The sequence below is a fragment of the Protomyctophum bolini genome (assembly GCF_963924005.1).
Source record: "Protomyctophum bolini genome assembly, chromosome: 3".
In the NCBI taxonomy this organism is placed as follows: domain Eukaryota; kingdom Metazoa; phylum Chordata; class Actinopteri; order Myctophiformes; family Myctophidae; genus Protomyctophum; species Protomyctophum bolini.
The window spans coordinates 4954413-5026501 of NC_137864.1; the positions used below are offsets into that span (position 1 = coordinate 4954413).

The 72089-nt window shown below is 42.4% G+C and overlaps 3 protein-coding genes across 3 annotated transcripts; 1 reads left to right on the forward strand and 2 right to left on the reverse strand.

Moving 5' to 3' along the window:
• Positions 1–10712: 10712 nt before the first annotated feature.
• Positions 10713–15379, reverse strand: LOC308313447 (zinc finger and BTB domain-containing protein 8A-like; the record flags this gene model as incomplete). The annotated part of the gene is made up of 3 exons (XM_080760545.1): positions 15173–15379; positions 14201–14386; positions 10713–10759 (listed from the first exon to the last, which is right to left on the reverse strand). Exons 1-3 carry the CDS (start codon positions 15333–15335, stop codon positions 10713–10715), a joined length of 396 nt encoding a protein of 131 aa, XP_080616671.1. The 5' UTR covers positions 15336–15379.
• A 2258-nt stretch (positions 15380–17637) lies between these two features.
• LOC308313448 (uncharacterized protein) lies at positions 17638–22368 on the reverse strand (the record flags this gene model as incomplete). Its single annotated transcript, XM_080760546.1, has 4 exons — positions 22140–22368; positions 19755–20702; positions 18998–19008; positions 17638–17772 (listed from the first exon to the last, which is right to left on the reverse strand). Exons 1-4 carry the CDS (start codon positions 22357–22359, stop codon positions 17638–17640), a joined length of 1314 nt encoding a protein of 437 aa, XP_080616672.1. The 5' UTR covers positions 22360–22368.
• A 15353-nt stretch (positions 22369–37721) lies between these two features.
• LOC308313449 (C-type lectin domain family 7 member A-like) lies at positions 37722–40438 on the forward strand (the record flags this gene model as incomplete). The annotated part of the gene is made up of 6 exons (XM_080760547.1): positions 37722–37860; positions 38698–38820; positions 39224–39406; positions 39497–39571; positions 39874–40016; positions 40412–40438. 6 exons carry the CDS (start codon positions 37722–37724, stop codon positions 40436–40438), a joined length of 690 nt encoding a protein of 229 aa, XP_080616673.1.
• Positions 40439–72089: the final 31651 nt, after the last annotated feature.

Sequence of the window (72089 nt, forward strand, 5' to 3'; positions counted from 1 at the left end):
ACACACACACACACACACACACACACACACACACACACACACACACACACACACACACACACACACACACACACACACACACACACACACAGTTTTATTGCTATGCCATAAGCATAATAGATTATTATCTGATAATATAAGCTATGATGTCTTAACATCAATTTGGGGTGTGTGGAAGAATTTTGTCTGCAGGCACAATTCAAATTCAACTTTAGTATCACATCACATGATTACAGATGTAAACATGTGAGATTATTTTTGTACAAGATTCTGGTGTTACAGAAAGAGTTGAAATAGAGAGAGAATATAGAAGAAAGGAACATATACAAGTGGGTGTATTAGTGAGTTGTAGTAGCCACAGGATAGATTAAGCGGTGGATATTGCTCTTGTCTTCATGTATGTAAATTGTCTTGTTCTTTGTGTTTATGTCAAATGTGTGTATATGTGTTCTGCATACTTGGCTGCTGGGCCGCAAGACAAATTTCAGTGTGAACTGACAATAAAGTACTATCATACAGTGGTGGAAAAAGTACAAAAATATTTTACTTAAGTAGAAGTACTGATTCTCTACTTGAAAATTACTTAAGTAAAAGTACAAAGTGCCCATTAAGAAAGTTACTTAAGTAAAAGTATAAAAGTACCTCAAATAAAATGTACAAAAATTTACCCGGCGTAAAATGTACTTAAGTATAAAAGTAAAAATTACAAAGTACAAGTACAAAGTACAAAATACAAAATTATTTTCAAAATTAATACAAAGAAATGAATTTCCAAAATTGTCATCCTGTCAAAAGTGGCTTTATTCCAAAAAATTAAATAGCATACAAATACTGAAAATACAGAACCCCCAACAGCATACATCGTGTTGGGAAAGTTCTTTTTTTTTAGGAACTATAGTTCAGTTCACAGTTCAACATTTTTAAAATGAACTAGTTCCGTTCATAGTTCATCATTCCAATTTTGAACTAAAGTTCATCGTTTGAAAAATGAACTATTATAGTTATTTTTCTTTCTTTTTTTGCTTTAATTTTTATATATTTTTTACATTTTACAAAAATTGCTCTTTTGCAATGTGAAATGCCACCGAATTATTTTCCCTTCTCTATATGGGCTTTTGCATGCTTTTATTGTGAAGGCAAAAGTTTCTGAACGTTCTCAGAGCCTGCATCTCCGCATGCTGGGGTTGGCTGATCTACAAGCTCACAACGTGGCCGGACGCGACGAGTTGTGAGCTTGTATATCAGCTATTTTCAGCACGGAACACTTTGTACGGCGAAGAATAAATTAGGCACACTGTGGAAGAGAGATGTCTTTTGTTGGCCGTTCGTGGCGATATTATGGACACGTACCTCCTCGAAGCGATAATAACCAACTAAGCTATTGGAAGCTATTTTTCGTGGCACATTATGTGTGTACAACAACAAGTTCCCTCAGTGTTTGTGTTAGGAGTTGGGACAGTGTCTGCTGTCTGTCAGCGTGCATGATCATCATGCAGTAGCTAGATGCGCGCTCCAGTGACGGCTGAGAAATATTAGTTAATTTGTGTCGGATAGGGACTTATTGGTTGGTTTTCCGCTAAATATTAAGGCATGTTTAGGGTGTGTTTTAGTGCCGGGGATTTCGCCTGTTCAATTCTCAACTGCGCATTCCTCCAGTAAGACAAATATAAGATTTTATTATTTAATTTGTAGCGAGTAACGAGGTGTCCGATTTTAAATATAGCGCATTAAAAGTACGATTTTTTCCTTGTAAATGTAACGAAGTAAAAGTAAAAATACAGCAAAAGAAAAGTAGTCAATAAAAGTACAAATTCTCCAAACTTGTACTTAAGTACAGTAACGAAGTAATTGTACTTCGTTATTTTCCACCACTGCTATCATATCATATATCAATCTATGAGAACATTCTGGTACAATAACCATAGCTATTTGGAACATACATTGCTTTGAAATACGTTTAGTTGTGATAATGATAGTGTCCATACTATTGATGATATGGTTAACATGTTTAATACAACGTATATGTTGCATCCTGTAACATGGTATATGTTGGTATTGTTATGTACCTGGCCTAGGGGGTGCCAAGATACACAACAAAAAACAGGGGAGACGCTGTTGACCAAAGAAATAGAATGTATTAACTAAACAAAAATAGTAAATGTAAGGAATAAATCATGATTGAACAGCAGATGAAGTGTGGAGATCAGTAGTCAGTGGTGTAGTGCGTGTATGCATGAGTGAAATGTATGTGTGTGCGTGTTGTATGGATTAACAGAACTGTTGAGAAGTGTGCATGGTGGAGTGCAGGAGGCAAATGAAAGGAACAGATCTGGGGAAGGACTGGGGAAGCAGGCCTTTATAGGGCGTCGACACCCGGGCCCAGGTGCGAGCCACTTAGGCTGATCATCATGATTAGCTCTGCTCCCCAATCCTATTGGATACAAAGAACAGAGGTTACTATAGGGCAAACAGTAAACACAACATCATCATCATCATCATCATCATCATCATACTATAATTCAGCGAATGTCTGAATGTCTGAATGTCAGAAACAGCGCGTTATCTCATCATTGACTGCATGAATCACTCCTACTTTTCACACAGGCATGGACCATAATTATATGGAGGGCGTAACGGAGCCCTTTTGAGGGTTGGAGGCACTCGACTACGTCCATTTGACACATTAATGATTAATAATGAATTTATTAGTGAATTAAAACAGCCGTTTACAGCCGTGGTCTCCGTTTGTCTTCTATCTCCGACCGAGCCACACTATTAGCACACATCTCTCCATGCCAAAAAAATTCTGCACGCTCCCACAATCCGGCTAGGCTACTTTTTACAGACGCAACTGTCATATTTACTGTACAACAAATATTGTTTTTACATCACCACGATGGGCAATGCGCCCGGGCGCAGTACCCCCCACGGCCACAAGATGGGGGCAAATATCTCACAACGGGTAAGGGCTAGTATACCTAAACCAGACAACCTAAGAGTAATATATATATAACACACAATATAGGGAACCGTCACAGTATACTGTAGCCTATGTTGCATCCAGTATTTCTATGAGATGTCAATCAATCAATCAATCAATCAATCAATCAATCAATCAATCAATCAATCATTTATTTAACTCACAACCATGATCACATGGTAGGGAGCACATTCATAGAAAACAATTTGCAGTAGGCCTATACATACAATACAGACACAGCAAAAGGCATTCATTATTTGAAAAGCGGAAGAATTTTTTTCAGAAAAGCACCCACTTTGTAGATTAGGCTACTTTAGTTTTTTCTGATTTTATGAAATTAATTTGATGGGTGGGTTATGAAATAAGTTGGCAGGTATTTTTGTCCAAATTTCATAATGATAATTTATTCTTACATTCCAACATAACATGATACTCATCTCCGATCGGTTTTCATTAGGTTGCATAGCCATGAGTCGTGGGCAGCATTCAAAATCTGCCCTCAGAGCAGCAAATTAACATTGGTGTATGTATTATGAGAGCAGCATTCAAAAGCTGTCCTCAGAGCAGAAATCTCACATACAAATTATGAATTCTGGCACGCACATCCACATTGGAATGTCTGACATTCATAATCTGTGCTTGACTGCCAACGGCTTCCATCAACGCCATTTGGTGTTTTCAGTGATTACGATAGATCCCCGAAGAAGAATACACCCGGAAATCACATGATAAACATTTAAAAAAAGAATAACTCATCTCTGATTCTTTTTACCAGTGTGGATATACGCTGGTGTGACCGCAGATGACATGACCATGCTGAAACTCTTGTCACACTGTTTACAGTATGGTTCTTCTCCAGTGTGGAGGATATACGCTGGTGTGACCGCAGATGACCCAGCTGACGACATGACTTCAGCTTGTGACTGCAACTTGTTCCTGTTCGCAGACGACTCAGCACTGCTGGTCTCGGACAGGAACAAACTGCAGGTTGAAAAGACCCTCAGCTCTGAACTCGGTAGAATCTGCACCTGGCTCGCTGATAACAAACTATCCTTACACCTGGGAAAAACTGAATCCATTCTCTTCGGATCAAATAGTAATCTCAAAAAGGCAGATGGCTTCTTGGTTAGAGTTGGTGATGATATTATCACACGGAAGGATCAAATTACCTACCTAGGTTCCATCCTGGAGGCCAATCTTTCCGGTGATAAGATGGCCACCAACGTAATCAAAAAAGTCAATCAAAGAACAAGATTCCTCTACAGGATCTCCTCACTGGTCGACAAAAACACCTTGAAGACCTTAACAGGAGCCCTTGTACAAGGTTTCTTTGACTATGCATCCACCTCCTGGTACCACAGCACCTCAAAGGCCCTTAAAACAAGGCTCCAGACCTCCCAAAACAAACTGGTCAGGCTCCTACTTGGCCTCACCCCCCGAACCCACCTCACCCCTGCCCACTTTGACAGGCTGGGATGGCTTAGGGTCGACGACAGAGTACAGCATCTTGCAATGGGTCTGGTCCACAAGATTAGATACACCACCAAGATACCCATGTACCTGTCTAAATACTTCCTTAATGTAAACGAAGTCCACACCCACAACACCAGAGGGAGTGCAACAAACCATGTACAACCCAGATTCGGCACAAACAAGGGACTAAATTCTTTTCGCTCCTATGCGACCAAAATGTGGAACGCCCTACCAACAGTCATTAAGACATGTGAATCCCTTGGCTCCTTCAAAACTGCTCTCAAAGGGCACCTACGGATGGCTGCAATTCGAAACTGGCCTCTGTAAAAGCTGAATTTGTATCTGGATTGTACTATGTTTTTGTATGGACGTGGTGTTGGGTGCCTGCACATATGCACACATGGCATCAACGCATGGTGTTGTGTGCAGGCGCCCTACACTCTGTCTTTGTACTATGGATTGTACTATGTTTTTGTATGGACGTGGTGTTGGGTGCCTGCACATATGCACACATGGCATCAACGCATGGTGTTGTGTGCAGGCGCCCTACACTCTGTCTTTCGTTTTCTTTTCTTTTATCCCCCTGTTCCCCTCACTGTATATATACTTTTTTTCCCTTTTCGCTTCCTATATGATGAATTCCTGTTCTGTTCTTTAACTACATAGAAGTGTCTATTTGTTTGTCTCTAAATGTTTTGATGAATTGAACAATGTGGACCCTGTTGTAAACAAGTGTAAGGCTTAATTGGGTCGTCCACTCACAGTTAACAGTCTTTGTATTGAGTTTGTGCTTGAAATGTACTGTAATTCTGCAAACTGTTAATAAAGATTTCAATCAATCAATCAATGACTGAAACGCTTATCTCACTGTTTACAGATGTGGGTTTTATTTTCTGTGTAACTCCACTTATTTGTCTGTAGCCTACTTATCCCGCCAGAGCCAAATTATTGGTAACCCGTTGATGACTGTTAGATGTTTGGTTCATCTGTGTCTCTTTGTTTCTGGCTGGTTACAGAGCTATTTATTTGCTGACAGGCTGAAGGGATCTGTTCATTCCTTGGTGTTTGGCAGTAGAGGATGTTGTGGCTACTCTATCATGGGTTCATGGAGATAGGTGGAGTGGAGGCATGCATCTCTCAAAACTGGAGACCTGAGTCTGGAAATATTTTTGCCTCACTCCTTCCTTCCATCATCAAATGCAGCTATAAATGCACTGTGATGAGTTTGAGTTCTAGACTCATAGGTTCCTCTGTTGGGGTTTGTATAATATTATTTTATATAGGCCTAGGTACCATATCACTTTCTCAGGCCGTTTTAATATTAATATCATATTTGTAATGTATAGATGTGAATCATTCTAGACTGCATACATTACACCTATGGTGTGGCCATGAGATGGCACTGTAGTACAAGTTACAACACACACACCAGTGCAGCTATGCAATACGCATGCTCAGGACTGAGCATGCGCGGCACACACATCCCCACACACACACCAACAACAACACACAGGTTCATCCACACTCCTGTGAACGGCTTCAATAAACCTTACAACTGAGAACTGTAATCGCTTGTCCTGCCTGGTGTTTTACTGAACTTTACAATATTGTCCCTCAAACATATTTCTAATGGTTTGAGCCTAAATTACCAATCTGATATAACCAGTCCAAGTCATTTTTCGGGCCTCTGAAGCCTTTTTTTTTTTAGCTTTTAGCTGCAGTACCACTATGTCCTGAGGTGGTGCGGGCGCTGATATGCAAATTATTTAATCTTTGAGTCATTATAATTATCGTGCCCTTTCTTACTAAACAAATAAGGCCACTGTTGGTCGGGGTGGTGTTGCAGTCTATTGTTGCTGTATAACTCGCGTCGCCTCTCCTCTTGTAGATTCAAATACTCACGGAGATCGGATTGTTTTGTCAGAACAAATCATATTTATTTCTCCGTCACATAACATAAACTTATGTCCTGCACCTACATATCCTTTCTCAAAAGGGGAGGGGAAACCTCCATTCAGCATGTCAAATCCATAGCATAATTAGATAATTAAATAACCACAAAAAACATATACAGTTCATAAAGCAGGCAATAATAATCAGAATAAATACAAATAATCGTGAATAGAAAATGGCTCTAACAATAATACTGATGCTAGATAAACCCATTTATTCCACAAAGTGGAAATGCTAACTTGGAACTGAAGACTGAAGAGGGCAAGGAATTATAAAAAGTATGGCAATACAGATGACATCACATGACCAAATCAGTTGAGCTGTTCCTGAGAGCAATTTGGGAGAAATGCAGTGGCTATAGTGTATGGAAGCATATATGCATCTATTTTTTTTATAGGCTACACTACGTAAACAATAATTTGTTGTCATTATTTAGTAACAACAAGCTCTTGTTAATACTTTCATTATGTAAAATAGAAAAGAAAATCACAGGCACACCTAAGCACTTTCATTTCATGAATTAAAAAGATTATATACTGGGGGCACGGTGGCGCCTGCTGTAACTTCTTTGTCGAGCTTGGGCGGCCAATCGGGGTCCTGGATTTTCGTTGGCAGCAAAAATGCCTTCACTGAGAGTCAGCCAATCACATTCTTTGTCGATTTTGGGCGGCCAATCGCGGTCCTGGTTAAGACTGCAGGTCCCGGCTGCAAGAATCTCAGAACGGCATGTCTGAATAAAAACAAATCACACGTGACCACAACACGACAGCACCCTGCAGCTTCACGACAACGAAATAACAACAATAACATTTGTTGCTTCGATCATCAAGTCAGAATGACCGTGAGTTAAATCTATATTCTTATTGTTTTGTATAATGTGACACGTTGTGTCTTTTTTTTGCATAGCGGCCGTATTGCATTGCATAGCCCATAGCATATAAATGACTATCCCCTCTCGGAACCCCCGGCCCCTGGGTCAGCTCGATCTATCGTGCCGACGCATGGAGTCTTAAAAAAATGTCTCCCTTCTTACATTCTACCTCAATATGCTGCATGAATGGAGCCTGTGTAAAAGTCAAGAATCTCTGCCTGCCATTGCATTGAAAGGTGATCAGATCTAGCTATAAAACAAAGAACTGCATTGCATCAAATGGTGGTCTGTGGCTCAAATGCTGACTACATAATGGGCCTTGATACAAAAGGGTTGAAACCCACTGCATTAAACTTTGACTATTATGACTTTGTCTTCTGCTATACTGAGCTACAAATCTAACAAAAATAACTGAAATTGAAATCTGTGTTGTGTCACTCCCCATGCAAATTCAGTCATTAATAGCCTACAATTCATTAGCCTATAGTAGCCTACAAAGCATTACACATTACACATGTACTAGGGTGCACCATCATAACGAGACGCATTGTACAGGCAGATGAAGGCTGGCTATGTGAGGCTCCTAGAACGTCACATTGTTAACTCCGTTTATTGCACGGAACTTTTGTGCTGAATTAAAACTCCCGAGTTTAGCTGTGATCTGACATGACAGATAAAATAAAGGCTAAAAAGTTTAAAAGTGATCGGGTTTAGCGGGAGCTGCTGTCAGACGCTGCTGTCAGACGCCAGCGCATGCGTTAAGCAGCTCAACCCTGAAACACAGCAACCGAGTTATACCATTATAGTCATTTATTAGCCCCACAAGTCAGAACCCAATGGTAGTGAAGTTTGTGTCCGCAATCTCCACTTAGAAGCTTGTTCACCTCTGATCAAAGTTAGTGGCCCTAGCATGGAACTATAGGTGTGACGGTGCATTTCTTTAAATCCTGGCATGCTCTTTTCATCGTTATCTATAATCACCCATCATGCACATGATGGTTTTGACTCTTATCTTGTAACTCTTACCCTTGTCTCTAGGATGTCTCATCAAGATGTCACAAACTATCGAAGCTACCGTACCAAACCAAATAGTTTTGGTTTGATAAGGTATAGAACTGGTAGAACTTGATCTCCTCCTGACCTCAAGTAACCCTGTCCTCTGAAAAGCAAGCAACCTCTAATAACCGTATGACACGCACCCACTCACCTCTGCACCTATAATGGCCCTTTTCTCATGTTATGTAACGTGTGATGGAAGCACTAACTGTACTGATAAGACCCAATTATTGAAACCACAAATATCTCTAGGTCGTCCTCAGACCTCCATCGTCACACACAGGCTCCATTCATGCAGCATATTGAGGTAGAATGTAAGAAGGGAGAATATGCTAAAGAGTTCATACCAAGCATATTCTAATTGTTGGTTTGTTTGTTGTTGTTGACTTCGCTGTTTTCTTCAAACATGCAGAATGGATCCTTCATTCAGAAAGGAGAGGGATGGTACTCCGTGTCTGGTAGACTCTTGGCCAGCCACAAAAGCCAAACAGGAGAGAAGGCCATGGGTTCTACTACCTCAAAAGTTGTATTTTATATTATGTTTACAAGCTAAAAGGCACTATTTCTAACTATTTTAAGTAAACCTACCTGGTTTAAAAATGTAAGTATTATTATGTTAAATGTTATAGGCATGTTATATCGTTGCTGTCAGGCAGAAATAGCTCATCAGTGGTTTTCAACCCTTTTCATATCAAGGCCCACTGTTCAATTGACATTATGAGCCATGGACCACCATTCAATTAGATCTAGCCCCTCAGACCCCAAACTAAAGAATATTTTGTCATTGGATAACATTTCGTCCACAATTCCATGCTGAAAAGTAAGTTTTGGTTTGGACATATGGTTTATTTCTGCCTGGCGGACAGAGACGATATATTCAATAGGCCTACATGCAAAATTGTTGCACTATAAAAAATATTACTGCACTGTTTTTTTTGTTGCTTTGTTTTTTTGCATTTGTAATAAAATATCACTGATATCACATGGTGTTCTTTTATGGTATACCATCACACTTGTATTTTAAGGTAGTATGTATGTTATTCATTCAAGTCAAGCATCGTTTGTAAGTAATGTTTGTATCATCTCACTCACATCAATGTTGTCTTATCTGACATGCAATGGAAACGAGTAAGCTATGTTATGTTATGCATTGTGCACCTCTTTCCATGTGGCATATGCCGCATGGCTAATTTGCATACGATGGTCCTAATTTAAATATATGTTAATTAGCCATGTGGTATCAATGCTTGTGGGTCTCTGTGATTGGCCAAGCGTTGATTTTCTGCCTTGCTCAAGGGCACGTCGGGACCGAGACAATTGGGCGATACCCTGGCGCCTGCTGTAACTTCTTTGTCGAGCTTGGGCGGCCAATCGGGGTCCTGGATTTTCGTTGGCAGCAAAAATGCCTTCACTGAGAGTCAGCCAATCACATTCTTTGTCGATTTTGGGCGGCCAATCGCGGTCCTGGTTAAGACTGCAGGTCCCGGCTGCAAGAATCTCAGAACGGCATGTCTGAATAAAAACAAATCACACGTGACCACAACACGACAGCACCCTGCAGCTTCACGACAACGAAATAACAACAATAACATTTGTTGCTTCGATCATCAAGTCAGAATGACCGTGAGTTAAATCTATATTCTTATTGTTTTGTATAATGTGACACGTTGTGTCTTTTTTTTGCATAGCGGCCGTATTGCATTGCATAGCCCATAGCATATAAATGACTATCCCCTCTCGGAACCCCCGGCCCCTGGGTCAGCTCGATCTATCGTGCCGACGCATGGAGTCTTAAAAAAATGTCTCCCTTCTTACATTCTACCTCAATATGCTGCATGAATGGAGCCTGTGTAAAAGTCAAGAATCTCTGCCTGCCATTGCATTGAAAGGTGATCAGATCTAGCTATAAAACAAAGAACTGCATTGCATCAAATGGTGGTCTGTGGCTCAAATGCTGACTACATAATGGGCCTTGATACAAAAGGGTTGAAACCCACTGCATTAAACTTTGACTATTATGACTTTGTCTTCTGCTATACTGAGCTACAAATCTAACAAAAATAACTGAAATTGAAATCTGTGTTGTGTCACTCCCCATGCAAATTCAGTCATTAATAGCCTACAATTCATTAGCCTATAGTAGCCTACAAAGCATTACACATTACACATGTACTAGGGTGCACCATCATAACAAGACGCATTGTACAGGCAGATGAAGGCTGGCTATGTGAGGCTCCTAGAACGTCACATTGTTAACTCCGTTTATTGCACGGAACTTTTGTGCTGAATTAAAACTCCCGAGTTTAGCTGTGATCTGACATGACAGATAAAATAAAGGCTAAAAAGTTTAAAAGTGATCGGGTTTAGCGGGAGCTGCTGTCAGACGCTGCTGTCAGACGCCAGCGCATGCGTTAAGCAGCTCAACCCTGAAACACAGCAACCGAGTTATACCATTATAGTCATTTATTAGCCCCACAAGTCAGAACCCAATGGTAGTGAAGTTTGTGTCCGCAATCTCCACTTAGAAGCTTGTTCACCTCTGATCAAAGTTAGTGGCCCTAGCATGGAACTATAGGTGTGACGGTGCATTTCTTTAAATCCTGGCATGCTCTTTTCATCGTTATCTATAATCACCCATCATGCACATGATGGTTTTGACTCTTATCTTGTAACTCTTACCCTTGTCTCTAGGATGTCTCATCAAGATGTCACAAACTATCGAAGCTACCGTACCAAACCAAATAGTTTTGGTTTGATAAGGTATAGAACTGGTAGAACTTGATCTCCTCCTGACCTCAAGTAACCCTGTCCTCTGAAAAGCAAGCAACCTCTAATAACCGTATGACACGCACCCACTCACCTCTGCACCTATAATGGCCCTTTTCTCATGTTATGTAACGTGTGATGGAAGCACTAACTGTACTGATAAGACCCAATTATTGAAACCACAAATATCTCTAGGTCGTCCTCAGACCTCCATCGTCACACACAGGCTCCATTCATGCAGCATATTGAGGTAGAATGTAAGAAGGGAGAATATGCTAAAGAGTTCATACCAAGCATATTCTAATTGTTGGTTTGTTTGTTGTTGTTGACTTCGCTGTTTTCTTCAAACATGCAGAATGGATCCTTCATTCAGAAAGGAGAGGGATGGTACTCCGTGTCTGGTAGACTCTTGGCCAGCCACAAAAGCCAAACAGGAGAGAAGGCCATGGGTTCTACTACCTCAAAAGTTGTATTTTATATTATGTTTACAAGCTAAAAGGCACTATTTCTAACTATTTTAAGTAAACCTACCTGGTTTAAAAATGTAAGTATTATTATGTTAAATGTTATAGGCATGTTATATCGTTGCTGTCAGGCAGAAATAGCTCATCAGTGGTTTTCAACCCTTTTCATATCAAGGCCCACTGTTCAATTGACATTATGAGCCATGGACCACCATTCAATTAGATCTAGCCCCTCAGACCCCAAACTAAAGAATATTTTGTCATTGGATAACATTTCGTCCACAATTCCATGCTGAAAAGTAAGTTTTGGTTTGGACATATGGTTTATTTCTGCCTGGCGGACAGAGACGATATATTCAATAGGCCTACATGCAAAATTGTTGCACTATAAAAAATATTACTGCACTGTTTTTTTTGTTGCTTTGTTTTTTTGCATTTGTAATAAAATATCACTGATATCACATGGTGTTCTTTTATGGTATACCATCACACTTGTATTTTAAGGTAGTATGTATGTTATTCATTCAAGTCAAGCATCGTTTGTAAGTAATGTTTGTATCATCTCACTCACATCAATGTTGTCTTATCTGACATGCAATGGAAACGAGTAAGCTATGTTATGTTATGCATTGTGCACCTCTTTCCATGTGGCATATGCCGCATGGCTAATTTGCATACGATGGTCCTAATTTAAATATATGTTAATTAGCCATGTGGTATCAATGCTTGTGGGTCTCTGTGATTGGCCAAGCGTTGATTTTCTGCCTTGCTCAAGGGCACGTCGGGACCGAGACAATTGGGCGATACCCTTGGCGCAGTTGGTAGTGCTGTCGCCTCACAGCTAGAAGGTCCTGGGTTCGATTCCCGCTCGGGGAGCTGTGGGTGCTGGCGGCGTGTTTCCTCCTCCGCGTCATCAGTGCCCATACCCGAGGCGGTGTTGGCGAAAGGGCCTTTCTGTGTGGAGTTTGCATGTTCTCCCCGTGTCCCCTAGGGTAGATACCCTCACAAAAACATGCAGTAATCCTGGTCTCTAAACTGCCTCCCCCTGGCCAGCCGGGGCGCCTGATGGAGGGGAAAGGAACTGGTTGGAATAACGTGTTCCTTCCACGCGCTACGTCCAACCAGGGAAACTCCCCCCTGTCAGGTGTAAAGGAGCAACTTGGACACTCAGGCATGAAGGAAGCATGAGTTCAAGTCCGTTGCTCTCCCCAGGTTGGCGGAGGGTGTGTAGAGACCAGGATCACATTAGATAATTGACACAGGGGTGAAAAATGGGTTACAAAATCGTGGGATAAAAATTATTAAAAAAAAAAAAAAAAAGATTATATACTGTAATGTCCATTAAATACATAGGTCATACTCAGAATTGTGTTTTTTTAACCAGCACAAATAGCTGATCTGCAAGCTCACAACGTGTTGCGAGGGAGCTTGCAGATCAGCTACACCAGTGTTACCAGCTCTCTGACTACATGACATCATTAGAGAGTCCTGTATGAGTTATCTGGTGACGTTTGAGATGACTGTTACAGCTGAACCATTTTCCACACTGGCCACAGCCATACGGCTTCTCTCCTGTATGAGTTATCTGGTGACTGGTGAGATCACTGCTCTGGCTGAACCTAGTCCCACACTGGTCACAGGCGTAGGGCTTCTCTCCTGTATGAATTCTCTGGTGATTTTTGAGAGCACTGCTCTGGCTGAACCTAGTCCCACACTGGTCACAGGCGTAGGGCTCCTCTCCTGTATGAATTCTCTGGTGAACTTTTAGATGACTGCTCTGGCTGAACCTACTCCCACACTGGTCACAGGCGTAGGGCTTCAAGCCTGTATGAATTCTCTGGTGAACTTTTAGATCACCTCTCTGGCTGAACCTAGTCCCACACTGGTCACAGGCGTAGGGCTTCTCTCCTGTATGAATTCCCTGGTGAACTTTTAGATGACTGCTCCGGCTGAACCTAGCCCCACACTGGTCACAGGCGTGGGGCTTCTCTCCTGTATGAATTCCCTGGTGAACTTTTAGATGACTGCTCCGGCTGAACCTAGCCCCACACTGGTCACAGGCGTGGGGCTTCTCTCCTGTATGAATTCTCTGGTGAACTTTTAGATCACCTCTCTGGCTGAACCTAGTCCCACACTGGTCACAGGCGTAGGGCTTCTCTCCTGTATGAATTCCCTGGTGAACTTTTAGATGACTGCTCCGGCTGAACCTAGCCCCACACTGGTCACAGGCGTGGGGCTTCTCTCCTGTATGAATTCTCTGGTGAACTTTTAGATCACCGCTCTGGCTGAACCTACTCCCACACTGGTCACAGGCGTAGGGCTTCTCTCCTGTATGAATTCTATGGTGAACTTTTAGTTCACTGCTCCGGCTGAACCTACTCCCACACTGGTCACAGGCGTGGGGCTTCTCTCCTGTATGAATTCTCTGGTGAACTTTTAGATCACCTCTCTGGCTGAACCTAGTCCCACACTGGTCACAGGCGTAGGGCTTCTCTCCTGTATGAATTCCCTGGTGAACTTTTAGATGACTGCTCCGGCTGAACCTAGCCCCACACTGGTCACAGGCGTGGGGCTTCTCTCCTGTATGAATTCTCTGGTGAACTTTTAGATCACCGCTCTGGCTGAACCTACTCCCACACTGGTCACAGGCGTAGGGCTTCTCTCCTGTATGAATCCTCTGGTGAACTTTTAGATTACTGATCTGGCTGAACCTAGTCCCACACTGGTCACAGGCGTGGGGCTTCAAGCCTGTGTGAATTCTCTGGTGTTGGTTGAGAGGTCTATTTCTGCTGTAGGTATGTTTGAGTTGGGCAGGAAAGACATCTGGAATGGAGAATGAGGAGAGAGGAAAAAAACATGAATAAAATGTTTTAAAATAACATGCAAGCCATTGACACTGGGTGAAAAAAAATGGGTTGCAAAATTGTGAGATAAAAAATTAATAAAAAAATTAGTAAAATGCAAGCTGTGTTGTATTATTACCATTTGTTAATGTTCTACATCTACATTTATGATGGCAGCAGCAACAACAGCCAGGCAGAGATTGGCCGTTGGAAAATTCCTGACTGCAGCTCTCTCTCTCTCTCTCTCTCTCTCTCACCATCACCATGACTGATGATGTGCGCTACACAAACAAACACACACACACACACACACACACACACACACACACACACACACACACACACACACACACACACACACACACACATTCCGTTTCTCCACTGAGTACTGTTTGCCGAGTTTTAAGCACAAGATGAGAATAAAGTCAAAGCTGACAAGTCTGGTCTATGGTGTTCAATTTATTACAAGTTTGATTAAAATGTATACAAGTGATGCTCTCTCAAGTCGTGCTTGGGACAACAGGAAAAAATGCACATTCATTGGATATATGAAGACATGAACCCCCCCCCCCCCCCCCCCAAGTAAGCATTATGGAGTTTAGGAACATTGTGAGAGCAACATGTTAAAATGAAAAATAAGGGATTTGTATATATGAACAGAGACTATAATATTCTCCAATCAGTACCGACAACATTTCTGTACTTCCATGTGCTTCCCGTTGAAGATTAAATCAAAGTGCACCGTGACATGAAAACATGCACGTACCTTTTCTGTGTAACTTCATCACAGGCTGCTTCAGCATGGCTGCCTGGTAGTAGATCTGTTCCTCCTCTATCCTGTGTAACTTTATCACAGGCTGCTTCAGCATGGCTGCCTGGTAGATCTGTTCCTTCTCTGGTGCAGCAGCTGAAAAGCTGTCGGACGACATCTCTATTTCAAAAACTCCAAATAGTTAATCTCCTTCGGTTCACTCTGATGGTCCACATTCGAAGCCCGCTTTTACCGTCTGAGACTTTCCTCGCTGGCATTCGATTCGATGGTCGTGAGGTCAATGACTTGACTCGGTCCTCTGCTCTGCTTTCTGACTAAACTCCACACACTCTCCAGTCTCCACCCACAGCTACAGCACTCACAGAGTCTCATATCAAAGAATATGGCCTATATATACTTGGAATGATGCCAGGTGGAAATGGATGCCTCACCCAGATATTATGTCTGTGTCTCTTTTATGCCCGATGTGGGCAGGTGGGGCTGACGGTTCTCGAGTTACGTGGATTACAGACGCACACACAGAGACTTGGTGCATTTGTGAAGCAGTTAGACAGGTACATAGGCGGCGGGTGCGTTTTACCTTTGGGTAGGCTATAGAATTGCGTTGGGGGGGGACTCTCGCGGCCGAGCGGAGCGAGGCCGCCGCCGCGGATTTATTTATTTATTTATTTCCCAGATGGTCTAAAAATGAGTTATTTAGCATACTTTTACCAATGAATTAGCCTATACACAGACAACGACTTTTGGACGTCTTTTTCTCAAGTCTCGAGTCAGTCAGTGTAGATTACCCGGCGGTGTTGCTGCCCCTCCGGGAGTCGCGGCTCATGGCTCTTAGACGGCACAGAGACAGCAGTCACTCCGCTGAACGTGTCAGTGTTGCTGCAGTGGTGTGAACTGTGAACCGTGCGGGCACTGAGTTCTGACAGCCGACTCACAGCTTCTTCTTCTGAATTAGGCTACTTTATCTTTGCCTTGAAAAAGACATTTTGCGTTTTGCTGTTTCCCAAAACAAACCAGCGCGCGCTACTCTTTGCTGCCTACAAAGCGACTGGAAGGACGAGGTTTACAGACATACCAATAGTAGGCTAGTCAATCATATGCTGATTAGGCCAGTTGCTGTATAGTGTATAGCCTATATCCGATCAGCGATCACCAGGGGGCAGCGACAACACACACACACAAACACAATAGCCTTCTATAATGCTGCGCACATATATTATATATATTTAAAAAAATACCCAGCATAATTTTTGGGAAGGCTAAGCCTTCCCTAGCCTTATGCACCCGCCGCCTATGGACAGGTACATGGGTGTCTGTGTGAAGCAGTTAGACAGGTACATGGGTGTCTGTGTGAAGCAGTTAGACAGGTACATGGGTGTCTATGTGAAGCAGTTAGACAGGTACATGGGTGTCTGTGTGAAGCAGTTAGACAGGTACATGGGTGTCTGTGTGAAGCAGTTAGACAGGTACATGGGTGTCTGTGTGAAGCAGTTAGACAGGTACATGGGTGTCTCTGTGAAGCAGTTAGACAGGTACATGGGTGTCTCTGTGAAGTAGTTAGACAGGTACATGGGTGTCTGTGTGAAGCAGTTAGACAGGTACATGGGTGTCTGTGTGAAGCAGTTAAGGCTCATACATAGTCTGGATTTACGGTGGTGGGGTGACCACCGAACTACAACATGACGTCACGAGCCGCGGTGAAGAGCAAACCACCGCCACCGCTCCAGCCCTTCTCTCTGTTTTTACTCACCACCGCTCAACGTTATTTCAGCTCCGGTGGTCAGCTCACCACCGGAGCGGTGGTCACCTCACCACCGAAAATCCAGACTATGAATAGGCCTTTAGACAGGTACATGGGTGTCTCTGTGAAGCAGTTAGACAGGTACATGGGTGTCTCTGTGAAGCAGTTAGACAGGTACATGGGTGTCTATGTGAAGCAGTTAGACAGGTACATGGGTGTCTCTGTGAAGCAGTTAGACAGGTACATGGGTGTCTCTGTGAAGCAGTTAGACAGGTACATGGGTGTCTGTGTGAAGCAGTTAGACAAATGTCCATGCAATCTGTGTATGGGAACTCAGCCAGTAAAGACAACGAGACAATCAATTGAGGCAAAAGAAGCGTTTAGAGGATTGAGTGATTATTATTATTGAGGTACCACAATGGAGAGCACACAAACTTACATTCAATGTATCCACATTTGACATGTAATTGGAAAACCCACAGTAGTGTGTCACAGCGCACATTGTGAGAACACAGCCTTCATATACTCAAGCGGAAGTCCACCCCGGCCTAGACCCTCATGGGAAAGTCTAAGGCAATAAAGATTTACAACAGTAATCAAGGCTATAACAGAAGAGAAGAAACAGTAAACCACAGCTGTGTTTTACAGCTACATAGACACTGCCTAAGGTGCTTTGAATGTTTCACCTCGAAATTCCTTGACAGAGGTACATGGGTGTCTATGTGAAGCAGTTAGACAGGTACATGGGTGTCTCTGTGAAGCAGTTAGACAGGTACATGGGTGTCTCTGTGAAGCAGTTAGACAGGTACATCATGGGTGTCTTTGTGAAGCAGTTAGACAGGTACATGGGTGTCTGTGTGAAGCAGTTAGACAGGTACATCATGGGTGTCTTTGTGGTGTAGCGTATCTTGTAGACCAGGCCCATGGGTATTATGGGTAATGTAGTGTATCTTGTAGACCAGGCCCATGGGTAATGTAGTGTATCCTGTAGGCCAGGCCCATAGGTATTCTGGGTAATGTAGTGTATCTTGTACCAGGCCCATTGCAAGTCGCTGTACTCTGTCTGTCCTCTAACGTAAGCAGGCGGTTCCCAAAGTGGGTTCCGGGGACCCCTAGGGCTCCATGAGGGAGTTCCAGGGGGTCCCCGCCTGAATGATAGTTGGGAACCAAATATGGGTCTGTAACTCAGAGAGTGTACACTCTCAGAGTTAAAATAACATTGATTTTAAGATTGGGGTCCCACCGTCCCAGTAGAACCGTAAAAACTTCTCTCATGGGGGTCCCAGCATATATTTTCAAGATGTATGTTATTAGCCTAATTAGGCTAATAAATGTTGATTTATGAGTCCTTGACATGAAAAAGCAATTGTATAGTAGTACTTTTTTGTCCTGATCAATATCAAGCTCTCAATATCTATCTCCCAGCAGGGAGTCACCTGTCTGTCGTCAGGTGTCCTGCACCTACATTATCCTTTCTCAAAAGGGGAGGGGAAACCTCCATTCAGCATGTCAAATCCATAGCATAATTAGATAATTAAATAACCACAAAAAACATATACAGTTCATAAAGCAGGCAATAATAATCAGAATAAATACAAATAATCGTGAATAGAAAATGGCTCTAACAATAATACTGATGCTAGATAAACCCATTTATTCCACAAAGTGGAAATGCTAACTTGGAACTGAAGACTGAAGAGGGCAAGGAATTATAAAAAAGTATGGCAATACAGATGACATCACATGACCAAATCAGTTGAGCTGTTCCTGAGAGCAATTTGGGAGAAATGCAGTGGCTATAGTGTATGGAAGCATATATGCATCTATTTCTTTTATAGGCTACACTACGTAAACAATAATTTGCTCTTGTTAATACTTTCATTATGTAAAATAGAAAAGAAAATCACAGGCACACCTAAGCACTTTCATTTTATGAATTAAAAAGATTATATACTGTAATGTCCATTAAATACATAGGTCATACTCAGAATTGTGTTTTTTTAACCAGCACAAATAGCTGATCTGCAAGCTCACAACGTGTTGCGAGGGAGCTTGTAGATCAGCTACACCAGTGTTACCAGCTCTCTGACTACATGACATCATTAGAGAGTCCTGTATGAGTTATCTGGTGATGTTTGAGATTACTGTTACAGCTGAACCATTTTCCACACTGGCCACAGCCATACGGCTTCTCTCCTGTATGAGTTATCTGGTGACTGGTGAGATGACTGCTCTGGCTGAACCTAGTCCCACACTGGTCACAGGCGTAGGGCTTCTCTCCTGTATGAGTTCTCTGGTGATATTTGAGATGATTGCTCCAGCTGAGGCTTATCCCACACTGGTCACAGGCGTAGGGCTTCAAGCCTGTATGAATTCTCTGGTGACTTTTGAGATTACCTCTCTGGTTGAACCTAGTCCCACACTGGTCACAGGCGTAGGGCTTCTCTCCTGTATGAATTATCTGGTGAACTGTTAGATCTCTGCTCTGGCTGAACCTACTCCCACACTGGTCACAGGCGTAGGGCTTCAAGCCTGTATGAATTCTCTGGTGACTTTTGAGATGACTGCTCCGGTTGAACCTACTCCCACACTGGTCACAGGCGTAGGGCTTCTCTCCTGTATGAATTCTCTGGTGAACTTTTAGATCACCGCTCTGGCTGAACCAACTCCCACACTGGTCACAGGCGTAGGGCTTCTCTCCTGTATGAATTATCTGGTGAACTGTTAGATCTCTGCTCTGGCTGAACCTAGTCCCACACTGGTCACAGGCGTAGGGCTTCAAGCCTGTATGAATTATCTGGTGAACTGTTAGATCTCTGCTCTGGCTGAACCTACTCCCACACTGGTCACAGGCGTAGGGCTTCAAGCCTGTATGAATTCTCTGGTGACTTTTGAGATGACTGCTCCGGTTGAACCTACTCCCACACTGGTCACAGGCGTAGGGCTTCTCTCCTGTATGAATTCTCTGGTGAACTTTTAGATCACCGCTCTGGCTGAACCTACTCCCACACTGGTCACAGGCGTAGGGCTTCTCTCCTGTATGAATTCTCTGGTGAACTTTTAGATCTCTGCTCCGGCTGAACCTACTCCCACACTGGTCACAGGCGTGGGGCTTCTCTCCTGTATGAATTCTCTGGTGAACTTTTAGATCACCGCTCTGGCTGAACCTACTCCCACACTGGTCACAGGCGTAGGGCTTCTCTCCTGTATGAATTCTCTGGTGAACTTTTAGATCACTGCTCCGGCTGAACCTACTCCCACACTGGTCACAGGCGTGGGGCTTCTCTCCTGTATGAATTCTCTGGTGAACTTTTAGATCACCTCTCTGGCTGAACCTAGTCCCACACTGGTCACAGGCGTAGGGCTTCTGTCCTGTATGAATTCCCTGGTGAACCTTTAGATGACTGCTCCGGCTGAACCTAGCCCCACACTGGTCACAGGCGTAGGGCTTCTGTCCTGTATGAATTCTCTGGTGAACTTTTAGATCACTGCTCCGGCTGAACCTACTCCCACACTGGTCACAGGCGTAGGGCTTCTCTCCTGTATGAATCCTCTGGTGAACTTTTAGATTACTGATCTGGCTGAACCTAGTCCCACACTGGTCACAGGCATAGGGCTTCTCTCCTGTATGAATTCTCTGGTGAACTTTTAGATTACTGATCTGGCTGAACCTAGTCCCACACTGGTCACAGGCGTGGGGCTTCAAGCCTGTGTGAATTCTCTGGTGTTGGTTGAGAGGTCTATTTCTGCTGTAGGTATGTTTGAGTTGGGCAGGAAAGACATCTGGAATGGAGAATGAGGAGAGAGGAAAAAAACATGAATAAAATGTTTTAAAATAACATGCAAGCCATTGACACTGGGTGAAAGAAATGGGTTGCAAAACTGTGAGATAAATAATTATTAAAAAAATGAGTAACACGCAAGCTGTGTTGTTGCGAAGTTGCGAACGCAGTGAGCACTAACTATGAGACCTAGCAGATCATGTCTGTCTGTCTGTGTGTCTGTCTGTCCCGCTTTTGTGCCCATATATGGAGCTGAGTGATTTGTTTGTGATTGATGCAACACACTCCATATTTGGACGTATAGCTGCTTTGGGGACTCCTGGTTATGGCTGAGTCATGGTGACATGAGTGTATCACACACAAAACACACACACACACACACACACACACACACACACACACACACACACACACACACACACACACACACACACACACACACACACCTTAACCTTAAAAAAAATTAACTTTAAAAAAAATCTTAAAAACCCCAAATATGTACGAGCTGCATTCGCTTCCCGCATCTTACTTGTATTATTACCATCTGATAATGTTCTACATTTATGATGGCAGCAGCAACAGCCAGGCAGAGATTGGCCGTTGGAAAATTCCTGACTGCAGCTCTCTCTCTCTCTCTCTCACCATCACCATGACTGCGCTACACACACACACACACACACACACACACACACACACACACACACACACATTAAGGCTGTACCCTAGCCCTGTTTTTAGGACTCGAACATTTGCAGGAATTTCCGAGCGAACATCCGAACCATTTGGTTAATTGGTTCAAATTAATTAATTTCTCCGAGTGCTTTTAACCAGGCTGCAATTCATAAATAGATCCTCCGGGGCGACGTTGCATAGATAGACTATCAGTGAAATAATGGTTAAGTTCATCAGGGGTTGGTGACTGGTGAGGGTTGCTACCGGGTTGGCCGACTGGGAAGGTGTGCATTTTGAGTGTGGATACAACCGTCTTTACTTTTAATACACTATACTATAATGACAACACCACGAGATATCCGTCTTGAACATGATCAGAGCGCAGCGCGTCTCCCGACTCTCCCCCTCTCTCTCTCTCTCCCAACACAACACACACACACACACACACACACACACACACACACACACACACACACACACACACACACACACACACACACACACACACACACACACACACACATATAAGATAAGACAGGTGTGATTTTAAATATCTTATCTCGGGTACTATGTGTGAATATGTAGATCATTTGTTTGTTTTCTTTGATCTCGCTCCCCCCCTTGCCCCCCACCCCAACACACACACACACACACACACACACACACACACACAGTACCGACAACATTTCTGTACTTCCTGTACTTCCATGTGCTTCCCGTTGAAGATGAAATCAAAGTGCACAGTGACATGAAAACATGCACGTACCTTTTCTGTGTAACTTCATCACAGGCTGCTTCAGCATGGCTGCCTGGATCTGTTCCTTCTCTATCCTGTGTAACTTTATCACAGGCTGCTTCAGCATGGCTGCCTGGATCTGTTCCTTCTCTATCCTGTGTAACTTTATCACAGGCTGCTTCAGCATGGCTGCCTGGTAGTAGATCTGTTCCTTCTCTGGTGCAGCAGCTGAAACGCTGTCGGACGACATCTCTATTTAAAAAAACTCCAAATAGTTAATCTCCTTCGGTTCACTCTGATCTGATGGTCCACATTCGAAGCCCGCTTTTACCGTCTGGGACTTCCTCACTGGCATTCCATGGTCGTGAGGTCACTTGACTCTGTCCTCTGCTCTGCTTTCTGACTAAACTCCACCCACTCTCCAGTCTCCACCCACTGCTACAGCACTTACAGAGTCACATATCAAAGTCCCCCCCCAGCCTCTGCTGTAGGCCTACATATTCTTTCTTTTGATTTCTAACTATCGTTTTATATCATATATCATCATAAACCTCTTATCTCATACATTGTACTTTTTTGGCATCTTTAGAAGACTGAGCAGTGTTTTTGCCAAGTTTGGTGCAAATTGAAAAAAGTTAAAAAATAAATAAGAAATAAAATACTATATATTTGAACGGGGGGATCCCCACCCTGACAAACACTGGAATTGTATAGCATTCCATTTAGTTTGACTCGGCTCCACAGATTTCACATACTGTGAAAATAGCTTATAATTTCTGTGTGGAGTTTGCATGTTCTCCCCGTGTCCCCTAGGGTAGATACCCTCACAAAAACATGCCGTAATCCTGGTCTCTAAAACTACCTCCCCCTGGCCAGCCGGGGTGCCTGATGGAGGGGAAAGGAACTGGTCGGAATAACGTGTCCCTTCCACGCGCTACGTCCGGCCGGGGAAATCCCCCTCTGTCAGGTGAAAAGAAGCAGCTTGGACTCCTCATGCATAGAAGGAGGCATGAGGTCAGTCCGCTGCCCCCCCCAGGTTGGCAGAGGAAGTGTAGCGCCCAGGATTACATTAGATAATTGGCACTGGGTGAAAAAGAAAACTGGGTTACAAAATCGTGGGATAAAAATTTAGGAAAAAAAAACAAATAGCTGATCTGCAAGCTCACAACGTGTTGCGAGGGAGCTTGCAGATCAGCTACACCAGTGTTACCAGCTCTCTGACTACATGACATCATTAGAGAGTCCTGTATGAGTTATCTGGTGACGTTTGAGAGCACTGTTACAGCTGAACCATTTTCCACACTGGCCACAGCCATACGGCTTCTCTCCTGTATGAGTTATCTGGTGACTTGTGAGATGACTGCTCTGGCTGAACCTAGTCCCACACTGGTCACAGTGGTAGGGCTTCTCTCCTGTATGAATTCTCTGGTGATTTTTGAGAGAACTGCTCTGGCTGAACCTAGTCCCACACTGGTCACAGGCGTAGGGCTTCAAGCCTGTATGAATTTTCTGGTGATATTTGAGATTACTGCTGCATCTGAAGCTTATCCCACACTGGTCACAGGTATAGGGCTTCTCTCCTGTATGAATTCTCTGGTGAACGTTTAGATCACTGCTCTGGCTGAACCTAGTCCCACACTGGTCACAGGCGTAGGGCTTCTCTCCTGTATGAATTCTCTGGTGAACTTTTAGATGACTGCTCCGGCTGAACCTAGTCCCACACTGGTCACAGGCGTAGGGCTTCTCTCCTGTATGAATTCTCTGGTGAACTTTTAGATGACTGCTCCGGCTGAACCTAGCCCCACACTGGTCACAGGCGTGGGGCTTCAAGCCTGTGTGAATTCTCTGGTGTTGGTTGAGAGGTCTATTTCCGTTGTAGGTATGTTTGAGTTGGGCAGGAAAGACATCTGGAATGGAGAATGAGGAGAGAGGAAATAACATGCAAGCCATTGACACTGGTGAAAAAAATGGGTTGCAAAATTGTGAGATAAATAATTATTAAAAAAATTAGTAACATGCAAGCTGTGTTATATACCATCTGATAATGTTCTACATTTATGATGGCAGCAGCAACAGCCAGGCAGATTCCTGACTGCAGCTCTCTCTCTCTCTCTCTCTCTCTCTCTCTCACCATCACCATGACTGATGATGTGCGCTACACACACACACACACACACACACACACACACACACACACACACACACACACACACACACACACACACACACACACACACACACACACACACACACACACACACACACACACACACACATTCCGTTTTAAGCACAAGATGAGAATAAAGTCAAAGCTGACAAGTCTGGTCTATGGTGTTCAATTTATTACAAGTTTGATTAAAATGTATACAAGTGATGCTCTCTCAAGTCGTGCTTGGGACAACAGGAAAAATGCACATTCATTGGATATATGAAGACACGAAATCAGAAAATGTCCTGACATGATAAGTTCTGAGATCTACTGGGCAGCAACTGGGCAATGAGTCATTCAAGCACCGGTTGAAACCAGAGCTTGACTGGCCCATTGATAGATGTAGTTAAGCTTGACCTTGGAGAAGGCAGGGGAGTGTGCATTTCGTGAGGATTGGAACCAGATGCACACAGCTGTGACCCCCCCAAGTAAGCATTATGGAGTTTTTAGGAACATTGTGAGAGCAACATGTTAAAATGAAAAATAAGGGATTTGTATATGAACAGAGAATATAATATTCTCCAATCAGTACCGACAACATGTCTGTAGTGACATGAAAACATGCACGTACCTTTTCTGTTTAACTTCATCACAGGCTGCTTCAGCATGGCTGCCTGGTAGTAGATCTGTTCCTCCTCTATCCTGTGTAACTTTATCACAGGCTGCTTCAGCATGGCTGCCTGGTAGTCGTAGATCTGTTCCTTCTCTGGTGCAGCAGCTGAAAAGCTGTCGGACGACATCTCTATTTAAAAAAACTCCAAATAGTTCATCTCCTTCGGTTCACTCTGATCTGATGGTCCACATTCGAAGCCCGCTTTTACCGTCTGGGACTTTCCTCGCTGGCATTCGATGGTCGTGAGGTCAATGACTTGACTCTGTCCTCTGCTCTGCTTTCTGACTAAACTCCACCCACTCTCCAGTCTCCACCCACTGCTACAGCACTCACAGAGTCTCATATCAAAGTCCCCCCCCAGCCTCTGCTGTAGGCCTATACATATTCTTTCTTTTGATTTCTAACTATCGTTTTATATCATATATCATCATAATCCTCTTATCTCATCCATTGTAGTTTTTGGCATCTTTAGAAGACTCTGAGCAGTGTTTTTGCCAAGTTTGGTGCAGATTGAAAAAAGTAAAAAAATAAATAAATAAAAAATACTATATATTTGAACGGGGGGGATCCCCACACTGACAAACACTGGAATTGTATAGGCATTCCATTTAGTTTGACTCGGCTCCACAGATTTCACATACTGTGAAAATAGCTTATAATTTCTGTGTGGAGTTTGCATGTTCTCCCCGTGTCCCCTAGGGTAGATACCCTCACAAAAACATGCCGTAATCCTGGTCTCTAAAACTACCTCCCCCTGGCCAGCCGGGGCGCCTGATGGAGGGGAAAGGAACTGGTCGGAATAACGTGTCCCTTCCACGCGCTACGTCCGGCCGGGGAAATCCCCCTCTGTCAGGTGAAAAGAAGCAGCTTGGACTCCTCATGCATAGAAGGAGGCATGAGGTCAGTCCGCTGCCCCCCCAGGTTGGCGGAGGAAGTGTAGCGCCCAGGATTACATTAGATAATTGGCACTGGGTGAAAAAGAAAACTGGGTTACAAAATCGTGGGATAAAAATGTAGAAAAAAAAGCACCCCTTTCCAATGACACTTTCTGCCAGTGTTTGACCAGTTTATAGTATAGTTTTGTTGATTAGGCTTTTTCCCCACCTTACCTCCTTTTTAGGCTTTTAATTAAAGTCCTTAAATTGTCACTTTACTTTTTTTTCCTCATGGTCCTGTGGATTGTGTCAGCTTACCTGACACACGCGCTACCTTTTTTCACAGACTTTAGGTTTTGGTGTTATTGAGGGGCATCAGCCCCTCCTGTATTCCGCTATTAGTGTAGATTTTCGTCTTACACAAACCATTCCCATTGACAATGTCATCTAGACGAGCAAATCGGCAATTTTTTCCCTACATTGACAATTAATAAATGGACTAGGTGACCTAGTCCATTTATTGTCAATGTAGGAAAAAGATTGCCTAGTAAAATTGCCTATTATTTTACATAATTATCTTACAAAATTGCCTAGTCTAGGTCCATCCATTTGTGGACGAGCAAATCGACATGTTATGTCATGATGATGCACGATGATAAGACAGGTGTGATTTTATATCTTATCTCGGGTACTATGTGTGAATATGTAGATCATTTGTTTGTTTTCTTTGATCTCGCTCCCCCCCTTGCCCCCCACCCCAACACACACACACACACACACACACACACACACACACACACACACACACACACACACACACACACACACACACACACACACACACACACACACACACACACACACACACACACACTGACTGCCACGGATGGAGCTATCCGTCCTTTTTTTGTAAGAAAGCATGTGCTTGAAAGAAACTTGACTATTGTAACTCCCTCCTTATACTGACCTACCGGCATGCACACTTCCAATTAATCCAAAATGCCGCAGCTCGCTTGGTCTTCAACCAGCCAAACTTATCACATGTCTCCCCTCTTCTCCGCTCCCTCCATTGGCTCCCGGTCGCGCGCCCTCACAGAGTACAAAACTGATGCTGCCATTCAAAGCAACCAAAGGTATGGCACCCCCATATCTTGCAAGTATGATCGAACCGCGGGGTAACTGGAAGTACCTTCACTAAAAACCCAGAGACAACGCTCCACACGTCCCAAACTCTTCTCCCTTCTGGCTCCAAAACTATGGAATGCACTTCCCTTTGCAATCAAAACTGCAGACTCACTCCCAATATTCCGCTGTAGTCTGAAAACCCACGTCTTCAGACTCCATCTTAGCCCGTAGCACTTGACCTATCCTCGCATGCAAGTAGGGGCGGCGGTGGCTCAGGGGTAGAGTGCCTGGATGGGAACCGTCGAGGTTGCCAGTTCGAACCTGGGCTCCCCCAGAGTTACTGTCAAAGTGTCCTTGAGCAAGACACTGAACCTCTAATTGCTCCCGATGTGCTAGTTGGTGCCTTGCATGGTTTCCGCTGCCATCGGTGTATGAATGGGTGAATGTAATGCACAATCTATGTAAAGCGCCTTGGATAAAGGCGCTATATAAATGCACCATTTACCATTTACCATTTATGCAAAGGCTCAACTGCCCGTTGGGCACTGGCCTATATACTTGGAATGAATCGAATGATGTCAGGTGGAAATGGATGCCTCACCCAGATATTATGTCTGTGTCTCTTTTATGCCCGATGACCGACTCGAGACCTGGCACTGCACTCCCTATGGTGGTGTGGAACGCGTGTGTTTAGTTTGGAGTCGGTGGGGCTGACGGTTCTCGAGTTACGTGGATTACAGACACATACACAGAGACTTGGTGCATTTGTGAAGTAGTTAGACAGGTACATGGGTGTCTATGTGAAGCAGTTAGACAGGTACATGGGTGTCTCTGTGAAGCAGTTAGACAGGTACATGGGTGTCTGTGTGAAGCAGTTAGACAGGTACATGGGTGTCTCTGTGAAGCAGTTAGACAGGTACATGGGTGTCTGTGTGAAGCAGTTAGACAGGTAGATGGGTGTCTCTGTGAAGCAGTTAGACAGGTACATCATGGGTGTCTTTGTGGTGTAGCGTATCTTGTAGACCAGGCCCATGGGTATTATGGGTAATGTAGTGTATCTTGTAGACCAGGCCCATGGGTAATGTAGTGTATCCTGTAGGCCAGGCCCATAGGTATTCTGGGTAATGTAGTGTATCTTGTACCAGGCCCATTGCAAGGCGCTGTACTCTGTCTGTCCTCTAACGTAAGCAGGTGGTTCCCAAAGTGGGTTCCGGGGACCCCTAGGGCTCCATGAGGAGGTTCCAGGGGGTCCCCGCCTGAATGATAGTTGGGAACCAAATATGGGTCTGTAACTCAGAGAGTGTACACTCTCAGAGTTAAATTAACATTGATTTTAAGATTGGGGTCCCTTTGGGGGGAATGGTTGAGAATCACTGCTAGAACCGTAAAAAAAAACCTTCTCTCATGGGGGTCCCGGCATATATTTTCAAGATGTATGTTATTAGCCTAATTAGGCTAATAAATGTTGATTTATGAGTCCTTGACATGAAAAAGCAATTGTATAGTACTGTACATCCTTTTTTTTGTCCTGATCAATATCAAGCTGGGTCTTTGAGATGAAAAGCTTTGAGAAGGACTGCAGTAAGTGTTAAATCCAGCAGGTGTCACTCTTTAACCATTCATGTTCATGGAGTAAACAATAATTTGTTGTCATTAAAATAGACAAAGGTAGAATGAAAGCATATTTGTCAGTTTGTTAGTTACTTTGCAGACTTATTTACTTACTTAGTTTATTATTGTTTGGGGAACCAATGGTCTATGAGCTCGGAGCGTTGGCCAGAGTATTGTAGAGTATAGGAGGGGCAAACGTCCTGTGTGTGTGTGTGTGTGTGTGTGTGTGTGTGTGTGTCAGTGTGTGTGTGTGTGTGTGTGTGTGTGTGTGTGTGTGTGCGTGCGTGCGTGCGTGTTACTCGTCTCCATTAGTACGGTTATCAGAGACAGCTATAAGGTCAGGATTGAGTCATTTTGTAGTAGTGTGTGTCGGCAGTGACTTATGTCATGTTGTCTATATAGGCCTATCTGCCAGGGAATGAATTCACTCAACCTTGGTACTCCTCCAATCACAGTGACCATGTGTGTTTGTGTGTCAGCAATGTTGATGTGTGAAGACTCATCTTTTGCTCACACCAGGGAACCTCGCTTATGTCAGATTGAATTTGTCACATTCCCAACTATATCGGCTCAGGGACGGCTCCAGGGTGGGGGACTTAAGCTCCGTCTGGTGGAGGCTTAGCCCCCCATATATGCCCCCCCCCTCCAAACAAGGCCAATTGACTGACTTCTATAAACCAAGATTCATTAGCCGCCCTCTAAATAGCCAGCACCCATAGCACCCTCACAAATTTCTGGAGACCGTCGCTGTGTCGGCGGTGTGTGTGTGTGTGTGTGTGTGAGTGAGAGAGAGAGAGAGAGAGAGAGAGAGAGAGAGAGAGAGAGAGAGAATGTTTATCCTCTACTGTCTCTGTTCACTGTCAGAGTGCTGAAGCCAGGGATGTTTAAAAAGGAAACACACTGTTGCATACACAGAATGTGATGATAACCTTGTCTATGTCCTACCTGACTCCGCCTGTATTATTTATTTTCGTACAGACGTTCATTTTCACGTATGCATTATTTGTATGCATTATTTGATCTACAAGCTCATAGCGTGCCACCGAGTGGCGCGCTATGAGCTTGTAGGTCTGCTATTTTTGAAAAATCAAAGAACGACTGACATAGAAACATACCTTTTTCAGAAAACTGTCAGGATGTAGAAGACATTTTTAGAATCTGATCTCTTAATACCACCGGGGACAGGGAGCCAACTGGTGACCTTCTGATTGCCAGATGGCTTCTCTACCCACTAATATAAGTTATACGTACGTTAGCCTGCAGGCCCTAGCTGCACCAGTTGATATGTGTTTACTTTAGACCATTGACTGTGTAAAACGGTTTTAAACACATACAAAATACTATGGTATTTTCTGTAGCAAGCAGAACCACAAGAATGTGTCCATTAGCGTTTTATGTGAGAGTAGCATGCTGCACTAATGCTGGGTAATGTACTATTGATTTCCATTTAAATATTTGTTGTACGCTTGATTGGGGTAAATGACAGCTATAGACTCTAAAAGTGCAAGCGCTGGATTTGAAAGAGAAAGCATAATTTTATTTGGCACACTCTCTATATTTGTCGGTTGGACTCAGCAGGAATAAGTGACATGGGATAGCAGAAAAAAAGGATACATTTTAATAAATTAGCAAATTTTGCTGTATCATTTGGAGTTCATGTGAGTTGCAAGCGCATCTCTAGTTTTACAGGGATAGTCATATTTCTAGCATCTAGCTCGATAGGAATTAGTCACATTATGAATTCTGCAAATGTTTTCAGATACATATTTTAGTGTGCTGTTTAAGTTTAAACTACTACTAAACTGTAGTATAGTGTAGTCTGTTTGGTAGTGTAGTGTAGTCCGTTTGGACTTTTAACGACTTTTAAAGACACCAGGTGGCTCTGTCACGTGGATGATGATGACTATAGTGGCAAACTTCCTGTTCTTTAAGTTTGCACACTTAAATGTAGCAGTCTATGGCTAGGGCAAAAGCTTGACGCACAAAAGGAGTTCTTCACAGTATTGTACAAAAAAGAGGTTCTTTACTTGATCAAAAAACTATTAAAAAAAACGCATTTCCTTTCTGTGTGTGTATGTGTGGTCAAAAACTGTGTTGCTCCAAAGCTGCTTCACTTCACACTGCCAGCAAACCCCCCCAGACAATATGAGTTGCTAATCAACATGGCAAGGAGATATCCCATTGGCTAAAGGCTCATTAATACAATTAACTCAGAACTCACAGAGCTGCATTCTACAGGGCATGTTAACCTCCTAATATCACACAGGTGCATTGTATAGGACTCGTTAACCCCCACTATGGCTCTTACAATGACTATATGTGAACCCTATGGCCCTGCATGCTCTCACTGCTCTGCAGCCTTAATTCCCTGCAAATGCATGGAGACATCTATGTGGGCAAACCCAGCCTGGACCGGCCCTATCACTGCCCACGAGCTTCTGGAAGGAAATGAATTTAACGGTAAGAGAACTTAACGAGAGAGAGAGAGAGAGAGAGAGAGAGAGAGAGAGAGAGAGGGGGAGCAGAATATATGTTTATTTTAGTTAACTAGCATTTTGGACTGATGCCGATTCGAAAAACGCCTTCTTTAAATTGACCTACGTTTTCTAAAATACTTCAAATATTTACATTGTAGAATACTTTTTTTTTTAATACTGTACATACTGTACACAACCCCCAAGAGGGGTTCCCATTCAGAAGGGTTAGAACACGAAAATGGGTTCCCGTCCCAGAATGCGTAGTAGATTTTTACATCATTAATTCCTTCCTTCCTTCTTTCACCTCACTTCCTCCTTACTGTCTTCGTCTTTTCTTAACACACCTTATTGCTTCTCTTAATTTCTTCTATTCTCTCTCTGTTTCTCTCTCTCCCTCTGTCTCTCTGTCTCTCTGTCTCTCTCTCTCTCTCTCTCTCTCTCTCTCTCTCTCTCTCTCTCTCTCTCTCTCTCTCTCTGAGCTTCCTCTTTCTTAAAACACACAGAAAAAAAGACACAGAAAACGACCCCAACCCCCTCAGTTTCGTCCTGGACATTCATACTGTATTTTCAACTCACTCCATTGTCTTCCGTAAAGAAAAATCACACTGGTGTGAAGTGAGGAGCGGCCACTGTGGCTGCCGCATGATGTCAGATTCTCCACTCCATATAAGGCTACGTCACGAGACATGAATCTGTCACGAGATGTATTTATATTGGCCACATGATGTCTCACGTCGTCATTTAGTGCTCTAAACAAACATTAAAAGTCCATAGACTTGGATGGCAAACAAATGTAGTTCAGGCAGATATAACTCATGGATAGATTTAACCAATATTTATTATAGAATGAGAAGTGTGCATATATAATATTTTATCTTGGCATTCGGCTCTGCCGACATTTTTCTCCCTGCTCGGGGCACAATTAAACAACCGTCATTACACATTAAGAGCAGGGAGATATATACAATAATACCCCAATAGTTATGGCCGCCATGAAACTGTAAAGAGGTTCCTGGCTGAACTTGCTGTGCAAGGCTGATTTACGGGGTGCGTGGAGGGATTATATACAGCACATACACAGAGAATGTGTAATTTGCGTTTCGGTCTCATGGGAAGCCATTTGAAATAGAGGATCAATGAGTGATTAGTGTCTTATTGGGAGTATTGATTAGTGGTCTCTCTTGCTCTCACACATACACTAAATCGCACATGCATGTGAGCACTGTGCACACACGCACGCACGCACGCACACAGGCACAGTGTGTGTATGTGTGCACATAACATCAGAGTGGATAATGTGTGTAGTACGTATTGCCTACACATACATTCATGCGTGACGTGTGCCATTGTGTTCACATGTGATAGGATAGAATTAAGGTTTCTATTGAGTTAAAGAGTGCCATGGGTTCCGATGAGTGCTTCTGAATAGCACCCGTTCCCTCGCCATGCAATTTCTCTCCATCTCCCCTGCGTCACATTCTGCACCCACTGATTGCATCCTTTTACACAGAAGAATAGATCTTTATATCCATACTTCCGTTCTCTCTGTTTGCAATAGCCTTTCCCCCTTGCGCATGCTTTTTTCCCCCGCTCTTTCCGTCCCCCCTCCTTCCTGTGTTTTACGTTTTCGGGCGATGGGGGGCATGCATTGAAAGAGGAGATAAGTGGGAAGGAAAGCAAGCAGCAGTATATAGGCCCTGGCTATACAAGTTTAACTCCTTAAGCCCAAGCGGAAATGCATTAGTCATAAGACAACAACAAGTACAGTATGTGCTGCAAAGTAACTGCTGCATAGCAGGTAAAAGGTAAACTATTTGTCAGTATATATCTTATGTGACATGTGTGCGTATACTCATGCGTCCTAGTGTGTGCATGCAGGATATGGTGTGAGTGAGTGCATTCAGTTTCCTCTCAGTATGTTTCTGTAAAGGCCTCTCTCTCTCTCTCTCTCTCACTTCCCCCCTCTCTCTCTCTCTCTCTCTCTCTCTCTCTCTCTCTCTCTCTCTCTCTCTCTCTCTCTCTCTCTCTCTCTCAGTTTAATAAAATCCTTTATATAAAGAGTTTTAAGTCTGGAATCCAGCCAGTTATGTGATGAATCATGACCATAAGTAAGCAAGTATAGTAAGACAGTATAATATAAGTTATGATTTGTGTCAAAACAAAAAGACAAAAAATACACGCATGCACGCACGCACGCACGCACACACACACACACACACACACACACACACACACACACACACACACACACACACACACACACACACACACACACACACACACACACACACACACACTACACACACGAGAATCAAGAGCTACACGTTCACAAATGAACAGAGCAACAGACATACAGTACTACATGTTGTCACTGCCATGGACTGCGCTGTTGATCCAAAACAATCCCATGTGAGTCAAGTTTTACACGAAACAATTGTCTACTTTTATACCGTTTTTAAAAGCAGAAGACCGAGCCGATGTAATTACTCCTCATTCACTTAGTAAATGACAATGTGATCGATACCCGTCTGAGATATAACACTAACGAGACAGAAAAAGCAGCGTTTAAGTGCCACCTTCTGTCTTTTGGGGCCATTTTAGAAGCTATTGATCCAACCCTTCATTTTTATGCAGCTTGTTTGAGGGGGTGTGTTTGTAATGGACCGACGAAGATCCGTGGCAATTGAAACTGAGCATATTTTACCCGTGGTCCGCTATAGGGACCCGGCTCGGTTCTCTGTCTTCAGTTCCGGGCAGACCCGTGCTATATAGTCCCGCCCCCTACCAGGGCCCAGGAAATGATTCTCCGTTCATTTTCCTCATAGACTTTTCAAAAAGTATTTATTTAAAGACCTTTTAAGCGGACAAAAGCCAACTCTTGTCGTGATGAATCATGACAACAAACACAATTTTTTGGGACGAACAAAGAATTAGAAAAAAGAAAAAAACGGTAGGTTACAACACTTTTTTTGTTGTTTTTCTTCTTTGTAATTATTTGTTTGGTCCAAAATATTGTGTTTATTGTCGTCATGATTTGTCACGACTCGAGTTGGCTTTGTCCGCGGCGTAACCGTATTTAAATAAATACTTTTTTAAATGTCTATGGGAAAAATGCATTGCGAATCATTTCCTGGGCCTGGTGTCGTCATGACAGTGGGAGGGACTGAGATGCTCTATACCCTCTATACGGAACTCCAGATATGGGCATAAAAGAGACACAACACAGACAGACCGAAACAGATATTTCCATATAGGCATTAAAGGCGCACGCGCGCACACACACACACACACACACACACACACACACACACACACACACACACACACACACACACACACACACACACACACACACACACACACACACACACACACTGGTTACATTGGATATTGGTTACAATGGGTATTGCTTAACTGGGTGGGGCATTCATTCCCAACATGCATTGTTCCTGACTTTCGTTCCTGAGTAGACCAGTGTCAACAGTGTACTACTGTAGGCCTACTTGAATTTTAATTGAAGTTTCAATTCAATTTTGTTTAACTAATAGCGGCAGGTTATTGCAAAAATAAAGCCAGACAATGTCTTTTTGTGCATATATGTCTGATTCAAGCAAATTCTGGCCTCACCCCCGTTTATCAGTAGATACTCCGAGTTTCCTTTGACTATACAGTGTATGGTGACAGGGTATACTTACTGATGCTGTGTGTGTGTGTGTGTGTGTGTGTGTGTGTGTGTGTGTGTGTGTGTGTGTGTGTCAATGGCCAGCAGACTGTCCATTCTGGACAGTGCCTGATGCGAATGGCCCTTCTTTAGCCCTGCTTTTTCAACACAGCTTGGGCGATGCAAAGTTTCACCAGACATGCTGAGTCACAGTGTACAATACAAGTTCTGCAGTTGAGAAACACTGATCTATGATGGAGTACTGTACTTACTGTATGACTATAACGGTTACAGCCTGATCCAGCCTTTTCTAGACAGCTGCCAGGGTCACAGTATAGTTAGTAGAGCACTCCCCTTTGTATCACAAGTAGGGTGACCAGATCCAAACTGTTCATTTGAGGGACAGAAGTATCGCTTGTGTGGGACAAGTGGGATGGGGGGGACCCCATCCCACTTGTACCACACAAGCGATACTTGAGTACCGGGTTAGCAACCTACTACTTGAGTTGCTATTAAATGCCTTGATGTCATATTCGACCATAGGCCTATTGGCACCTCTGGTGTCTCACATTTTGTTTTAAAATCATCATGCTTTATTTTTTTATTTTTATGCTATTTTAACAGGCTTTAAAAACACATCTTGCAGGAAGAGACAATTTACAATTTAGGCATTTAGGCATTTAGCAGACGCTCTTAATCCAGAGTGATTTACATTAAGCAAGAACAAAAAAGCAAACAAAAAAGCAAGAGACAATATGAGAGAGCTTTACAACAGAAGGCCAACTATTAGGGGACTAAACTATTAGGGCATTTGAACACTGACGCAATTGCCTGCCAGTCACAATGTGGGACAGGGTCCCAATTTGTGGGACGCCTGAAAAGTCGGTCTTGGAAATGAGGGACTGTCCCACGCAAAGAGGGAGGGAACCTTGTCTGGGTTTAATTTGGTCCCGGGCAACGGCAACTCAGCGTATGAGTAGCACGGCTTGGGTATCTAAGATGTGCGTGCGGTAAGAGCTGGGAGGTAATATATGTGGTGCTCATTCCATATCTCCCATAGGCAGGGGTCTAGTGCAAAGGATAGACACCCTCGTTCTCAGCTGACGGGGACAATAAACGAGTCTGACTGACCTACTTAGTAAATAATTATTTACTAAACAATTAAGTGCTGTAGGCTATACAGATCAGTCATAGTGCTGTTCACAGTTATAGGCCCAATTTTAAACAATACTTAAGATGGGTGTCACGTTGTTGAATGATGACCTATAACATCACATCTGATCTGAGCTCCATCTCTGAACACCCATACTGTCCAATCGCCTGGCCCTGAATGTCTGTGGCTGAACCTAAAAAGGGCCCACGTACAGACAGTCGCATTTTATGAAGAGGCAAGAAGCTATACACACGGGCTCATTCAAGTCAGTCAGAACTTGTGGCCACATGGGATGTTTCGCCCATCACAATATACCGTAATATGCCTTAATTTGGATGATAAAACCTAATACTTTAAGAGCTGATATCTCCTCAGTTATAAGCACATTATGCGGAGTGTTTGGTTGCTCTGAATGCAAGTAGACTGCAGAACTAGAGTGTCACTCGACGTGGATGCGTGTAGGTTGGCTCTGGCTGTGGCTGTGGCGCCTTTACATTGCAATGCGTGTGTGTGTGTGTGTGTGGGGGGGGGGGGGGGACGGGGGACGGACGGACGACGACTATGACTAACACTTCCCCTTATGTTAAAATGTGGTTTGTCTTTTTATTTTTTTAAATGTAGGCTACATGTTGTCACATCACTATAAGCTACATCAAAATGTTGATTTATGAGACACACTATTATGTGCTCGATGTGTCAAGTCATTTCAAGTCAAGTCTAATTGTTTAATCTATTCAGATGTATTCATAGAGGATAGCATTTATTGTATGTATTTATTTATAATAGCATGTGACCTTCAATCATCATCAATGATATTGTCAGGGTGCGATCAGAGGACCCAAAAGCAGTACGACCAAAAGGCAGGATTCACAGTTCAGGATGTTTATTAAACAATAAACTTAAACTTCCCATAACATGGGGCAGGCAAAATAAGTACACAGACACTGACACTCTGACATGAAATGACGATGTGACAAGGGACTGAACAAACTGGGGTATATAAATAGACAAAGACTAACTAGACACAGGTGAACTCAAAATACAATCAAACACAGGATAGGCTAACAGGACAAAGAGGACACAGGTGAAAACACTGACACATCACAAGGTAGGTGAGACAAGGTAGGGAACAGCAACTAGGCAGACAGGAAACACTAGGGACCATATACAAAATAAGATACACAAAACCAACCGGGTAACAGAAAACCAAACAGAACAAGACATGGCAAAATACTGAACATAAAACAACCACATAACCATTAGGTCAAGCCACATAATAATAGTCCAGTAGTTTGGACCTAAGTCAATGCTCAAATACAAAGGCAGAGGAGCAAGGCGTGACAGATATAAATTTATTGAAAAAAAGTTTTCTTTTTTACTACTGAAACTTCATGTGCTCTGGACTCACATTAGGTCAAACATTGAAATGACCCAACACACTGAACACAGGTTGTGATGGGGAAGGTATACATTTCGTTTTCAAACTTCCTTATTTTGTCTACTTTGTCGTCACTGTGCTCTGCATGGTCAATATGTCATCATATACGTTTAGTGTGTGTGTGTGTGTGTGTGTGTGTGTGTGTGTGTGTGCGTGCGTGTGTGTGTGCGTGCGTGCGTGCATGCATGCGTGCGTGTTTGCACGCACACACGTTTAAGAATTTAGGTTTTGTACTTCCTTAACGCTGAAGCATTGTGCCAAACCTGCAGCCACTGCAGGCTGACATGGTCACATTTTGCTAAGCCAGTATAATTATGGTCATATAGTCCATGCGCAATGATTTTGATATGACAATGACACAGGAGCGGCAAATACAACATAGTTACTATCTGTAATCAACAGAAGTTATTACTTTTCAAGATGGATGCACATATTTATGCCGAGCCAGACATGGTGAGGAGAGGAGACCCTGCTGAGGACCGTGTAGAGATGGTGGTGGACATCTACCAGAGTGCGGACGACTTCGTCCCTGGACCGCAGCAGGGGGTCATGACGGTGCGGGACGACACAGCAGGAAGACAGGCTCAGGGTGAGTTTGATCAAGTATAGTTAAATCGTCGTCAATGTGATTTCTCTGTTTAAAATGTAAAAAAATATATAAAGGGAAAGCTCTGCACACTCACAGATCTGCGTACAATCAATGTATTTATACAATATGATGTATTTATAGCAAGCTACTGACCTTCTTCAGGCATTCAGGCATGCCTGAAGGTCAGTATACAGACAGAAAGCTTGCTACATAAACATTGACTGTGCACAGATCTGAGTGTGCGGAGGTTCCCTTTATTTTTCTCATGTTCCCTTTATCTCTCCATCACCTCACTTAAGTTTTGTCAGCGGATGAGCGGTGCATGGTTCTTTTTACATTTTCGTCTGAAATGTTTAAAACGTAAAAGAAATAAAATAAAAATACATGCATGTAGCAGCTGTCTGTCCTTCAATAAAAGATTATTCATATTTGATTCAGAATTTCTTACAGCACAAAACGTATAACAAGTGCATATCCTTCACTATAATGATGATGATTTAGACCAGGGGTTCTCAACGTTTTTGGCTGGGGACCCCCGGAAATGCTTTGGCCTGGCCTGTCTCGTGACCCCCGCCCCACCCCGCCCCCCCCTCCCCACCCCCAATACAAACTGACTGCATCCAGCCATTCAGTTGCAAAATAATAATAATAATAATAATTAATTTGGGGACCCCCCCAAAATAATTTGGCGACCCCCCCCTAGGGGTTGCGACGCATGGGTTGAGAACCCCTGGTTTAGACAGCTGTTGTTCAGTTATAGCAGAGCTTTCAGAGTCTAATTCAGTCTCTCTCTCTCTCTCTCTCTCTCTCTCTCTCTCTCGGCACACCTAGCTGTAGGCCTACTTTCTGTTTCAGGACAGTGCTCTAAAACAGGGAGAAGGCCTCTCCGAGTGGTTGCTGCGTGTCTGGGAATCCTGTGTCTTACACTAATGGCTGTGACCATAGCCCAGGCTGTGCACTGTGAGTATATATATTCACTAAACTACCACATTACTCACTCAGGGTTTTTTTTTATTGCCTGACACTTTTGTAGATGTGACAAGTATTAAGACCACAGATATTAACCCAGAACTTGTAACATTTTTAGTTTTTCTTTTTAATTGAAGTTTCTTTTTGTGTGTATTATAGACCAATTATTTGTTCACAAACATTGGGACTGGGAGCACGGGTGACTGTTTCATGTAATCAATTCCCAACAGATGATGAATAAAGTAGGCCTATAGTGTTGACAATTTAATGCACGTAAATAATAACAACAACATTGAGTTTTTTCTTCTTCTCAAATCAAAATGTCCACACAGATGCTTATTGACCTCAACATGAACAGTATAACTGTCTGTATCATCCATTTGTGTCCTTGCAGATCGTTCACCCAGTAACAGCATGACCTGCAACGACACCCTGGTGCATCATTATAACACGCTAAAGTCCAGCTACGATAACCAGACCCTGGATTATACCCAGATAAATATCCTCAACAGCAACCTGAACCAGGAGAAGGATCTGCTTCAAAGTGAAGTAAACCAGCTGAAGACAAAGATAGCAGGTGAGAGAAGATACAAAATAAATTAAAAAGGTATAAATAAAATAATAGTAGTGGAGTCAAAACTAACTACAATATTTGCAACAACAACAGACTACAGCAAACTGAACCAGGAGAAGGACCGGCTTCAAAGTGAAGTAAACCAGCTGAAGACTGCACAGATAGCAGGTGAGAGAAGATACAAAATAAATTTAAATGGTATGAATAAAATAATAGTAGTGGAGTCAAAACTAACTACAATATTTGTAGAAGTAGTGAAGTGTAGAAGTATAAAGTAGGCCCATCACAAACTTTAAATACTTATCCGAAGTAAACAAATACCAGGAATGTTTACTTGGGTAAATGTATGGAGTAGAAAACACCATTGATAAAGTAGATGAATAGTTTTACCCTCCACTCCACTACATCTCTGACTACTATTATTATTACAACTATAATGTGTTAGAAAATCTCCTGTTTGATGTTTGTAGACATGCCGTGCCCCCGTGAATGGAAGAAGTTTGGATGCAGCTGTTACTACAGAACTACTAAACTGAAAACATGGCAGCAAAGTAGAGACGAGTGTCAGAGTCTAGGAGCTGATCTGGTGGTCATTAACAGTAAAGAAGAGCAGGTTAGTGTGTGTGTGTGTGTGTGTGTGTGTGTGTGTGTGTGTGTGTGTGCGCGCGCGCGCGCGTGCGTGCGTGCGTGCGTGCGTGCGTGCGTGCGTGCGTGCGTGCGTCGATGATTACAGTGAAGAAGTGTATTGAATACAATTAATGATGATTCAATCATGTACAAATAATCAGGCATTCATCGGAGGATTGAGGACTAGGGGGCCTTCTGGATCATGGATTGGTCTGACCAGGACTCTGCGGGGCAGCTGGACGTGGACGTGGGTGGATGGAACACCACTGACAACAGAGTGAGACATTTGACATGTTTTCATTGTAATCAAAGTCTATCAAAGTCACTTTATTTGAGTGACTGAGTGGATGTGGTTAAATAAATACATTGTTTATTGTGCAGGTACTGGGGCAGTGGATATCATCGTAATGATGGAGACTGTGCAGCCTACAGTCACAGCTGGACTAACCCAGCTAGAACATGGTATAATGGTGGATGTTCAGCTACAGGGCCCTCAATCTGTGAGTCTAAGTGATGTTTGTTTTCACTTCATTGATGAAACTGCAGTTCAGTGTTCTGCTGCTACAGCAATAATTAGTAGTGAAAATGATAAAAACTCAAAATATATATATATCTTGAAGTACTACATGTTGTACCTATAACCACTTTAACACAAACCAACAACTACAGTATGATGCTTTAGCATGTTATTCATTTGGCTTTCACACCTTGACCCTATTCTGGGGACGAACATTCTGCGAAAATCTACAAGATCTACAAGTCCATGCACCCACACCACGATGCATTGTGAGCTTGTAGATCAGCTATTTTCACAGTGAAGATGCAGTGCAGAAGTTCTCAAAGTGTGGTGCGGGAGCCGCTAGGAGTCATTGGTGCGTTTCCAGTGTGTCGCCAGATATATATATATTTTTTAAAGAAATTTTAGTTTGGCTATTTTTTTGTACATTTTAGAAAAATCTACACATTTATAATTTAGACTTTTACAAAAACGTCTTGGGGGTCTCTGACATAAAGACCTTTAGATGGGGGTCTGCGGCCAAATACATATCAATTACATACATGTGGGGGTCCTTGACATGAAAAATGTCAGAGTAGTTCTATTTTCGATGAAGCGATTTGATAAAATGTAGGAGGACCAAGAATAGAGCCCTGAGGCCGAGGGCAAGATCATGCAGGATGTTGGGTTGGAAATCTTTCATGTCCTAAACGTTTTATTTTTTATTATTATTTGTATTATCATTTTAAAAACATGTTAAAATAGATTATCTACAAATGGTAAATTTGTATTTATATAGTGCCTTTATCCAAGGCGCTTTACATAGATTGTGCATTACATTCACCCATTCACACATCGACGCCGGGGGAAACCATGCAAGGCACCAACCTGCACATCGGGAGCAATTCGGGGTTCAGAGTCTTGCTCAAGGACACTTTCGACACTTTCGACACTACTCTGGGAGAGCCCGTGTTCGAACTGGGAACCTCGCGGTTTCCATCCGGTCAAAAAAAAAAGTTTTGCCTTCGGCAGATTGGTCTGGCCAAAAAGCCAGGCATCCCCTTCATTAAATGAAAAGAGTATATATGTTTGGGGTCATATCATTTTATTTGCTAAAAGAAAAAATCCAGCTGACCCAATAAGTTCTGATGGTGAAGCTAAATTATGTCATTCTATTTTGTTATATGCCATTTGTTTTTGCTTGTTTGCTCATATCATGTCTTTTTGATCTTCTTACATTCGTATTGTTAACCACATGAACCTTGCATTATTATTCATTATTATTATTCTAGTCATAATAGGTCAAAGTCATAATAGGTGAACATTCTGAGAAAATAGTCAGACATTCTTCAAAAAAGGTGATGAGCTTCTAGAGCTGCTATTTTTGCAATATTATATAGCTGTATTTTAACCCTGTTTTTTTATGAAAGCTTGTAATAAAAAATTACTTGCCAAGAGCATTATTCAACTCTTTATTTAACAATTCTACTGATTAAACTATGTGGAATTGGTGAAAGTGGTGACACAAAGAAATGAGACAAAATTGGAACTGCAAAAGCTGTTACGCTCTCCTGATTGGTTGAAAAATGGCAACTCACCCGAACATGTATTTTCTGTTTATTTAAGAGGTGGAGGGACGGGGAGACATTTACAGAAGAAAAGCTCTATACTGTATAGTAAAAAACTGTATAGTGAGTGACTAAGTGATGATTAGCCTACTATCAGAGATATAGATAAAGCCCTGGTGATTTTTGGCTTATTAACCTGTTAAAATGAGAGATTCTAGCATGTTTTCACACTGTGAGAACGTGCATGTGTTCGCCATGTTTCAAAACCAGATTTCACACCCCCATATGTCTCAGAAACACTGAGGAAGCTCGCTTCCTTCGACTTCTGTACGTTATTTAAAGTGGTATACATTTGTGAGTGACTTAATTTGATATTTTTGGTTCCTTTTTTGTTTGCACCGAACACCAGAAGAACACTTTATGTTAAATGACAGAAAATATGTTTTTTGAGTGCAGGGCACAGAGCAACTGTGCAGGTTCACAAAGATATAAATGAGAAATTGTAATATTTAGGCGGGTTGATTGTGTATATACGTAGGCAGGGGCGGGGGGGAATGGTGTTTCTCCCCACAAAGCCAATTGACTGACTTCTATGTAAACCAGAATTCATTAGCCCCTGCTCCAGCAGCCCCAATTTTCTAAATTAACTCAAACGGTGCTCATAAAATTGTATACATTATGTCTGGTATTAAAAGTGAACTGAACTGGGAGGACATGCGTGTCCAGTATATGCTTTTTCAAGAACTCCATTTGAGGCTCTAAGGCCGACTCTGGTTCAGACACTGTCATCATGTGCATAAGTATGTCCTCAGTTTTCTTTTTAGACAAAATATCTAATGTTTTAGGCTACAGCATATTGTTGTTTCCCCATGTTATATTCAGTTCAGGACAGTATTCTGTAGCACATTTGGCTGAATTAAAAACCTATTAGAGAAACCCAACGTGTTCACATTCTTTTTTAGCATGATGACAGTGAGACATGAGAGTGAAGTGCAGCAAGCGCTCGCCACATCCTCAAACCTTCTCGCCGCAGCATGTTTTTAAGCGAGAGGGGAACTCAGGTGATGTAAGAATGACACCCAGGCCCACAGCACGTCTCTGTAACAATGAGAACCTGCTGCTATGTGACAGGAGGAGGAAACACAACAAACTATTATTATTATTATTATTATTATAGTCATAATAGGTGAACATTCCGCGAAAGTCTTCAAAAATAGCAAATCTATAAGTTCACAACGCGTCAGGTACTTCTAGAGCTGCTATTTTTGATGAAGCTGATTTTGGTCTAGCCGCTGTAGAGAAAGTAGTAGTGCAATATTATGTATTTTAACCCTGTTTTTTTATGAAAGCTTTTAATAAAACTTTACTTGACAAGAGCATTATTCAACTCTTTATTTAACAATTCTACTGATTAAACTAGAATTGGTGAAAGTGGTGACACAAAAAAATGATACAGCTCCCCTAAATAAAGTGCCTCATCTTTGGTTTAAATGAATGTGTCATGGAGTTCTTTTAACTTTCATTATCCCTGAATTTTACACAATTTTACATCTAATCACTTGGTTACCTATACTCTCCATAAGCAACTACACTTTAGAAACAAGCTCAAATAATCAACCATACTTTATTTTTGTTTAAACAGTTTATAAATGATTATAAAATTGGTACAGTATACTTTTACAATGTATCCTGCAGGGACAATTGTCTTCTAAGAACACTTTACAAATAAGTGCTTACTGTAGTGAATTAAACAGAGAGGACTGCGGAGTCAATTGGGTTATATTATTTTTAACAGTAATTTGAAGCTGTCAAAATCTGACAGAGTTCTGGCGGCCATGGTCACGCCCACCTTTAGGTAATGCCCACTTTTGGCAACACCCACAAAAAGGACCCCCCCCCCCCCCCCATGCCATTTGCCAGGCAGGCTCCACTGGCTCTGCGTTGTGTTTAGATGTAGGACAAGGGGACTCGATCGGGATCACTCTTTCTTTAGCCTTTGCCATATTTATTTCTGTATGAAATAAAGAGTCACACACAACATGCAGCAGGCCTTTACATCATTCACATTACACCTCTGCAACACACCAACTCTCTCCAAGCTGGCTTCAAGCAAGAGAGAGCAAGCCAACAATGACTTACAAAATACATAATCCGTCACAAAAGTTAAAACATTCACATTACATCACAAATACATTTGAAATTAATACACCACTGGCTAAACATTATTTTATATAAAAGTAAATAAAACAAAACACTACATACAATAAATCATGGGACTCTGGGAGCAACAAAAACATACCTGTATGAAATAAAGAGACACACACAAAATGCAGCAGGCATTTAGCACAGCACACCAGCTGTAATGAAGGACAATTGACAATCAAGCATGCTGCAGTCTCTGCTGTGTGTGCGTGTAGAGACAGTGCTGCTAAACAAACTACCAAAATGTCACTAAATAGTTGGTCAAAACACTTAAACCTTTGCAAAACAAACACATAGTAACATAAAGACTTGAATTATGACAATATTGCCAGCCAATTACAATGTCACGTCACTCGTGTGATCATGTGTACCCGTATTCGGCCTGTCTTGGAACCGAATATACAAAAGATATTTTGACACTACTTTTCTTTCACTTAAAGGAGGAAAATGATGACAAAAAGATACAAAAAGAGAGAACTATGACTTCATGTTGACATATCCGTGGTGCAGTTTAGATCATATCATGGAGAAGATGCGGTCCGGTACGCTCTTAACCCATTTATACCTGAAGACATTTCTGCAAATGTCTTCTAAATAAATCCTAACAGTTTTCTGAAAAGCCTGTTTCTATGTCAGTCATTCTTAAAGTTTTTCATGTCAAGGACCACAAAAATACATGTAATTGGCCGCCGACCCCCATCTGAAAATATGTTGTTCCAGGGACCCCCCCCATGAAGCAAAGATTGAGTTAAAAACGATCGCTCTGACAGAATATATATTAAAAGATTTGCACCACATTTTCACGATTTTTCAAAAATAGCCGACCTACAAGCTCGTAGCGCGGCACTCGGTATACTGTACAGTACTATGCTGCGTGAATAAACATACAATTTGATAGCATACAGTAGAGTAGATCACCCTGCAGGTTTTATGGTTTTTCAATCCCCACACGTGTGCGTGCGTATGTATAAGTGTTGCAACACTTAAAATGTAGAATATGACATTATAACGGTAATATCGTATATACGTACACGTGTGTGGGTATATGGATATAGGGTGGCCTGGCTGGGCGTATGACTTGACTACCGCGGCCTGAATCATTCAGCCCTGCAGCCCTGGTGTGAGATATGATCTGGACAACAGATGTCAATTTGAAGTTGAGGATAACATTGACCACTTCTTCTTTCTTAATCTTTTTTGTCATCAGCCGGACAGCTTGGTCATATAATTCTTTGTTGACGTTTTTTAACTCATCCTCCTGCTGTTATAACTCAGTGGTGGAAAGTAACTAAGTACATTTACTCAAATACTGTACTTAAGTACAACTTTGAGGTATTTGTACTCTTTCCAATACATTTACATCTACTCCATTACATCTCAGAGCCAACATTTGTATACTTTTACTCCACTACAATTATTTGAAAACTTTAGTTACTCTTTGGAGATTTACATTTTGATTAGAAAAACATACATTACTGTAACCACTTCAACCCTATATACATTTCGACCATTTGAAAGTAGCTGATCTACGTTGCGATGCATTGTGTGCGACCTCTCTTTTCTTTTCAAATATGAATGTAGCTGTCAAGGCAGACAGGGAACCCAGATGCAGACAGATCAGACAAGGAAACTTGGTAGATGCAAAAACTAGAGTATTTATTCACTCCAAAACACAGAAGTTGGCAAAGTTCAAGGCAAAAATAACTTAGTCCAAAAGGTCCCAGGTTCCAGAAAATAATACTTAGGTCTTCAGTTGGAGCTGCATGGAGAGGTGGTCAGACTGGCAGGCAGGTACTGAGAAATGAGAGTAACAATTAGGATCTGGCCAGTAGAGGAGCGGAATATGTTCTTGAGTCTTAGAATTCAACTGACCTAGTACAAAAGCACAGAGTAGCCAGCCAGGTGATTGCCAGATGGGGACCAGCCAGGTAATCACAAGGACACACCTCTCCACAGGTAGAATGCAGCTCCAACCTAAAGGACATAGAAATGACAAGTTAGAACAGACAGACAATCAAGCTGCCATGACAGTAGCGTCAAAGTCCTATTACTTTGGGCTACTGGTTGCCCGATGCCGAGGATCTAGTTCAGACGTGATAAAAAGACTATGTCCAAAACGTTGACTTAAAGTCCAAAATGATGTTTATTCACTGTAACTTGTAGCCTGTTAAATAAAACAAAAGAGTGTCAAACCATATTATCAATCACCAGCCTGTGTCTCACAGTCAAAAAGCTGTTTGCCTTCACATCAGAACAACAACAGAGCATTCAATCAGTTCTCATTAAGTATAACCTGGCCAACCTTGCCCTTGACCAAGCCCTTGGAATGACGTAATCAAAAACACATGGAAATAAAATGAATAGAGAAGAAATGGCTCTTACACACCAGCCCCTAATTGCTACTGGTGGGACAAAACAGAGCAATTCCAAAAACAAAATAATATAAAAAGAGCCATAAATCAAGATAAAAAACCTTTAAGTATCCAATACCAGGGCAATATTCCATATTCATTATTGCCATAACAAAACTCAATGTTTAATCTGTACCCTCACATAAGGCAGATTTTAGTTAAAAGGCCCTCCTCTTCAACCCACTATTAATTCTTCTTTTCAGTCTCTTTAGATTGGAATCCTTTTCCGAATTAGACTTTGTGTTCCTTCATTTTCCTTTTGTTTGGCCTTTGAGCCTTTTCTTTCTCAGCCATTTTCCTTTCTTCCTCTTTCTTGAGGTCTTCCATCTTTCCTTTTTTTAGAGGCAGCTCTCTCCTGCCGTCATGGTCAGATGTTTCCTTTGGGTGATGCCTTTCTCCATCTGGCTCCTTTAGCATTCTGTGCAGCCATTTAGTGACAGCCTGCACTTCTGCAGTATCCTGCTGCCTTGCCTGCATCTCCTTGGATTTGATCACCACTGGGCTCTTCCTTTCCTTCTTCCTCCTCTGGCCTTTTTCCACAGAGGAATAGAGCACCTCGATCACTTTGATCCTCGACCTCACTGAGTCACTGCCTTACGTTTCCTTTTCTTCTTCTTTTTGGTGATAGTAGAGTCTGCTGCTCATGGTTCACCTCCATCTTTTGTAGACTCTTGGTTTACCACTGTGCAATTAGCAGTAACTGTGGGGCCACTCCCACTATGCGTGCCATTGGTTTGTAAAGGACCATTGATTACTGTGGTATATTTTCGTTCAGGAAGACACGTTGACCAGGTCCACTTGGATTTGTAAGGAGAGACTTTATTTTGCAGGAAGAAGTCACTCCGCTCACAGCAAACAACACACGAGAGACAAAACACTCTCCCGGACTGTCTGGATAAAACACGCACCGCTCTCTGTCGCCCAAAGTCGAGAACCTGGTCCAGATCAGTCTCATTTGAACACTGCTCCTCCGTCTATATCTATTTCGGAGTCCCGCCTCCTCCGGACATGGAAACAGGCGTTTCCTGACTTTTGACCAATGAGATCTGGGATCTGTTTATTTCCGGTTTAGAGAGAGGCGGGACCAGGACACAGATCTCCTCACTGTTCTACTATGGAGGCCTAACTTTATACAAAAATGACTAATTGTTACACTGACAAATGTAGTTAAACAACAGAACTTAAATGCAAACTAAAACATACTATGACCATAGTTAATATCTCAGCAATGTTTAAAAACGGAACTAAGAATGAACCTGAACATATTATCTTTAAGAGGTGATTAACACAGTTTTTAACCCCAAACTAGTAAAAGCTATAATCTTATAATCTCCCAGCACATTTTCAATCAATACATCAATTGCACTCCTTATTAATAGTTATAGCGTATATAACTATATATGACTATAACTATCTAATAGTTTAGTCTAGTTTAAAGTAGTTTTCTTAAGTTTTAGCTGTTAGTTCACTCAGTGAAAATCAGTCACCAAGAGTCACCAACTGGAACCGGCTTAGAGAAATCTAGCATAGACGTAGCAGATGCATTCACAGTGATGACAATTCTTGTGACGTGTGAAACCCTTTGTCCCGGAGGGAGCTTCAAACGGTTTCAAGACAAAGGCCTGGGATTCGGGTGTGAGTTTGTAAATGACTATTCTCCTCTAAGAGGGAGAATCACAGACAGAGACATTTTCACTTACTGTTGCTTAATACTAACCTTGGTTTATTTATAGAAATTATACGACATAACCTCCCTTTTATGGAGCTTTATTGCTTCATAAACTATTACATAAATGAACCCAAAGAAACAGGTCCTCCCTTTTATCCTTAAAACCCCCAAAAATACCTTCATAGTAAAAACCTGAATGTGAAAACATTGAATGTGACCTACCCCCTCCCTTTTATATCGCCTAACTGACTGTCAAATTATATGAAGTATGAACCAACAGAATACTACTAATGGTAGTATTAATAACAGTAATAATAAAAATACCGAATCAGACATCTTCCCCGAATCCCAAATCATATGTAAACAGTACCCGAGTCCTAGCCTCCTCCCTTGGCCCCTGTAATACCTACACAATTATCGAACTGAACATGTACAAATGAAAATTATACAGTTATTGCACCCCCCTTCCCTGAATGATGACTGAAAATTCCATCAAAGTTAACTTCGAATGATACACCAAGAATTACCAGATCTACTTGAAAGCTGAAGTACAATAAACCTCGAAGAATAGAATCACAACATCCGTCATGATTCACGAAGTCACACCTGTGGATTTGAAAAGTCAATACATTCAAAGTAACCTATCTAAAGTCAATAATCCCTTGTACCCGCAAATTTGAAACATATGAAAACATAAACACAAAATCATCACAATCCAGTATTGACATATTTTCTTTCTCCTGCGATGACGGTTCACGCGCATACTCCTTTTTTCGACTAAAATATAAACGCAGATGAATCCTGGTTTTGGACTGTCCTGTACATCCCAGTAGTTCAACAGGAATGGCAACGATCTTCATTGTGGGCACCAGGGCATTTTGCACAAAGGATGGGTGGCTGAAGCTGTACAGCATTCCTCAGGATCGAACACTCTTTTTCCATGTCGGATCACCTATTTCCGCAGGAATCAGAAATCGGTTTTGACTTATACGACTGTATACCAGCCTCAGTCATGACACAGCTGAAGTGTATCAGAGCCCTTCGTGTAGGCGTGACCTGAAGATGGACTGAAGATTGATATCCCATCGATGATGTAGTTTTGACGACATCTGTCGATGATGTGGACCACTGTCCTCAGGATAGCTGTTGTAGAGCTGATAATCACGACTCGACATGGAGTAGCGCAGAAGTAGACGGACAGCCTCTGCTAGGACATGATCTCAGATGTCTACTGGCCCCCCTCGCATATAACAAGATGTTGTTGTAACTGCAACTTTTTCTCCATCAGCTTCCTGTCGGAAATATGAAACAACTCCACACAAGATTAAACATCCTTTTGCATCACCACCCCCATGCATTGAACTATTAGTTAGTTAGTAGCAGACCGTTCAGTGTTACTCCCAAAGTCCTGAAAATCATCCACTCATATTAAAATCAAATTATTCTTATTGTGATGTATCTTTTATCTTGCCAACTCCTAGAAACCTTAACAATGTAGTCTCATTTTCCGTTCCTCTTATTAATGCCATGGTTGTTTTTTAGCACAACCCAAATTACTCCTATATGTGAATAATGTATCCTAAATTAGACTGCACATTTGTTGACGAAAAGTCATTTCTTCAAGCATTTATAAGTCACAAGTTCAAAATGTATTGCATGTTTCCTCTAAATAAACAAAAGTGACACTCTGACTCCTCCTAAGATGTTTATACGTTTTTAAAGAATTTAGTCCCATTGCATTGGAGAATGCACTCTGAAAAATAAAAAATACCCCCCCACTTAACTTGATTTTATTATATCCTCCCCCCTTCTGCCACTCGACAAGAGTGACAGACTATATACATATACTGATTGTGTCAACACGTCAATGATAGCTTTCAGTCACACCTCCCTTTTACTGAACCATCCGCTGTCCCACTGTTCCCCTGATAGCATATATTGTGAACACTCTTACTAATGTTGAACCAGTAGGAAAGGAATCAGGAGGTATTCTAGAAATTGCACCCCCCTACAGGAAAATATTGTCGTTGCCTCTCTCATTTTTTTTTTTAATTCACCAAATTGCAAGAATGGGGCTTCTCTTTTCCACATTCTGTCAAGAAAAAGGCTTCTCCTTTTGCCACAACCATATGTCCGAAGTCAACGGAAGCACCTTGAAAAAGTAGGACGGACTCATTGTGATGATAGTCTAGTTGTGGTGATGTGATCCCTGCTGTTGTCACCCTGCTGGCTGCTTTGGGCCAGTGGCACCTGTCGTTCTGGTTAGATCCTAGGGAAATCTACGGACCTCGTCACAACTCCTCACAACATGATCTAAGCTGCCACATCTGTAACAGCCGGTGAAATTATGTGGTCGTACAGCCTTCCTGCCCATGTGGTCCCGGAACCCTTGATTGGAGTTTGTGGTGGGAAAAAGCTCACTCATTGCCTGGTATAGGGATCCCTTGTGTTCTGCCAGTAGGTCTGCGTCCCCCCTCGCCGTGTCTGCGTACGATTGCATGCCTGCTTGAGCAAAAATGTCATTCAACCCTTGTATCCCTACCAGGTGCGTCAACAACCTCTTCATGTCTCCCACGGCCACCAGAGAGCCCATCATCAAAGCATCGAATTTGGCAAACCAGGGATATGCGCCTTCCTGGAGTGGGGGCAGCTGTGCTGTGATCTCCTCCAGGTCATGTTCATGAAACAATGGTGCGTAGTAAAGATGTTGTCCACTGACCACCACCGGCAGGTTTCGTGTCCTGACCGCAGGGCCCTCACTTGGTGTCATTTCCCTGGCCCCTGCCCCCCTTGTTAGTTGATACCTGGTGTCTTGAGGCATCGGCGTCGGTGTGGCCAGGCTCGCCAGCTGTAGTTCCAGATGCTGTAACTGGAGTCTCGCGATCTTTCTGACAGTCTCTGTATGCTTACGCTGCTGGGTTTCCTCCTTGGCACGGACTACACCGACATGATGGACCACCAGGCCTGTAAATGATGACAAGGAAACACGTGCCACGCCTACCTCCTTCTTCAGTCCCTGCTGTACACTGTCCGGCAAACCCCTTACAATCATGTCTCTCAGGACAGCTTTGGACATGCCATCGTCGTCGACCTGGGATGGTTCACAGCCTGCAATTTCTGCCCACGCCTGGTATGCGCGTCTCACGAACCCCTGTGGGTGTTCCACTGCCGTTAAGGGACAAAAGAATACTTCAGCTGGGTTAATGTCCACCGGTCTTGGACACCTCACCGCTTCCGGCCCCCCGTCGGTGACCTCTGACGTAGCTCCTCTTCGTTCAGGACCCTTGGCACCTGTGGACCGAGTGGCGGTACTTGTAGTTGTAGGTGGGGGACGGTTACATCTACCCTCAGCCAGCCCTTGCAGTGGAGACTCTGTCACAGGCATCATGTTGGCGGGGCCCCTGGTCTGCCTGGCGGTTGGCTCCCTGAGTGAAGCCAAATAAACCCCTGCCCTCTCGTGGGCGGACGCAGCCTCGGATCGACCTCCAGCGCCACGCTGACTTGCACTCAACTCCTTCTCCTCAGCTGTCTCCCGCGCCTCCTTCCCCAACACTGCGTTCACAAAGTCCTGGTCATCCGTGCACCCATCCTCGGAAGACCCCAATGAGCTGGAACTGGAGCTGTCAAAATCATGGGCACCTCGCTGCAACATGTTAGCGCGATTCTGCTTGGTGATGAGGTCATAGGCTCTGCCAATTTTCTTTCCCGTTTTAAGGAACAATTTCATAATCTTCTGCTGTTCCCTGAACCTAGATTTCAACATTTTTCCGTAATCGTGCACACTGGCTACCAGACGTTCACTGTTTCCTGGATGAAATATGCTGTCCTGCGGCCAGCATTGACTATTAATGGGACCATGTGACTCCCACCTCCCCTGAATTGATGATAACTTGTCGATAAACTCATCAAGTTGGTAGGAAGCTTGCCGACTAGCTGTCGCCATAATCAGTATTTTTAACCACTGAGTTCAGAGGTATTAAATTACAATAAATGTCACGTCAAACTAACCTTTAAAGTCCTACTTGCAATGCTCCTAAAAATATCACCTCACTGAAACAGGAAATATACAAGAAACTCCAAACTTGCCAGTCACTTACAGACTGAAGACTTACTTGCGAACGGTAGGCAGATGTGTACTCAGAAAATGTAAGATGTCCTGTAAATTATGTGAAATGCAACAAAACTACTGTATATGTTATACACGAGTCCAGAGACACGTGTGAGAGATGTTTATAACTGACTATAAGCTTAAACAAAACTAACGAAATGGACTATATTAAGTTGGAAGGTAAAAGATACAGCGTTTGACCTAAATTTAGAAAACCCTTACGACACGTCTCCCTTGATCAAGCAGAAAAATAATTCCACTTGTCCACCCTGTCCTGCTTTCTGAAAAAAGAAACACAGGTATTTAAGAGACCCCACACCCCCCAAGTATCCACTGTCAAGTCAGAGTTAGTATTTAGACAATAAAAAAATCAGACATGCAGTTAGGTTTTGTTCGTTAGTACAAGGAAATGCATGCACCAAAGACTATACCGCTTTGTGAGAGAGTTTAAACAACCGAATGGTTTCCCTCAAACGGAATAGTGACACCTAACTCCACATTCGTTCAATAACAACTACTAAGGCAGTTGGCTTTTAACTTACATTAAACCAATGAAACAAGTCAAAACAATATCAATTTATGTTTACCAAATGTAATTCACTGACGATTAGCAACTCACAATTTGGGACACACCTAATTTATCCCGACTGTTAATTAAGAATAGTGAAAAAAGACTTGATATTTACACGAATTGATACTCACTCACCTAGTTCCTTGATCCTCCTTCAAACTGAAAGATATAACTCAACACATTATTATCGTACAGTACCTGTTTAACGGAGAGAATCATGCACTGCTCACTATTAATAGCTTTTTAACAATGAGTCATGCTGACACCACAGAATACTGATAACAAATGTCCTGTTACACCAATCAAAGGTAAAATATTGATATCTAAGGCTCCCCCCTAGATACTTTGCTCATCCTTCATGTCAACCACCTTAGACAGGATGAAAAGCTTTCCCGTGCAGATTGAATCCTCTTTTCTGCATTCCCCACCCTTTGTGGATATTGGATAATAATCATCATTATTATCAATAGACTATGTGTGACCTTAAGTCACTGAACCGTAACCTTTGTCCAAGTTACCTCTCACTGAGGTGTCTCCCTATGGAGTCTGTAGGATTATACACTTGTGCACATCTAGTATTATAGTGCAGTAATCAATCGCAGTTCAGCAGAATATTTATCATCTGCAAGCAAATGTGTGACTGGGATTATCATTAAATGTATGTTACCCGCACCTCGTGTTGCATATGCAACCCTTACAAAGATTTATGTGCCAGTACTACACGTATATCCTAAAAAATCCATGATTTACTGAGCACCCCTCTCAAACCACATGAAGCAAAAACCCTTCATGTAATTCTTTGTTAACAGTAGTTAATTCAGACCCACATCGCCGTCCTCCCTACAAGGAAAGATTAGGCCGCGAAGGGGAAGTGATCAGCTCCACCCTACAGCGTACCCCTAGAATTTACTGGGAAGAAAGTTTAAACAGGGAGGAAATATGAAATGTTAACCACACAACGAGGAAACAATGGGAGCCCCATCATGGTTATACTATCCTCCCAGGGGAAGTCCAAGTTGATACAAAATCGAAGGAAAAGAAACACATACATCTCCACATAAACAAAGGGCATGGAAAAAATTCACACCAACATTTAACATCAGACAGAATAGGGAGTAAAGATAGACCAGAAACCACCCGTTATTCCCAACACATAATGGAAAGAGAGTTCTGTTACAGCGCCAGTAGAGGGAGAAATTTTATCAGACCAAGAAACTTACTAACCACACATCCCCAAAAGTCTGCATTTCTGTAGACTTGGGCCACTCTGTTAACTCTATTAATTAGTCAGTGTAAAGGGAGAAACTACACCACACACCAATAAGCAAATTCTTTATTAAACTCTTATAAGAGACTCCTCCACATTAAATTTGAAATGACTATAGTTTCTCAGTCTGTGTTTCAACCCCCTCGGACAAACTGCATCCCACCCACTCACTAAAACCCCAGAAATTTACTCACCTTAATCACCTACCTTTTTTAATATATAAATGCATCACTGATGTCGTTTATGACCGAGAACCCTCATTTCTACAAGAAACCTGACACGCCGAACATCATGGACCAGCCATCAATATTCTCACTACCTAGTCGTACCCACCAGGCGCCATGCCCCTATCCAGAACTGAGAACTCTACCACCAAACCACATTCACCTCACACACACTACATCCCGCTAAACCCCTCTTTTTAAATCTGCTAACCCCAATTTAACCCAATTACAATTATAACCTGATCCCTCCATTAAATGTCCATCTCATAACTGCCCATATCTTTCCCCCCACCGGAACATAACTATGTTACGGCTACAAACACAAACACACCCAACAACCTACAGACAACTTCGAAAATTCGCACCAGACAAAGAAAACTCCCCAACCACCACTCTCACCATTTCCAAACCCCCATCCCCCCTTCTCTCCACCGGCTAACATTCGCACCCCCCACAACAACAAAGACAAATTTCAAAATGGCCGCCGACCGACCCTCCCCCCAAACACACTCACATTTACCTGCACCCAAGAACAAAGAACAAAGAAACCCAGCGCTTCTTCTCACCACCAAACGCAAAAAAACCAAACAGTTACACACTTTGCCTGATTCAGGCCACATAATAAACCACATCAAACGCGTAATTGCCACGCTATATATTACACCGCCTCTCCCTTAAACGGAAGAACTAGTCACTCCACCAAAACGCAATTATCTTAGGGTCCCTGCAAAGCGCTCTGCAAGCCCAGACGCTGTTACTCGTAGCCCTGTGCCAACTGACCCCTTTACTAACAAGGAACCAACCCACACCCCCCAGGCTACACAGTGTAAACCGCCCAAAACGAACTCGAATTTTCATCAAATAAAGCCTCAGAATACGGGAACACGTCTCATACCGTAGCTAGACAGGATAAGCCCCCCTAGCCACCGCTACCAACCACAAAAACACGGTCGCACCTTCGACACAGCTAGGCCTTAAGCATTCACGGCTTCACAACAGGACTGGCACACAATACCCACCCCCATCACCGTGCTTAAAAGACAAAGGAAAAAAATAATAATACAAACAGCCATTCCGCGCAGCTAAACCCAGAACTTCCACCATGTGTTAATAAAAGACTGAAATCTATGCAGGTAAATGGTAAATTATTATCAAAGCCCCTAACATTAATGTACTCATAGCTGTGAACACGACGTCCACCCATTACGAGGCGTTTTCACGACAGACAGCTGTGCGCAAGTCCGACTTAAAAACCTACAAACAACCAACCAGAATGTAAACAAAGCCTATGACAGAAATCCCAAACCAGAAACTAAAGAAAATGACCCCGGGTAGAAATGTAAACCAACACCCAGACTATTTTGCCATGACCAAATTCAACGAACCATCAACACGCCCACCCGAACGCCACGGTCCAATTAGTTGACACAGCAAGACGCTTGTAGTGAATTCAAAAAACAAAACTCACCCAAACCAAGGCCTCTCGCTGTCTCAAACAAATGTATCCAGGCTCCAAGTTTTGTGGTATATTTTCGTTCAGGAAGACACGTTGACCAGGTCCACTTGGATTTGTAAGGAGAGACTTTATTTTGCAGGAAGAAGTCACTCCGCTCACAGCAAACAACACACGAGAGACAAAACACTCTCCCGGACTGTCTGGATAAAACACGCACCGCTCTCTGTCGCCCAAAGTCGAGAACCTGGTCCAGATCAGTCTCATTTGAACACTGCTCCTCCGTCTATATCTATTTCGGAGTCCCGCCTCCTCCGGACATGGAAACAGGCGTTTCCTGACTTTTGACCAATGAGATCTGGGATCTGTTTATTTCCGGTTTAGAGAGAGGCGGGACCAGGACACAGATCTCCTCACTGTTCTACTATGGAGGCCTAACTTTATACAAAAATGACTAATTGTTACACTGACAAATGTAGTTAAACAACAGAACTTAAATGCAAACTAAAACATACTATGACCATAGTTAATATCTCAGCAATGTTTAAAAACGGAACTAAGAATGAACCTGAACATATTATCTTTAAGAGGTGATTAACACAGTTTTTAACCCCAAACTAGTAAAAGCTATAATCTTATAATCTCCCAGCACATTTTCAATCAATACATCAATTGCACTCCTTATTAATAGTTATAGCGTATATAACTATATATGACTATAACTATCTAATAGTTTAGTCTAGTTTAAAGTAGTTTTCTTAAGTTTTAGCTGTTAGTTCACTCAGTGAAAATCAGTCACCAAGAGTCACCAACTGGAACCGGCTTAGAGAAATCTAGCATAGACGTAGCAGATGCATTCACAGTGATGACAATTCTTGTGACGTGTGAAACCCTTTGTCCCGGAGGGAGCTTCAAACGGTTTCAAGACAAAGGCCTGGGATTCGGGTGTGAGTTTGTAAATGACTATTCTCCTCTAAGAGGGAGAATCACAGACAGAGACATTTTCACTTACTGTTGCTTAATACTAACCTTGGTTTATTTATAGAAATTATACGACATTACCCATCCCAGTAGGGTTCTGACAGCATAAGGTCCCTTTCCATGGCTGTTAATCACCTCCCTCGGTTCCATTAACTTTGAGGTATTGGTACCGATCAACAGGTCCACATTAGCTGCAATTCTAGGGATCTGGATATCGTGGAGGTAATGCCACTTATCCAGCTCCTCTTTACTGATCAGGTTATGGTAGTGGTTCCCAAACTGTGGGCCGGGACAAACATTGTGAAAATAGGCGATCTATAAAAGCTCACAATGCTGAGTGTCTTTGCACCATTTGGGACCAGCATGCATACATTTAAGAACACGACTGCCTGACAGTCGAGGTCTTATAACCACCATCAGTGGAGACTGTCCTCACTACCTATGCCAGGGGTAGGCAACCTGCGGCTCTAGAGCCACATGTGGCTCTTTCAGGCCCTCTCCCGTAGCTCCCTGTTGCTACGGCATAAAAGTATGAAAAGGAATAAGGTTTTTATTTTATTTTTTTATATATGTTTTTTTAACATTTAATCATTATTATTGAATTTGTAGTAGGCATAAAGTTATGCCTATACACCATATAAAAATAAGAATCAAATGTAATGAAGGAAAATAGAAGAATATAAGAATGTATTCATGATAAGACATCTACGTCTTGTTTTCACCACCAATGCTGCTGGCTTACTGGTAACGTATACTTGACATGCTTTCAGAAACAATAAAATGTCATTTTAAAAGACCATAAAGTTTGCTTTATTGAAGCAAACATATTTTGCAGCTCCAGATAGAATTGTAATACGTTTTTGGGCCAAAAATGGCTCTTCTGATAATAACGGTTGCCTACCCCTGACCTATGCTAACTAAAGAGGTCCTATCTCGGGAGTAAGGGCCAGCATGGTCCACATGGGACCAGTGGGACTATAAGCCAGGCGACATAACACTCCTCCCAGCCTAAGCTAAACCCCAATTCCTTAGTTTCTACCTCCTCCACACTCCGTTCCCCAGCATGCCCTGACCCCCACCTACATGAGTGAGTAGATTCATCTTGTGACTCATGTAGGCGTATTTATTTTGAGATGTTTCATCAATGTGGACATGCAACTGGTGCAAGTTGCAACATCCTTTGCAGGAAACTATATGGCATTGCATTTATTGCACTTTGCGTGCTCAGCCTCAAGAGTAATTTCCCTCTCTGTTAACCGCACACATACAAGTGCAATAAATGTGATGCCATATAGTTTCCTGCAAAGGATGTTGCAACTTGCACCAGGAAACATCTCAAAATCAATAGGCCTACACGAATAACGTTAGAAAATAAAAACTACTAACTTCTACAGAGCTTTTTATTATGACTCGACGTCTTTCTGTCTGAATCACGTTAACTATAGAGCCATGAATTAAATAAAAATCAATTTGTCTGCACTTATTTTTACAACTTATAAGCAACTCAATTGCTTTTTATTTGGCTCTAAATTAATCACGCAACTGTTGAGAGCCCAGCCTTTAGGTGCATATATACCTCCATACATTGATTACTTTATAAACAGTTTGCAGAAAAAAGCACAGGATCATATAGCCTACAGTACAATAAAAAAATATATTAAATTAATCTGAACATTAAAGACATTTGTCACCACAACAATATCATTATTGCAATGTGTACTGTATATTTAATATACAGTACAAATTGCAACAATGATATTGTCGTGGTGGCTAGCTGGTGGTGGTGAAGTTTAAATAATAGTGCCAACTCATAATTGTAAAGTGCAAATACAATTATTTAATTTGTGTTTATTAAGTACTGTACTTGGTTAGGTTAGTTATAATATAAGCATAAATGTCAGAAAAAAGGGGAAAAAATATATATTAGGAACCGTTAGGAACCGGAACCGTTAAAGTCCTAACAAATCCCAACCCTAGTCCGGACCCCCCTTTACCTCTTCACCCAACCCCACCTATCATACTCCCCTCAGCAGAATTAGAAAGTATAAAAAAACGGCAGGTTACAACACTTTTTTTGTTGTTTTTCTTCTTTGTAATTATTTGTTTGGTCCAAAATATTGTGTGTGTTGTCATGATTTGTCACGACAAGAGTTGACTTCGTACGACGCTTAAAAGGTCTTTAAATAAAATAATAAATAAAAACTGCCTATGGGGAAATGCATTGCGTTTTCATTTCCTGGGCCGTTCGTTGTTCTGAAAGGGGGAGGGACTGCGCCGCTCTATTTCAAGATCTCAAAGGTGGCAACCCTAGTGTGTGCATGTGCGTGTGTGTGTGTGTGTGGGTGTGTGTGTGTGTGCATACAGTGTGAGCTGTCAAAATAACAGTGCTGTCATCGTTTAGGGTAGTGAAGATAGTATAGGAACTCAGTGTGTTGTGAAAAGGTCAAAAACCTGCAGGAAGAATTGAAGTCATAAAGGTATACATATGGCTGTAGCGAGGCATTCTGAAAACATTGAGGTCCAAGATGGAGACCAAGACGATACAGATTACGTGAATGAAACCACCATCACTGCAAGAAGAACTAATGTAGAGAGAAAAAAGAAAAAGAAAAAGAAAAAAAAAAAAACTGATGTAGAAATGTCTGAAGAAGGACATTATGAGAGTCTTGATCTGCACAAGATAGACGACGCCGTCTATGGAGATCTACGGACCAAGAAGAAGTCTGGTAAGAGATATTACTAAGACAAAAAATCACCAATACAAAGACGTTTAAACCTTTTAAAAACCCTCTAAGACCCAGCGTTGCTTTATAGCAACAAGTTATATTTTAATGAATTACTTAATTATTATTATTTTCTTTTTCTGTTCTTTTTTCACCTAAACGTCATCAGTGATGTTCATTGCAATGCCATTGGTCATGATATTTGCATATAAATACCCCCCACAGAGAATGAAATTCACACAAATTAAAAGTTTCTGGACTCTGTGCAATTTTTAATTTTTTTTAACCTATGACTTTTGACCTTTAACCCTAATAAAGTAAGTAAAATAATTGTAATATATGTTTTTTTGTGATCATTAGAATGTCTAGAACATGTTTTATTCATTATTGAGAGTAATAATCAAGATAGTTACCATTTATTATCTTGTCAATAGTTCAAGCCTCTCATCCTTGAAAGATGTCTATACATATATTTATGCTTTTCCAGTCTTGACAAAGAATGTGAGACAGAGGAGAGTTGAGGCCGAGGACAGTTATAGAAGTGATTTTCAAAGTCATTTCAAAGTTATTTGGTCCGGTTGGGTTTAGCTAACAGCATTTACTCTGATCTTGTTTTTGTCTTAACAGGGAGAAGGCCTTTCAGAGTTGTTCTGGGTGTTGCTGTATGTCTGGGGATTTTGTGTCTTATAATGGGTGTGACCATAGCCCTAGGTGTGCACTGTGAGTATAATGGTATTCACTAAACTAGCACATTACTCACTCAGGGAGTTTGTTGCCTGACATTTTTGTAAATGCGACAAGTATTAAGGCCACCACAGTATTAACCCAGAACTTGTAACATTTTTTGTTTTTCTTTTTCATTTAAGTCTATTTTTGTGTGTGTGTAATTATTTGTTTACAAACATTGGGACTGGGCGCACGGGTGACTGTTTCATGTAATCAATTCCCAACAGATGATGAATAAAGTAGGCCTAGTGTTGACAATTTAATGCACGTAAATAATAACAACATTGAGTTTTTTCTTCTTCTCAAATAGAAATGTCCACGCAGATGCTTGACCTCATCATGAACAGTAGCAATAACTGTCTGTATCATCCATTTGTGTCCTTGCAGATCGTTCACCCTGCAGTAACAGCATGACCAACGACACCCGCTACGATACCCTGACCCTGGAGTTTTCCCAGATAAATATCCTGAACAACAACCTGAACCGGGAGAAGGACCAGCTTCAAAGTGAAGTAAACCAGCTGAAGACACAGATAGCAGGTGAGAGAAGATACAAAATAAATTAAAATGGTATAAATAAAATAATAGTAGTGGAGTCAAAACTAACTACAATATTTGCAACAACAACAGACTACAGCAAACTGAACCAGGAGAAGGACCTGCTTCAAAGTGAAGTAAACCTGAAGACAGAGATAGCAGGTGAGAGAAGATACAAAATAAATTTAAATGGTATAAATAAAATAATAGTAGTGGAGTCAAAACTAACTACAATATTTGTAGAAGTAGTGAAGTGTATAGTAGGCCCATCGCAAACTTGAAATACTTATCCGAAGTAAAAAATCCCAGGAATGTTTACTTGAGTAAATGTATGGAGTAGAAAAAGAAAACACCATTGATAAAGTAGATGAATACTTTTACCCTCCACTCCACTACATCTCTGACTACTATTATTATTACAACTATAATGTGTTAGAAAATGTCCTGTTTGATGTTTGTAGACAAGCCGTGTCCCAGTGGATGGAAGAAGTTTGCAGAGAGCTGTTACTACAGAACTACTGGACTGAAAACATGGCAGGGAGGTAGAGACGAGTGTCAGAGTCTAGGAGCTGATCTGGTGGTCATTAACAGTAGAGAAGAGCAGGTTAGTGTGTGTGTGTGTGTGTGTGTGTGTGTGTGTGTGTGTGTGTGTGTGTGTGTGTGTGTGTGTGTGTGTGTGTGTGTGTGTGTGTGTGTGTGTGTGTGTGTGTGTGTGTGTGTGTGTGTGTGTGTGTGTGTGTGTGTGTGTGTGCGTGCGTGCGTCGATGATTATAGTGAAGAAGTGTATTGAATACAATTAATGATGATTCAATCATGTACAAATAATCAGGCATTCATCGGAGGATTGAGGACTAGGGGGTCTTATGGATCATGGATTGGTCTGACCAGGACTCAGGGCAGCTGGACGTGGACGTGGGTGGATGGAACACCACTGACAACAACACAGTGAGACATTTGACATGTTTTCATTGTAATCAAAGTCTATCAAAGTCACTTTATTTGAGTGACTGAGTGGATGTGGTTAAATATATACATTGTTTATTGTGCAGGTACTGGAAGAGTGGATATCGTCTTAATGATGGAGACAGGAACTGTACAGCCTACGATCACAGGCCTGACCCTGGAACATGGTTTAATGGTGGATGTTCAGCTACAGCGTCATCAATCTGTGAGACTAAGTGATGTTTGTTTTCACTTCATTGATGAAACTGCAGTTCAGTGTTCTTCTGCTACAGCAGTAATTATAGTGAAAATGATGAAAACTCAAAATATATATATATCTTGAAGTACTACATGTTGTACCTATAACCACTTTAACACAAACCAACAACTACAGTATGATGCTTTAGCATGTTATTAATTTGGCTTTCACACCTTGACCCTATTCTGGGGACGAACGTTCTGCGAAAATAGCAGATCTACAAGCCCACCCTGCACACCACGATGCATTGTGAGCTTGTAGATCAGCTATTTTCACAGTGAAGATGCAGTGCAGAAGTTCTCAAAGTGTGGTGTTGGGAGCCGCTAGGAGTCATTGGTGCAGGTTCCAGTGTGTCGCCAGATATATATATATTTTTTAAAGAATTGTAGTTTGGCTATTTTTTTGTACATTTTAGAAAAATCTACACATTTATAATTTAGACTTTTACAAAAACGTCTCGGGGGGTCTTTGACATAAAGACCTTTAGATGGGGTTCTGCGGCCAAATACATATCATTACATAAATGTGGGGGTCCTTGACATGAAAAATGTCAGAGTATTTCTATTTTCGATGAAGCGATTTGATGTAGAGAGAAAATGTAGGAGGACCAAGAATAGAGCCCTGAGGCCGAGGGCAAGATCATGCAGGATGTTGGGTTGGAAATATTTCATGTCCTAAACGTTTTATTTTTTATTATTATTTGTATTATCATTTTAAAAACATGTTAAAATAGATTATCTACAAATGGTACATTTGTATTTATATAGTGCCTTTATCCAAAGGCGCTTTACATAGATTGTGCATTACATTCACCCATTCACACATCGATGCCAGGGGGAAACCATGCAAGTCACCAACCTGCACATCGGGAGCAATTCGGGGTTCAGAGTCTTGCTCAAGGACACTTTCGACACTATAACTCTGGGAGAGCCCGTATTCGAACTGGGAACCTTGCGGTTTCCATCCGGTCAACCCCTGAGCCAGTACTGCCCCTACAAGCTCACAACGCATCGCGATGCGACTATTACTGTACACCCACTGTTCATTAGCCTGAGCCTGTATTTCAGTGGCTGAAACTAAAAAGGCCCCACATACATACAGAGGCTCAGAGCATTAACGCTCCACAAGGGCTCATTCAAGTCAATCAGAAAGACCTCATGGGATTGTTTTTGCCCAAGCTCCTGATGAAAGAATGACCTCTGATCATGAAAGGCTAAAGCCCAGTCCACATCAATGATTCGCAATGCAACAAGTCACAACTTGCAACCACTTGCAACAACTTGCAATATTATCCCAAAATTGTGCATATACCCGAGTCAGACCACTGCAATTTGTTACAGCTGGTTGCAAGTTGCAACTGCATGTGTCGAACATGTGACGAACTGGGTTTTTGAACTCTGTGCCTGAATTCGTTCTGTTTAGCCTCGCAGTGGCCAGACGCGAATCTGTAGGTGGCAAAAAAAATAAGTTTTGCCTTCGGCAGATTGGTCTGGCCAAAAAGCCAGGCATCCCCTTCATTAAATGAAAAGAGTATATATGTTTGGGGTCATATCATTTCATTTGCTAAAAGAAAAAATCCAAATGACCCAATAAGTTCTGATGGTGAAACGAAATTATGTAATTCTATTTTGTTATATATGTCATTTGTGTTTGCTTGTCTTTTTGATCTTCTTACATTCGTATTGTTAACCACATGAACCTTGCATTATTATTCATTATTATTATTCTAGTCATAATAGGTCAAAGTCATAATATGTGAACATTCTGAGAAAATAGTCAGACATTCTTCAAAAAAGGTGATGAGCTTCTAGAGCTGCTATTTTTGCAATATTACATAGCTGTATTTTAACCCTGTTTTTTTATGAAAGCTTGTAATAAAAATGTACTTGCCAAGAGCATTATTCAACTCTTTATTTAACAATTATACTGATTAAACTATGTGGAATTGGTGAAAGTGGCGACACAAAGAAATGAGACAAAATTGGAACTGCAAAAGCTGTTACACTCTCCTGATTGGTTGAAAAATGGCAACTCACCCGAACATGTCTTTTCTGTTTATTTAAGAGGTGGAGGGACGGGGACACTTTTACCGAAGAAAAGCTCTATACTGTATAGTGAAAAACTAGCCTATAGTGAGTGACTAAGTGATGATTAGCCTACTATCAGAGATATAGATAAAGCCCTGGTGATTTTTGGCTTAATAACCTGTTAAAATGCCTAAGAGATTCTAGCATGTTTTCACACTAAGTGTGACGTGCATGTGTTCGCCATGTTTCAAAACCAGATTTCACACCCCCATATGTCTCAGAAACACTGAGGAAGCTCGCTTCCTTCGACTTCTGTACGTTATTTAAAGTGGCATACATTTGTGAGTGACTTCATTTGATATTTGTGGGTCCTTTTTTGTTTGCACCGAACACCAGAAGAACACTTTATGTTAAATGACAGAAAATATGTTTTTTTTTAGTGCAGGGCATGCAGAGCAACTGTGGATCACATATAAATGAGAAATTGTAATATTTAGGCGGGTTGATTGTGTATATACAGTACGTAGGCAGGGGCGGGGGGGAATGGTGTTTCTCCCCACAAAGCCAATTGACTGACTTCTATGTAAACCAGAATTCATTAGCCCCTGCTCTAAATAGCCAGCAGCCCCAATTTTCGAAATTAACTCAAACGGTGCTCATAAAATTAAGCATGGCCGTGTCTATTATGTACCTATACATTATGTCTGGTATTAAAAGGCTGAACTGGGAGGACATGCGTGTCCAGTATATGATTTTTCAAGAACTCCATTTGAGGCTCTAAGGCCGACTCTGGTTCAGACACTGTCATCAGTTTTATTTTTAGACAAAATATCTAATGTTTTAGGCTACAGCATATTGTTGTTTCCCCATGTTATATTCAGTTCAGGACAGTATTCTGTAACACATTTGGCTGAATTAAAAACCTATTAAAGAAACCCAACGTGTTCACATTATTTTTTAGCATGATGACAGTGAGACATGAGAGTGAAGTGCAGCAAGCGCTCGCCACATCCTCAAACCTTCTCGCCGCAGCATGTTTTTAAGCGAGAGGGGAACTCAGGTGATGTAAGAATGACACCCAGGCCCACAGCACGTCTCTGTAACAATGAGAACCTGCTGCTATGAGTCAGGAGGAGGAAACACAACAAACTGGCCTTATTTAGACATGAAAAAGGTCAGTTTCTCCTAGGTGCTCGAACACTGCTTGGCTCCTCCTCCTCTGATGGGGGAGTCACCCCAACTCTGCCAGATCACGTAGCCCCAGTGATACGCCTCATCCGCCTCATCCGCACGCACGCACGCACGCACGCACGCACGCACGCGCGCACACGCACACACACACACACACACACACACACACACACACACACACACACACACACACACACACACACACACACACACACACACACACACACACACACACACACACACAATCCTCTAATCACAAAGTTTGCCTACTTGAGCAGATCAAAGTTCACCCGAAATTTTAGGGATAAGACAGATCTGCTCTAAAACCAGACTTGAATGAGGCAGCTCTACTGCTGTTTCCTTCTGCTGCTGCGTTATGAAAATTGTTTACATATACTTATTTGATATATACATGTAATTGAGGTTGACAGCTAATCTTCCTGGGGTCCATAGAAAATACATAATTACAATACAAGATTAAATACATGAAAATACATCATTACAATTTATTCTATCAAATTAAATACAAATAAGAATAACATTCCGGTCATGTGGTCAGCTGTAACAAGTGTTTATTTAGAGCATAGTTAAAAAGGTCATCTATTAAACATCAGTATAGCCTTTATACAGAATGCACATTTCCCAGCAAACCGTGAAGGTCACCATAACATTGTCAGTGCGGAGAACATGTGTGTGTATTCTATCAGGGTCCGGGCGAAGGCTGCAGTATATAACATTTTAAATGACCTTTAGTTACTGGCGGAAAGGTTTTAACACGGTACTGTACTTGCTCTCTCTTGCAGTGAGCTCTGCTGCTCACATACAGTAGGCCTACACATACTGTACACTTCATAGAGTTATCATAAAACCACCGTCTCTTTTTGCACCACTGGAGGTCATGCTGCCTTTCTTCGGTGTCTTCAATACATTCAAGGAGTCACTATTGTGCAAAGGATTAGCAATCAAGTTAAACCAATGACTGATTACACGCCGATTTGTCACATAGTTCTGCTTATACGGAGATGCAGCTCGTATTCTGCTAATCGACGTATACAGCTGGTTTGCAGTCATTTGAAACGTGTGTATCTCTATCTCGTGTTTATGTCACAAGATGTGCATGGCCCTGATTGATGTCTGAACCTCAGTGTGCAATTCCCCCGGTGAACAATGAAAACAGAGCTCGGGGTATAGGATGCGCATTGGGTGATATCTTAACGGCGACATTTCAGTCTGCAGACCTTGATGTGACACTATATCCCCAAAGCAGGCATATTTAGCACAGGGTGACCTTGCCTCTTGGAACGGCCCTCTTTGGCCCCATGGGAGCCATTTTTCATCCCATGTTTCTTTTCTCTTCTCATGAGCCCCCCTCTGATTCTATGCTTGCAAAGTGGCTGCTGTGTGTGCACATGAACAAATGCATTATAGTTCTCTCCTTTTGCCTTTGTGCTGTAAATAGAAAGTTTTACTTCTACAGAAGCTAATGTCTATATTTGTGTCTATAATGTATCGTGTATATGTGCCTTTATCAATTTCTCAGTGAGACTGAAGCGCTTAAAAAAGAAGACAGCACGCAATGTGTAATCTAAAATCTCTGACAGTGAAAGCTGTTGTTTTAACCTTAGTCCAACAGTGAAGTTTTGACGCGCGCGCGCGCGTGTGTGTGTGTGTGTGTGTGTGTGTGTGAGTGAGTGAGTGAGTGAGTGAGTGTGCGTGCGTGCTTGCAGAAATCGGAACACTTTCGACATATGAAGTTCGTACCCAAACTCAAACATTCTTCCCCTCCTCCATCCCACCAACTACCCCCCACTCTCTTTTCTTCTTTCTATAATCCTTTCCTCTCTCCCAAACTCCATGCTTCCACCACCTCCATCCTTCCTGTCCCTGTCTCGAATCCCTTCCACATTTTTCTCCATCCCCTCCATTTCTCCGTCCCTCTGCAAACGCTGCATTATTCTGAAAGCCAGGGCTGACAATAACGTGAAAGTTGTCCTTATCCGAGTGCTCCAGCATGTGTCTACATCGCCTCACCCACAGATTAAAACAAACCAAACCCCATGCAGGCACACCAATGAAACATGATGACAATGTTCAGTAGACACGCGGAAATATGTTTAGATTTTCCTTTTTCCATGCCGCGGAGAAGAATGATGCAACATGGAGGAACAAGAACGTTATAAGTTCAGAGCAGAGTTACTAAAACCTGGATAAGGAGAGACGAGGCATTCTTTCTGCCGCGCTATAACAGCTAATCGAACGGTATAAGCTAATATGAAGGCAGAGCGAAGCGAGGGGTGCCTGAAAAAGGAAGAAATTCAGAATATTCTCCCCTCGCCTGATATCATTGAGGACGTGCTAGTCCTTTGTATACGTGCCGAGTGGGTTCCCTAGGACGTGTGGAGCCGTCCTACGGACGGAAACGGTTAAGTATACCATTTTTTTCGCGGCCTATAGTAGGAATGTGTGTGCATAACTGCACGGAAACGTGCGTTTATGATTTGAAGCATTTTGGTTCCAAATAGACCAATCCTGCAACCTTTGGAAGGCAATCTTAGCCAATGGGGATGGAATATGAGGAGGCGGACAGGCCCGTGTTGATCACACGACTATAGATAATAGTGTATACCGATTTGCATGATGTATGGATACAATGTGTATACGAGTATTATAAAACGACGGCCTCATGGTGGCGCTATAACAGGCCGTTGTGGAAGTGATTGGGGCAGAGGTTTGTCGTTGGCATCCAGGGAGTGTGTGTGCACGGTTTGGCATCGACCGGGCCAACGGTGCTGGAGATTAGCTGTACGCAGACGGACGGACGGACGGACACACACTGCACGGACATATACTCTCCCCATACCTTCGTCTGGTGTAGACAATTGAAACTCAATTAATCTACCATAAGTCTTCAAAAAACTACTAACTATAAACTTATGTTCAAACCCACTTTAAAATGTAATCAAAACTAAAATTGAAAACAAAAAGACAACAAAACAAACTAAAAATTGCTCAGGAAAAATGCTAAACGATAAAATAACCTGGTGCTCATCAGAGGCAGAATAAACAGTGCATTTCGGAAACGGAAAAACATCCTGGCAAAAGACGCTGTGAGAATCCACCGTCAGGCAGAAAAACCTGCCAATGCACAGGCTCAAACTTGTATAGTAAGATGCTATATTCTCTCATTTAAAACCTGAAAAGTATGCCGGCGTTTTGCACAGGTTTACACCCAGACAGCGGAGACATATTCAAAAGGCTATATAGAAGCCCATGAGTATTGCCTGTGAATGCCTGTGGAGGAACAACAACATCAGCGGTGACCTGCATGTTGCCGGGGGAGAATGATGGAGTTGGCTCCTGTCTAACCTCGTGTTGGGGCTGGGCAAGAGAGCGGAGAAATAATGACTATAACCTGCAGCCCCTGTTCCCTGTGTGAGCACACCGCATGCATGCACCCTCTGCACTCATACAGTATACACTCATCCACATCCGCTAACTCCAGAGTCAAACACACTAGGGGCTGAATGCACACGTCTCGTTTTCACTGTTGCATTGGACAGGTTCTCAAAATGGGGTCCATGGGGAAATGTAATTACCGGTATAGTAAAAGAGAAAAAAATGAGTCTCAACTCTCAACACAAAAACAGGCCTATAACTTTGATAGCTGACACGATGAAGCTGAAAGTTGTGATTGTGTCTATTGATTGATTGAATACTTAACAGTGTGCAAAAAGTACAATATATACAGTTATGCTATAAGAATGATCTATATATACTGTAGGTCCATTTGCAAATTGCAGATTTGGGTGCTCTATATGGCGTTGTTGAAGGAGGCAGGGAGTCACTTTGTGTTGGCTGGTGGTGGTAGGGCAATATTCCACATTTTGGTGGCTTAAAGTAGAATGAATTCACCCCCATGTTTGTGCCGAATCTAGGGGGGATGAGATCAGTGGAGATCCCTCTGGTGTTGTGCCCGTGGGCGTTATACTCACTTTCTTTGAAGTAGTTTGACAGTTAACATGGGCACTGCAGGTCCCTCGAGTGTCTTGAAACCGCAGGTCCATTGCAACTTGCTGTATACTATACTCTGGAGTCTGTACTCTCTACCCTGTCGATGTTATACTATAGCTTTTATTGCAAGTGTTATGGCTGGCTCTGGGGCCATAACGAAGAAGGGGAAACCACACCGGAGGACAATTGAAAAACAAGTATTTTATTTCATACTTGTGGAATAGAAATAAGTGATTAAATAATTGAACTTAGAAACCAAATGAACAAAGGAACTCTCCTGCGGCCGCCCCTGCAGCCTGTGGAGAACAGCAGATCTGAAGTGCTTTGAGAGCAGGTGTCTTAAATAGTGTTTGGGGAGGACACTGGCCAGGTGTCTCCCCTTCCACTCATCATCTCTGGCTCCGCCCTCCAACACTGCAATGGAACTGTTAAAGGCACAGCCACACATACACACACAGAACCCATATAGTATAGACTAAAGGCCCAGGGGGCCCGTCACACAAGAGAATACAATACAACTGAGAGGAGCGTGGCTGTTGACTGACAGGAGGCGATGGCGCTGTGGGCCATCGCTCTGACACACAAGAGTATAGCTCATAAAAGAGCTTCAGACAAAACCAGGAGGAGATCAAAGGCTCCTTCAGTTGGAGCTGCAGGGTGGGCATGCAGTGCCAGTGAGGGCACCCTGCAGACATGCTTAGTTTAACCCATTCTGACCTGAGATCAGATTCTAAAAAATGTCTTCTATACATCCTGACCGTTTTCATTCTGACCTGAGATCAGGTCTTCTATGTCAGTCGCTCTTCGATCTTTCAACCTAAAAGCTCGTAGCGCGCCTCTCGGTGGCGCGCTACGAGCTTGTAGATCTGCTATTTTTCAATAGCTAAAGCATAACATAATGCTAACACCAAAATGGGTTCAATTTACAATTTACAATTTAGGCATTTAGCAGACGCTCTTAATCCAGAGCGACTTACATTAAGCAAGAACAAAAGCATGGGAATACATCACATAAAAACATTCATCATGAAACATGCGTAAGCTAAGAAAGTAACAGTGGAATATCTATATAATGAAACTTATACGTATAAACTATACATATATACTACTATGCTATACATATGTACTATGGCGTGCTATGACTATATACAATGCAATTCTAGTGCTGTCTACATAACATGCTATAAGTTTTAGATGCTATCTAAATGTGGCAATGTCCGTGCTACCAGTAGGGGCAAAAGTGGCGCTGTTGTGCCAGAAACGGAGAGAGAGAGAGATAGTGCTGCACTGTTGCCTGCTAATGAGAGAGGGGGGGGGGGGGGGGCAAGGGGAGAGGGGAGTTGCACTGTGTAAACCACACCAGTTTACACAGGTGTGATTTTTTTCTTATCATTGATGTCCACTGGCACCGTGTTCATACACCTTATTTCCCAGCACGCACACACGTGCGTGTGTGCGTGCGTGTGTGTGTGTGCGTGCGTGTCTGTGTGTACATATACAACACCTTCAGGGAACTTCCCATTCACTTGCTTCCCCTACACACACACACACACACACACACACACACACACACACACACACACACACATGCTGTCTGCTCTGGATTCCTATTAGGGGTTGCCAAGGCAACTCCTAATATTCCCACGGCACAGAGAAGAGGTAAAATCTATAAGAACATGATGTGAACCCGACAGGCCCCCAAAAACAACAGCATAATACATACAGGAGACAAACGGAGCAAAACGCTCCTCCCTGGAGAGCACGTACACACACACACACACACACACACACAGACACACACACACACACACACACACACACACACACACACACACACACACACACACACACACACACACACACAGTCTAACGACTATTATATAGTACTGTATACCCAGAGGTCCCAGACATAAATTCACCATTTACCTATATTATTATTATCCATATAAGATTAGAACTTGTACCATACTGTATACATGAAACGTTATATGGGTGGTGGCAGGGTAGCAAGACCTCTCGCCCTTGGCGAGCAGTCTGGGCAATTGGTCTAGGCGACTCGCCAAAAGGGGAAGTCCACTCGCCAAAAGGGGAAGACCACTGGGCCCGGGGCGAAATGTCTTCACCTTTTGGCGAGTGGACTTCCCCTTTTGACGAGTGTTTTCTTCACTTTTCACTTTTCACTTTTCACTATTCGGTGGCAGTGGTTTGTGTGCTTGTGTAGGGGAGACATGGTTGTCACACGTTTTACTCTGACTTGAATTGCCCAACAAAACGTCACATGATAATCACTCCGACCCACATAAGAAGGAAGCTTAAGGTCTTGGCTTGAAATGGGTATAACTTTTTTTCCGCGTAACTTATTCCATCGGGACGTTATTAGTCATCAAAGTCGCCTTGACACATTGTTTGTGACAACAAAACGTCACATGATAATCACTCCTATACATAAGAAGGAAGCTTAAGGTCTTGGCTTGAAATGGGTATAACTTTTCTCCGCGTAACTTATTCCATCGGGACGTTATTAGTCATCAAAGTCGCCTTGACACGTCTGTGACAACCGACCCCTTCACGGGGTAGGCTAGCTTGTCACACTGCCCGCGGGTTGGTTGTCCCTATAGTGTTATAGTGAACCAATGGGATTTCAGAAGAAGAATGTGATTAAAAAAACACTTTGTTTTTAAGCTGGAGAGACA